Raw genomic sequence first — 72,089 nt, 5'->3', positions numbered from 1 at the left:
AGTCAAGCAATTCACTGACCCAGGCTTCTTTCTATCCATTTTGCTGATCTGCCTGTTTGCATTTCTGTTTGCTAGCTCAGTGTGGGCAGGGATGGCAGGCATAATTTTAATTATGATTATTTTATTTAAATTCCATTTGCCAACATATAGCATAGCCCCCAGAGCTACATTAATTAAACATCTTATAAATCACACTGCCTAAACTGTCCCGTGCAGAATCCTCTTCCCAAGTGAAGAAGAATGCTGGCTTCAGAAGTGCCCCCTTCAGGAGCCCAAAGATCCAGAATCTTCCCATCTTGCCAGCAAAAGCCTTCGCCTAGACTCAGGGAAAGCCACTGGGGCAGGAGTCACAAAAGACTCTGAAAGACTGGGCAATTTCTCATCTCCCTGCTGCCTCAAGCCCAAGCTGTGGGAGGTAGATTAGGGATCCTTATAAGGAAGAAAGCTAGTTCATAGGTTTGTCATTATTTATTAAATAGAGACAGAAATCCTTTCCTTATGGCTAAGAGTTTAAACAAGTTCCCAGGATCCAGGCTACACACTAGGTATGTGTGTAGTTTTTAATGTTCCCAGGGGGTCCAGAGTGGGGCCAAGGTGAGCTCAGGGTGGCTTGTGGCCCACCAGCAGCCCAGGGTTAAAATTCTCAGTACGTGACTTGGGCAGTTGACATGCTGTCTCTAAGCCCCCAGCTTCCCTGCCTGTGATCCCACATAGCTCAGAGGCAAGTGTCCTGCCATCTTCCGTGACATCAGGGATGCAGCCCTGAGCTGGTGGTGGGCACCTGGCAGGCCCTTAACTTACTGAATAAATGGATGGTTGGAGGCAGTGATAATATATATCCTACAGGGTGTCTGAAAGGACGAAACTGGAGAAAGCATGAAAAGTGCTTGGCATGCTGCCTGGCAAACAGTTGGTGCTCATTAGCATTGACTATTGTGATCAGTCCACATTTTCATGTAGGAGATTTTCTCAGAGTGAAGCCCACTGATCTCTATAGAAGTCAAATTATAAACCAAGCTATGTCTCATTGATGCAAATCTGGAAATCTCATTCAAACAAAATGGATCCAGATGCATGCTTCCCCAGAAAGTAACAAGAAACAGCCGTCAGCTGGGTGGTGACCTGATGGACCAGTCCAAGGGAACAGACTCCTTGACCACTGATGGCCCCAGGGAGGAAAGCCCTGACAATGACCCCAAGTCTGGCTCTCCTGCCCCCCGCCATGCACTGCACACACACACTCCTGGGAAGGCCCAGCATCTGAGCTCTGTCTACAGATGGTAACAGTTCCCCGAGGGTTGCTGGCCACCTTCCGGGGTGTGGGGCTTCCAAAGGCTGCTGTACTAGGGAGGCTTTCCCATGTGGACTTCCAACCTGACAGAGTCTCAGGAAAGCTGCCAAAATGCCAGGGGGTGTCGTGCTTATTCTCTCTCTCTCTCTCTTTTTTTTTTTTCATGCGTATTCTCAACCATGCATCTCTACTATGCACATCCCCACCCTCCATACATGACAAGGGGTTAGCATCATGTCATCCGACTCTGTGACTGCCTTTCCTAGAAGGCTGTGCACTTCTAGAACACATGTGAAGAAAACTTGACCAAATAGGTCCCCCTCTCAGAGGGCCTCTCAGGACCTGGCACACAGAGCTTAGAGTCTTGTTGGTCTAGTCACAAGTTGGACAAGGAATTTTCAAATATCAGAACAAATGACTCTCCAGGTTGGCATCAGATAGCTCTTTTTATCTCCATACACACCTGGTTAGAGCTGGAATGAGTTGGGAGGGACAGGGGGAGAAATACCTATGCCAGCCCCAACCCTACTCCTTGACGAGGCTCAGACCAACTTGTAGGAAGAATCAGACCAATCGGCATTCAACTGTCACCTCCACCAGGACCCAGCTCTGTGATGTTGGACATTTTAACAAGTTCTACTAGCCACTATCTTCTCATCTGTGAAAGGACCATCATGTTCACCATTTGCCAGATTTTAGTGGGGTCTGAATGACACATGACTGTAAGGTCCCTTGTGTTTGATCAACAGGAACTGTTAGAAGTGATGAAGCACTGGACCAGTTTTCATAGCTGGAGCTTTGGGGTGAAAGGGCGTTCAGGCCTCAGAGCTTAAAAAAAAAAAAAAAAAAAACAGATTTTTGGTGTCAGAGACAGCATGAAACCAGATTGGGTATCAGGGGATCCATCCTCCATGCTCCCCCATGTCAGGCTGGCTCTCCTCCTGTGGTCTTTCCTCTGCTTCTTCTCTCCTCTAGGGGTCTACCCTTCCCTCCTCTTTACCCAGAGGAATCCTTTATGCACATGAACTAGATCATACCATTCCCCCTCTCAAAACTCTCCAATGCATCCATCCTATTGGAGTAATGATGCAATCCAGAGTCTTCTCAGTGGCCTCCCAGGCCTACATGATCTGCTACCCTCCAACCCCATCGCTGAACCCAGGGAGGCCATGCAGCCCCTTGGTATTCTCACATGGTGTGCGGCTTCTCACCTTGCAGAGCCTCTTCTTTAGAAAGGCCTTCCTGAGCACACCACCTGAGCTCTTCCTCTTGCTGGCTCTCCGCCCTCATTTCCCTCAACATCATACCCCTCTGTGGCCTCACACATGAGGCTTTAGCCTCATGAAGGGTGGGCGTGGACAGCACCTACACTGCCTAGAGCAAAGGCACACGGCAGAGGTGGCCGGGCATCCCCACTCTGCCCCTTGCCTGGCCCCTGGGGCCGAGTACCCACCATTTCTGGGCCCAGAGCTATAAACTGATTCAAGCCCAGGTGTCACTGGGTGGCCATTGTGGGATGGTCCCCAGTAGACATATGAGTTTCTCAGGGGTCTTGGCATCTTGACTGCAAAGCATTTTTTTGGATAGGCATTTCAGGGACTTCCACATTCTCTTCTGCAGGGAGTTGTGCACAAGGGGACTTGCAGTGCTTCTTGACATAGTTCCATGAAAGATCCCCACTTTGCAGCCATCAGAAACCAACCTACTAAACAGATCCGTGCCACAATTGTAGCCTGAGGCCCAACTCTGAATGCGGAGCCCAGATTCCGCCCCAGGTCTTGCTCAAGGACTCCTGGCTTCCATAATGAGAGCCAATTTCTGGTACTGGTCATTCTAGACTATTTCTCTAAGAAATAATGAGCTTTGACACAAAGATTGCTAAGCACATAGGAAATATAGTCATCACCATTGACATCTCACAGGAAGTCCAAAGAGATTACGGGTGCCCTCACTCCAGGAACTGGGTTCTCATTTTATGTAAGAAAACATGAAAGTTTGTTGATTTATTTACTGGCCAGGAAGGTCCATGAAGACCAGAAGGATGACACTCTCTCTGAAAGGGTGTTAGTCAGATTCCCTGCTGTCGGGATAAACAGAAAGCCCTACACTGTTGATTATCCAGGAAGAAATTGGTGAATGTCCATAAAGGTCTAATAAAATGATCTGTTTCTTCTAAAAGTAGCAGAAACAAACTTAGTTTTCTCCACCCTTGTGCTTATTCTCCTTAGTGTGAGATGACTAATTGGTTTAACATGGTCGTAAAATCACTGGCTGCTTCCTGCACACTCTACCTTTCTTCCACATGCTAGAAGCCCTCCAGGGCCATCACAGCGCTCATACCACATATGACCAGGGAACGTGGAGTTGTGTGATCTGCACTGCATTGACTTCTCCTGTTTTCCATCTATTTGTGACCTACAACCTTGTCCAATGGAAGCTTTAAGAGCCAAGGATAGGCCCACAATATGGGTGTTCTTTGAGGGTGCAGACACCATCTTCTTGTTCCTAAGACTGAAAATGCAAGTGCATGTGGTTATGTGAGGTAGGTCACAAAGGGAGCTGGAGAGGGTTCCCAGAGCCTCCAGCAGACCAAGGTGTCTCTGGGCCTGCTTGCTAAAAGCCCTTCCCACATCCTCCTCCCCCTACCTCTCTCTGCTCACTATCTTTTGTTTTGGTTCTGGTGGAGATTTTTAAATACCCAGAACGAGCAGTTTTCAGTTGAGGATGCATGTTTTCATTCCATGATACATTTTATCTCACCCAATGTATGTTAAAATATTGCCATTTCAAGATTTAGTCCTTCATGACATCATTGAGACATTTCACGGTCTCGTGTTTTATGGTGAGTCTTCCACACCCAGTGTGTATATCACACTCGTGGCCCAGCACTCAAGCTATCCTTCTCTGCTTACTGGCCACACATGGCTGGGGGCTGCTGCTGTGGTTGGTACAGTTCCAGACAGCAGGAAAGAAGGCAACATTCCTGCCTCAAAAGCTTTCAAGTGAAAACAAGACAAGGCCAATAAGAGAAGAATAAACCGCAGACCAATCACTCATGAACACAGATTAAAAAAGAAAACTCTTAAGCAAAATATTGGCAAAGTGAATTCATTTGATAAACGTAAAAATAGAAGAGATCACATCAAAATTGTTATCATCCAGGAGCCTACGGCTGGTGTAACACTAGGAGCTGTATGTGCGTGCATGTACTTGTCTGCACAAAGATGATGAAGGACGTGGCCACCACTAATTTTTTGTGGTTTTCTCTCAAGGTGATCCAATAGGGAGCAGTGGGTTTTTTCCTTTATTTTTATACGCTTATGCTTTTTACATACTTAAGAAATAATAAAGCTATTTTCATAGCATGAGAACAAAAAAGAGAAGCAACACAACTCAAAATCAGAAATGAGATGAAGAACTACAATAGAAACAGAGAAAAATAGAGTAATTTTGAGAGAACATTTTGCTTCCCTCCATGCAAATAAAATAGAATGAGTGAAAGCGCTCTGGCAACATACTCAGTATTTGTATTTTCCTTATCTAGAAAAAAATTTCTGACCTCAAAAAAGAGAGAATATTTAAACAGACAAGGTAACCACAGAACAATTGAGAATGTTGTTAAAGGTCTGTACCTCCCCCTAAGGTACAGATAATTCTTAGGAAATGTGATGACGCCCCTAAATTTAAGTAATGGATATTTCCAATGCCATTTTAAATGTTCTAGGTCAATAAAAAGAGAAAGCAACCTAATCACTGTCATTCGGCACATAAGATACCAAATCCTCAGAAAACACAAAATGAAAACCAAAAAGCTAATCTTTTTATGATTATTGATGGAAACATCATAAGTGAAATACTAGCAAATACATTAAAGAAGCAAGAAATCCACCCTGTAGGTCTCCTCCTCCAAATGCAAGTTAGGAAGCTTGGGTCTGATCCACAGGAGCCCTGAGGGTGATTTGCACCCCTCCGCCTGCTCCAGCTGGAGCCCCGGGTACTCCTGGCGCTCTAACTGTCCCAGCCCTGCCACGGTGTGGGTTGTCCCTGCCTCCAAGGGATCTCTGGGAAAAGGCCCCTGGACATCTGAGAGGTGGCAACAGTAAGCCCTTAGGGACCCCCACTCCCAGCAGCCGGCAGATAAGCGCACCCAACTTGAGAGCAGATCTCAAGGGCGGGGCTCAGAAGTTGGGGTTCCACCCACATCTCCTACTAAATCAGGAGAGGAGAAGATGCCTGAATGTAAATTAATGCACACTTCACTGAAGATGCAAACATTTTAAAGCCTCATTTTCTACCTTAAACTTTAAGTTTGACTTACAAATTATTATTCTCTTTGTATCACTAGCAAAATCTGGGTCTATGCAAACAGATTCTCACTTCCTCTTTGCTAACGTTTAGGTAATTTTAGATTCCAAAAGAGGGAGTGTGGACAGCTTCTAGTGACTTGAGACCCAGGTTCCAGCCACCTTCTCTTAAAGAAAGCCCATCAGGAGTCTGGTGCACAGATTCAAAGAGGTAGAGAAATTACCTTTTTGTGGTGGAAGGGGTAGCTACATCACATTGTAAGGAGCCTCAGACAAAGAGAATTGTGATTTATATGCATAGAGAGAAGCACATTATCATGACATTACCACATTAATTAATTATATTTTTTCAATCTTGTAAAGTGTATTTTAAAATGGAATATACTCCTCATGCTGGGCAAGGCAGTATTACAAATCTCCCAGCAGAGTTTTCTTTTTTTATTTTTTATAAAGATTTTATTTATTCATGAGAGACACAGAGAGAGAGAGAGAGAGGCAGAGACACAGGCAGAGGGAGAAGCAGGCTCCACGCAGGGAGCCTGATGTGGGACTCGATCCCGGGTCTCCAGGACCACACCCTGGGCCAAAGGCAGGTGCTAAACCGCTGAGCCACCCAGGGATCCCCCCAGCAGATTTTTTCTAAGCACCTGTGGTAGCAAGAATAATGGATTTGCCAAAGATGTCCACATTTTAATCCCCAGAACCCATGAATATGTTAGGTTACGTGGAAAAGGGGACTAGAGGTGGTGATGAAATTCAGTTTGCTAAAGCAGATGACCATAAAATCAGGAAATGACCCTGGATTATCCAGGCGGGCCCAGGAAATCGCAAGGGTCCTCAGAAGTGGAAGATGGAGACAGGAGTCAGAGAAAGACACAAAGGAAGTGGCCTCCGAGAAATGCTGTCGCCGGCATTAGGATGGCAGAATGGGCCGCCACACAAGCATCACTAGGAAAACACGAGGAAACTGGTTCTCTCCCTGTCTCCAGAAGGGAACACTGCCCTGGTTAACACCTTGATTTTGGCTCAATGAAACTCATGCTGGGGCTTCCAAAGCATAGAACTGGAACACATTTCCGTTGTTCTACACCACTAAGCTTTTGCTAACCTATTACAGCAGCGGTGGGAAGCTGGTATAGTCTTAAACAGTCCTTTTACGGGATCCCTGGGTGGTGCAGCGGTTTGGCGCCTGCCTTTGGCCCAGGGCGCGATCCTGGAGACCCGGGATCGAATCCCACGTCAGGCTCCCGGTGCATGGAGCCTGCTTCTCCCTCTGCCTGTGTCTCTGCTTCTCTCTCTCTCTCTCTGTGAGACTATCATAAATAAATAAAAATTAAAAAAAAAACAGTCCTTTTAAATATAATAAATCAGACTTAGAACTGTAGAAAATCAATGTTCTCTTAAGCATTGCAGCCCTGCCTTACAAATGTCATCACGTTCCCTACAGGTACCCACTTAGGCTCCATCTAAACCCAATTCCATATTCCAAACATAAACCTATGTTTCTGTGTCAAGCATGCCACATTCTTTTCCACTGTGCACGACTTTAAGAAACAAGCACATGAACAGTGATTAAGAAACATTGTCTTAAGTTTGCTGTGGGTTGAGTTCAGCCCCACCCATCCTGTATTTCCCTGTGAGTCCTGACCCGGCCGCCAGGAGGGCTTGCTGGTGACTGATACCCCTCTGGTGCTCATTACCCTCACTCTTCCCTCACTGGTCCACCTGTATTCTGTCTTCTTGACTCCGCTGCAAGCCCCTGGGGTTAGGAGTCCTGACCTACACACTTGCAAACCCTTCCTACCAGCATTCTGCTTAAAAACAGTGCAGGCCGGCTGGCTATCTGCGAGCTGATCAGCCATTTGTGGAATGACCGAGCATCTCAACCATTCCCTAGTGTGATCATTTCACAAAAGGAGAAATCGAGGCACGGGAGCACACGTAGATGCTCACACACAGTAAGTCCTACCTTGCTGCATGCTGGCAGCTGGGTCCTAGCCCACCAGTGGCCACTGACTGGCCTGTGAATCTGGGTTTTGACCAATTGGTGTACTGTACCCCTTCCCGGGGTGGGTGGCAGTGGTTACTAGTGGTTATTATTGACGAGGCAGGATGTGGTCTGGTTGGCCCAATCCACCTGAACAGAGCCTGTTATTCTATGATTGGAAGGCAGGTCCTCCCTCCCATTGGCCATGATAAAGGGAGTGTTGTAAGCCACCTGCAGCTTGTAGCCATCTTCTGTCACAGAGGGGACCTGGCTAAGGGCAAATCCAGCAGAGGAGGAAGCAATCCTCTGACTTAGCAGAGGTTAATCTGCTGATGACACCACACTGGGGTTGCCTCAACCCCAGCCTCCTCCAGTGTGAGATAATCCACGCCCTCATTGTTTAAACAGATGGTTCTCAGACTAAAGTGCTCACAGCAGAACCCCCTGCAGGGCTGGTTAGAACCCAGATATGGGCTCCAGCACCTGTGAATGCCGGAGCTGCTGGCTTAGCAGATCAGGGGCTGGCATGAGAATTTGCATTTCTGACAAGTTGCAGGGGATGCAGAAGCCTAGGGTCCAGTAGCTACCTCTGAGAGCTCCCAGGTTAACGTACTGTGCTTATGATGTGCTTACAGAACAGTTTATATCCTTCCCCTGAAATGAATAGTTGACTACCATGGAGAACCTAAGAAAGTAAATTATAGGTTATGATTTCTATTGATGTGAACACTCCAGAATTTCCACACGAATTTTCTTCTGTGTCTACTGTTTGCCATTCCTCAAGCCTCTGCTCACATCCCTAGACAACATACACTTTTCCATGAAACCTGGAGAACTCAGACTGAAAAACAAAACAAAAAAGAAAATGCAGCTGGTGCTCCAGGCTGCAGAAGGTTTTGAGAACCAAGGTTTGGGGTATTTTTCTTTTTACAGAGTACTATGCATTCCCCCCCTGCCTCATGGGCTCCTGACCCTGACAATGGCCCAGGAGGAAGGAGGAGTCAAGGTTGTCATTTTGCTCTTTCACAGACGGGGAAACAGAGGTTTGAAGAATGTGTAAGACTCCGTGAAGGACCCCTCTCAAAGGTCCCACAGAAATGGGGCCTGGACCCCGGATTTGGGTCTATACAACCTAATCTCTTGTGTTCTTACCAGTAAGTTGCCTCAAACTTTTGGCTAATGATGAACATTGGTGTGTTTGATATTGTGTCGTGTCCAACAGCCAGTGTGCTGAGAGGATGACCAAACAAGCCGTATCTACTAGGAAAAAGTCCAAATAGGTCCAAAAGTGTCTGGCCAGCCATTGTCCTCAGGGAGAGCTAGGATGCTGGATGCTGGACAATGCAGAGAGGGTAATGGTCGAAGAAAAAGACACCTCTGTCTAAACCTTAAAATCTATTTTGAAGAACTTCTTCGTCTAGCAGCTGGCCCCTCATGGAGCCAAAAGCAAGAAGATGAAGCCAGAGTCAAGATTTCAGGTGATTGCATCACAGGGTTGCATGCAGAGTGCTTGACTAAGTGCTCCTGGCGGAAGAACACTCCGACTGTCTCCATCAGAACAGGGCTCCAGCGGAGGAAGCTGCAAAGTTGTGGGTGAGCCCTGACATCTGATGGCTCAGGGAGCAAGAGTTCCCTTTATTTTGAAATCCAGAAAAGCTTGTGCCCATCCAGGAGCAAAGCTGAAGAAGCAGCTTCACTGGCACAGGGAGCCTCACCGAGGCAGGGCTCCAGGCTGCAGGGTGGAGGGGCATTCGGCCTGGACAACTGGCTCTGCCAGCTACATTTACCTGTCCTAAGTGTCTTCCACCCCCCAAACCGAACTACATGCAAGGGCTGCTTTTCCCATGTGGCATCAGTCTCTGCTGCCCCCTGCCCCCCGCCCCCGCCCTCTGTCTCCATTCCCAACCCCACCTACGCTTACAGAGGCTGAAATACCAGGACGTGTGTCCCCAGCCTCCCTGGCAGCTAAGGGTGGCGAAGAGACATAGAGGGAGTGCTGGAGGCTCCCCAGGAGGGCCTTTTCCTTCCAGAGAGTTCCATCCCTGCCTGCTTGCCATTGCCAGTGATGCCTAGAGACAGGGGTGGCACATGTATTGCAGCCCCGAGGTTAAGCCTGATGACAGAGGTCATACGCCGAGGATGGCAATAGTCTGAATCTTTGGCCCACACATTAACCCGGACTGTGCACATCCATAATCTTCTATGAGATGAACCATAAATGTTCTGTAAGCTATGAAAGCTGATTGGGGGTGATTTATATGTAAACCACACAAGGACACACATTTTTGTCTGAGTTGTGTCCTTGCACTTCAGGACCTGGGCCATCAGAGCCCTGAATGGCCTGGATCAGTGATAGCATGAGTCAGTGAAAGCAGAAAAGTGGGCAGAGGCTGCCCTGGAAAAGAACGTCCTCCCTCCATCCTGTGACACTCCGGCTCACACTCCTGCTGTGGCCTGCTCTCTGTTCCAGACAGAAACTGGCCACATCTTTGCACGGTTATATTACAATAATTTTTTACCTGCTCCTGACTTACATTCATTGTAGGTAAGCAACTTCCTCTCACCACCTCTCTTTCTATCCACCTCTGAGCCCCAGAAAGGGAAGAATAGAAAAAGAAGATTGTGTGACTTAGAACTCTCCTAGCACCCAGCAGGAGGCCAGGATGTTGCCCACCCTGCCAGACACCGTGGCAGGAGAGCAAAGGTGGGAAAGTGGAGATGGGTTCCTGGCAGCAGGAACTCCCACTCTCTCCAGGGTGAGTCCAGGCCAAGGGCACAGTTGGGGACAGGAATGCACCTGCCCTGCTCCCCTTTGACGGTCTGGGAGGGGCAGCCTGACAGGGGCACTGCCAGCCCCACACGCACCCAGGAGCAGTGCCTGACCAAAACAACCCCAGGGCAGCAGCCAGCTGACACCCGGAGTCAGCCTAAGGCCAGACCCACGGGGCCAAATACACTCCTGTAAGGGCCCTGCGTACCAGGGAGGAACACGAGGAGGACCAGAGGGGGATCCGGGGACTGACCATCTACAAGCAGCCACGCAGACAGAGAAGCAGCGTTGCAGGGGACCAGGCTCCAGGGTGGGATGACAGCGATGAGCTTGTCTGCTGTCCTGCAGGGTGAGGCTGGCGTGCTCACTCACAGGATGAAGGGTTGTCTACATGGATCCGAGAGGACTTGCACCCAAAGGAATGTGTGTATCTACTTCTTAAGCCCCCTTGAAATCCTTTCTGGAACAAAGAGGGAGACAAAGAGGAAAGGAGGGCCAGAGAGGGTGAAATACAGAATGGGAGTAGGAATGAAGTGGAGAGGGAAGGGAGGAGCAAGGAGGGCAGGATGGCCAAGGAAGGCAAAAAGGAGGAGCAGGAGTGGGGAGAGGTTAGCTCCCTGCCTGGACACAAACGCGAGCAAGTCCAGCCATTTGGAATTCAAACAGGGAACATCGTGGGGGAAGGTGGGCACTGGGGGGCCCAGACATGTCCCCTCTCTCCTCAGGACAGAACGAAACTCCAGTGCCTTCTGAGCCCCGTACAGACTCAGGAACTCATCCGGTTTCAGAGCACAATCCGGGGGTGCCCACCCCAAGGCCTCCGCTGGCTGCACAGGCCGTTTTCCGACCCAGTCTCTGCAAGATGGTGAAATGAGCCACTGACCCAACCCGCCTCAGGGGCCCCCAAGGAGCCTGATTTCCTGCTTGCAAAATGTCTGAGAAAACAGGCCGCCAGCGTCAGCTACCCCCACCCCACAGGGCAAAGACCTGGCCCTGGGAGCCAGGAGATCTCCCCCGGGTTGGGCTGAGCCTGCTGCCAAAGGGGGCGGCCGCCAGGGTGGCTCGCACCTCGCTGGGAGGACTCCCTGGTCCTGACCCCGCGGCAGCCCCCTCGTCTCGGGCAGGCGGTGGCTCCGTTATGAATCAGCTCGGTGCCGTCCAGGGTGGGGGGACTCCGCAACGGGTGGAAGCCCCTGGTAGCCCCTGGGCAGGGCGGACTCCGTGTCAGCCCGCTTAGACGACACATGGGAAGTCCCCAGGCTTCATCTGTACATGTCTATGTTATAAACTATAGGTTACCGGATATTTCTCTATGTAATAAAAGATAGACATAAACACAGTAAATAATTAGCTAGTGTTGGATTACTTGTTATTTGAAATAAATACACATTTCTACAAAAAAAAAGATGGGAGGGCGAGGCAGGGGTACTTGAGACACGTATGAACAAAGCCGTGGACACACCCAGCCATGAGAGTCGCTGGGGGTATGCGGTGAGCGTGCCCGGCGCTTTAGGTTGACAACGCAGAGAGCAAGTGACCTCTTGAAACAGGGAATGAGTCGCACCCTGGACACAAAGTCATGCCTCGGGAGGGGAGTGCAGGAAGGAAGAGTGGGGAGCTTGGCACTGAGGAGGCATCACATCCCAGAAACCTAAAACCTGGACCGTGAACCAGCACAGGGAGCCAAGTCCTGTCAGGGACCGTGGCCTAGAAGGCAGGTCCCCAAACCCACATGCTCAGCACTTCCTTGGATCCCTCAGGAAACCCCAGCATCCTTCCAATAAACTCCCTGTTCCGTTTCAAATGGCTCCATTTCTTTTGCCGCAGGAACAACAAACAGACCCGAGGTGTCGCGTAGTTTTAGATGCTTCCAATTCTGTTTGCGCTGGCTAAATGTGCAGCAGAAATCACTTGGTGGTTCCCACTGAAGCTTCCCCAGGACAGAGGACCTCAGAGAACGTCTCCCTGTGTCCCTCTCTTCTCCTGGAGAGCCAGGAGGTGGATCTCTCCCTCCCACCAGCCCTACCAGGCCTGAATTCAGGACTAACACCAAGTGTTGCCAGCGGCGCACACAAATTCTATGGGGCCATGAAGACAGGGGCAGAGATGGGTTTGCAACATTACATCCCAGGAATACCAGCCTCAGAAATTGTATTTAGATGCTATAATTAATCACTGGAAGGAAAAAAAAAAAAAAACTTGAAAATTAGGTCCAGTAAATTTTCCAGAGGTTTTTCTACTCGGCAAAAATGCAGGATATGTTTTTCTAAGCTCCTTCCCTCTGAAATGTGTGTATTTTGAAGGAAACATACCCCATATGTTGCTTATTCATACTTCACACAAAATGCTCTTAGGGAATATTTACTCAAGGCTCAAAACAACTTCTATTTGTTTATGTTTTTAAAGAAACTCCCTGAACTTAAAAACAGGAAGTCTTCATGGAGAAGTAGATGTGAACTTCGGGTCTGCAGGTTTAGATGGTTCGGGCATCTGGCATATGCACTATGAGCTCAGAAGATCTTTTGTTATTACTGGAGTTGCACTAACCACCATGGGCCAGGTTGGCAAGACCAGCTCCAGGAAAACAGCAGCCTACGTTTGCTGATGACACTGACCTGGAGGAGGGTGATGAAGGCTCAGGACCTTGCATAAAGTTAGTTTTGACCCATAGCCTCCACCAAGGCTTGGCCCCTGCACAGCCTGTGCCTTCTCTGTCAGCCTAGAGCCAGAAAGGACTGAATATTTTGGAACTACCTCCCATAGGCCTCAGGCAGTGTTTCATTAAAGCCAAGAGCAAGAAAATTCCACTTTGGCAGGATGCTCCCTCCCACTGCCAAATGGAAGTGGAGCGAGGCAGGCAAAAGGTGGCAGGCTGGTGGCTGGGGACAAGAGGGAGCATGTGGCAAATGGAAACGGAACCGTGTTCCACCTTCAGCCTCTGCATTCTCTACCCTGAGGTCTTTTTTTTTTTAAGATTTTATTTATTTATTCATGAGAGACACAGAGAGAGAGAGAGGCAGAGACACAGGCAGAGGGAGAAGCAGGCTCCATGCAGGGAGCCTGATGTGGGACTCGATCCCGGGACTCCAGGTCATGCCCTGAGCCAAAGGCAGGCACCAAACCGTTGAGCCACCCGGGCATCCCCTACCCTAAGATCTTAAACCTTGTGAGGATCAGTCCTATTATACGTGAAATGGGAACAGTGCACCTGCCTTACTTGAAACAAACATCTAAAGTTGCCAGGTTGGGATCTGGGAACCATCAATGGGAACCCTTGGCAGCCAGTCAATACAGGAGAATCTGGAAGGTACCTTTCTTGTCAATGTGACAATGGTGGCCACACCTGCCCTGACCCAGTGGGCTGTGGAGGTCCAGCATCGCTTTTCTTAGGATACCTGTGCAAGTAGGCTCGAGCCATAAAGAATACCCAAAGCTTGTTTCCTTCAGCCTGAACCGGGAGCTGTGGTCTCCAAAGTGGGGTGCGTGACCTCTGGAAAGGATAAACAGGACATTCTTTACATTTATTTTATGCAAATGTGATAAAGAACATCTCCACATACCTAGTGCGGACTGACTGCACGGCTAAGCACTGCAGCCACACAAGTCCACGAGCTATTCTGAGGGAAGAGAAGAGGTTCCCTGGGAAGGAGAGGCTGGCCTGGCAGCCTCTTTCTATATATTGTGCGGTTTACATGTGCTTGGGTACGTGGGGTTCATGGACATGGAAGATCTTTTCAATACTTGGCTGTGAGCTGGGGAGTGCCCATGCATGTGAATCCCCACAGCTGATGCTCAGAGAAGCAATTCTAGAGATGAGATGGGCAATTTTCTTTTACCAAAAGGCAACAACTTCTTCAGCTGAACAAAGGCCAGTCATCAAGTACAACCTAGCAGTGTCTCTTAAACTAAACAAAGCTGAATTTTCAAGGTCAAGGCGATGCTTTAAAAGTGACAAAGGAACAGCTCTCAAAGAAACTCATCCTATGGAGAGCTTGAAAACGTGGAAGCTTTCTCATCCTTAAGCTTTTGTCACCAAGACAACGTAAGCCTATCACTTCTGACAACCTTCATATCTGTACACTGAAAGAAACTTGCAAATAGAATTTTCTCACCAATTGAAAAATCATCCAAAAAACAAAAAGAAAAATCATCCAAAGTGTCTTAGTGGGTTTTGAAATTGTTTGTTTTAAAAAATATAATGCAATATTTTGTTAAAGAAAATTAACACCAAAAATCGGTGGAAATTTTAGTGTCCATATTTCAACAGAAGCCCTTGCGTTCCTGGTGAGTGGCACGGAAAGAGTGAGTGCTGTGATGCAGGCGGGGTGGCTGATGCACCTCGCCAGGTCCCTTCACAGCCTCCTGTGTCCACGGTGGTCCAGGATCAGATCCCAACATGGAAATCCCACTGCTGCACCAGAAACTGTGAACTAAGGCTCATAAACGCAATGGCACATGCTGGATCACATTAGAAATACTTCCAGGGCTACTTTACTAAAGAAAAAAGGTATCAAAAATAAAAATTATTTTCAACATTATTGTTTATTTCATCTTTGTTTTGCTTTTATCTTTCTATTTTGAGGTGTGTTCTATAATATGCTGCTTCAGTGTCCTGAGTGTAGAACATGTGTGTACGTGTACGTATAATGTAACCTATTAATGTATTAGGGGTGAGTTTTCAGAGTTTTGGAGACCTCAGCAGCCCAGATGACTTTACTGCTGGGTGGCCCCGAGAAGCCATGCTGTCACCAGCCTTAGCCCACAACCCAATGGGGCCCACCCATGCTCACCCGAGACCTGGTCTGCCTGCTGCTCCTGCGTGGCCCCAAAACACACAGAGGCTATATTTTGACCAGAGGGCCAATGCAGAAAAAGCACCCAAGTGAGATCGTGGAATGCTAGCCAAAGCAAACCGCTTCCTGTACCTGAGTACTGAGTAACAGTAACAAAGGAAAGGGACTTCTGAGGTGACACCTGGGTGGGTCTATAGAGGAGTCCCTTCTGCTGCTCCTTCTCCACTGCTCTGTGCCCCTCATACACTGTCCCCTGCTAGGGTAGATACTCTACCTGTATGCACGTGGGTAGACATGCAGCATGCACATGTGCACGCCCTCACAGGGGTGCACACTCACATGCATGCATATGTGCATGCACCACTCGACGAGTCTGCTGGCGCCCGAGCAGCAGATATTTGTCATGGTCATTTTAATTACACAGAATATTGACAATGGGATGACACGGAGGCAGAAGAGCAGCAAAAAGAGAACTTAAAACTTTACAGTTTTACAGTCTAACTCAGAGAAGACAGTACTTTTAGACATCGGGGCCAAGTTGAAGAGGACAAATATTTCTTGCATAAATAGAATAAAATAAAATAAAATAAAATAAAATAAAATAAAATAAAATAAAATAAGCAGCAGATGCATCCCCACCAAGTGCCAGGCCCAAGCAGGCACATGGCTCAACAAAGGGTTGATGACCACGTGTCCCTGTCCCAGATGGACAGCTCTGGGGTAAAGACCTCCCAGCCCCACAAAGCCTCAAGGGTTCCTGCTCATAAACAGCCTTCCCTTGCTAGAAGATCCTCCTCTCCCATCTTACTTCCCACCTTCTCCTTCCTGTTTCCTGGGGCCATCCTCAGGTACACCACCTCCCTCAACGTCCTGACCAGGGTCTGCTTTCAGAATAACCAAATTATACACATGCCAGGAGGGCCAGAGGACCAGCTGCACAACTGCATGCATTTGCTCTTCCAAAAAGCGAGGTATGTGCTACCTGTGGATTCACAGTCACTCACACCTTATCTTCTGGAGGAGAATGTACCGGCACTTGGATTTCCATCAGCTGGATGCAAGGTGCCATTAGGCATCCATGCCACCAACTCCAGAGTGAACTGGGGCCGGAAGCCCTCGTCTGGCTCCAGCAGGAAATGTTTCCACCTTATCTAAGAGAGGGAACTTCCTGCCACCAGGCCCCAGAGCCTGCAAGTACCTGGTATGTTTTCAATCCAGACCTTACAGTCTTGCTGTAAGTGTGTTGTTTGGTGCTTCTTTGTTTCCAGTTGCTGGGACAAAGCTGTTCTCCAATTATTGTGAACTCTCCATGACCCCCCCACCCAAGAAAAATCCCAGCCCTTCCAACCATCCTCCTGCCCTTCCAACCAACCTCCACCAAGGGAAGAGGAAATCTGTACATGCTCTAAGATTCCTGAACCAAAGACGTCCGCACATTCACAGCCCAGACTGGCTGGGGCTTGTTCAGTCAAGCACCCAGACGCCCTACAAGGCTCCCCTCCCTAACCAGTCACCTTTGCTTTTTGTGAGAAAATGCAGGAGTGTCTTTGGTTGGTAGCATGAGGCACCGGTCATTCCCTGGGCTCCCTCTGGCACGTCCTGCCTCTGTCATCCTTCCTCACTTCCACACTCTCTATAATTTCCAACAAAGCAGGGGTCAGCCCCTATGTCTAGCCAAGGCTCTAAGTGCAGCATCCACAGGTCCTGTGCCCCCTCTACCACATACTCCCTCGAGCTCCAACAATCAAGGTCTGTCCCCAGCCTCCCGACCTTTCTGCCTCCTTTTGTGCCAACATTAGCCAATTCAGCCCATCTTCCCAAAACATGTAGCTAATAGGCTGGTTGCAGAGCCTGCCAGGTCCTAGAGGCACACTGAGACCAGCCCCATGACCAGCCCTCAGCTGGCAGATGGGGCACACCAGCCCAGTCCAGCCCAACCTTCCAGAATGTCGCTTCCCCAGCCCAGCCCCACTGAACCACCTGGTGTTCCCCAAATACTTGTTGTTAACAAAAAGTGTACAAAACATGGAGATAGATCAAAAGATTACCACCTGACTCCCTGAAAATCACACCACAACATTGTCTTGTGGTCTGCCTAGGTGGCCTCAGATCCCCAAGGGGGGTAATGTGCTGGCTTTAAGGTCACTCTCCAAGCTCCATGATAATCTTTCCCCCAAAGGGAGGAGCTTAATTCTCATCCCCTAGAGTGAGCCATTCTGAGACACTCACCCCCAGAGGGCAGAACCCCCCCCCCCCCCGTAAGTGATGAGATTATGTTATGACCTGAGCTTGGCTTCCACCTGGACCTCCCTCCTCTCTCTCTGCTCTCTCCCCACCCCCGTCCCTCTGTCCACCTCCTCCCATCTTCACCTCCCTCTCTCCTCTCCCCTTCCCTTTCCCATCCCTGTCCTTCTTCCCCTCCCCCTGTCCCCCTCCCTCCTCCTCCCCATCCCTGCCCCTTTCCCCCTCCCATTCCCCCACCTCCACCTTCCCCTCGCCTTCCCCATCCCTCTTGCTCTCCTCATCTCCCTGTCCCTCTCCCTTCCCATACCCCCCTCCTTCCCCTTGCCCTTCCCATCCCTGTCCCTCTCTTAGCATTCTTTTGTGTGTGTGTATTTTTTATTGGAGTTCAATTTGTCAACATATAACACCCAGTGCTCATCCTGTCAAGTACCCCCCTTGGTGCCCGTCACTCAGTCACCCCACCCCACCTCCCCTTCCACTACCCCTCATTCGTTATCACTCTTCTTGGGGAAACCAGCTGCCCTGTCTTATGAGCAGAAGAGGATCCATGGCAAGGACTGAGAGCATTCTGCCAACAGCCACCTAAGTAAGCTTGGAATGGGGTCCTCCAGCACCTTCCAAGTACTGCAGCTCTGGCTCACAACCTGATGGCAACCTTTTAGAGACTGAGCCAGGACCACCCAGCCAGGTGACTTCCAAGTTCCTGACACTCAGAAACTGAGATAAAACATGTTTGCTGTTTCAGACTGCTCACTTTGGGCTGATTTTTACACAGACTAGGGGACTCCCTTGTTGACTTACATTTACTGCTGATCAAGGACCAGAGTACAAAGCCAGATGTAAACTTTCTGCATATTGACAAGTGGCAAATGATTTTTTTCTGGCAGAGTAAATAACCTCAAAGTTAATGCGTTTATTGTCCCATAAAACTTCAACCAGGTTTGCCTCTGTTTGTACCATCTCACTCCATTATTCCTTTATCCACTCACCATCTCTACCAGTTTTTCAGATCTTTTAAATTAGCTTCATCAGCCTGTTGGTTCCCCTATAAAAGAGCTAAGTAAATATTTGACACCAAATATTGGTGAGAGAATTGCATTTTAACGTTTTTAGAATCATGCTTTGATGTCATGTACTTCTGCACCTTTGCACTTTTGTTCGTGCTGCACCTGCAGACCAGGATGCCCTTCCCTCTTCAGACGTTGCTTGTCCTATAAGACCCACTTCTGTGTTTCTTCCCTGTGGAAACTTTCCCTGACCTCCCAGGGGGAAGCCTCTCTCTCTCTTCCTGTTATCCTAGTTGGGGTTCTCCAGAGAAACAGAACCAATAGGAAAGTTCAACAGACAAGTAGATGATGATGATAGATAGATAGATAGATAGATAGATAGATAGATAGATAGATGATAGATGATAAATAGATAAACAGATGAAGATGTATCAATTGATAAAGAGAGAAACATTACAAAGTATTGGCCTATATGACTATGGATGTCACCTCCCGGCCATCTGCAAGCTGGAGATCCAGGAAAGCCAAGTAGTACGGTTCCAGGCCCTGAGAACCTGGGAGCCATGGTATAGATTCCAGTCCGAGTCCGATGGCCCAAGAACCAGCAGTAACGAAGAAGACTGACATCCTAGCTCAGTAGTCCGACAGAGAAAGCAAATTCAACTTTCCTCTGCCTTTTTCATATCCAACCTTCAACGGACTGAATGATGCCCAATCACATTGGGGAGGACAATGTGCTTTCTCAGCCCAGAAATGCACATGCTAACCTCCCCTGGAAACACCCTAATGGACACATGCAGAAATCATGTTTAACCAGGTATCTGACATCCCTTCGCCCAGTTAGACCAACACATAAGATTAACCTTCACATCCATGTTCCCACAGCACTTTACTCATGAGACTACCAGAGACTTCCTCAGAAAATATCAAGAGTCTCTAGGTCCAGCCCCAACTTAGATTCCCTGGCCTTCACTGAGAAAGTGAGAGCAGGCTCTGTATGGGGTAGAGGGCATCTTCTCAGAAGAGGCTGGGGTTGTCCTGGAAGCCTTTGAATAAAAGAGGTCATTTTTCCAAGAGTTGTCCATGTGTGTGCCAAGCCAAACAGAAAAGACAAAGGCTCAGCCTGGGAGGAAGAAGCAGCTGAAAATTTCAAGACTGCATTGTTTATCGGACAACAGGGAGAGAATGAAGTGCAGAAACTATAGAGGCCCAGAGAGATCAGTATGAAGACAATAGGCAGAGTGCAACCAGTGGCAATAGGCAACACGGTGAGGCCAGGCCGCTTCCTAAATGGATCACTTTGGTTTGGGCAATCGCAATTTTTGTGAGGCCATAGAGAGTCCATAGAGAATATTTTATTTATCTTCGAATTCACTTCTTCTTCACTCCTAGCACATGGTACATAAGTGCTTACCAATTAATAAATCCACAAGTAAATTACTGACCTCAAAATGGTCATTTAGACAAATTAAAAAAAAAAAAAGCAAGTGCTGCTTTGTAAAACATTTTCATCAAAATGCCTGGTAAAACATTACTTCTTGGTGGCTATGATGCACATTTTGCCCATCCATATGAGCTCTATTCCTTTCCTTTTTCTTCTTCCACAAGGCTACAGGAGCATATATGTATCAGCTAGCATTTGCTGCATAACAAACCACCCCCAGACTTGGTGTCTGTACAAGTTTCCTTTTGCTGCTCTAACAAATTATCACAAATTTAATGGCATAAAACACCGCAGATTTATTCTCTTACAGTTCTGGAAGTCAGAAATGCAAAATGAGTCTCACAAGGTTAAAATACAGGTGTCAGCAGGTCTGGTTCCTTCTGGACGCTCCAGGGGAGAATCCATTCCTTGCCTTTTTAAGCTTCTAGAAGCTTCTGGTATTCCTCAGCTTGTGGCTACATCACTCCAGTCCCTGTTTCTGTCACATCTCTTTCCCTTCTGTCTGAACTTCCTGTGTTCCTCTTATAAGGACCCTGTGAATTCATTGTGCCCACCTGGATAATCCAGGATAATTTCCCTGTCTCAAGATCCTTAAATTAATCACACTTACAAAGACCCTTTCTCCTTTATGTAAAGTGACATATAGGATCCTCATAGGTTCTGGGGACTAAGATGTGGACATCTTTTGCAGGGAGATGGGGACAAGTAATACATTATTCAGCCTATGTGGTAGTTTAGAACAATAGCTATGTGCTCAGTGTTGGAGCAAGCTCAGCTGGACATTTATCTCACCCCAGCTGAGCTCCTTTACGGTCTGTAGTCTGCTGCTGGGTCAGCTGGGGCCTGAGTGGCCCAGGGTGGCCTGAGCTGGGACCACTCATCTCTGCTATGGTGGCTTCTTACCCTCCAGCAGGCCAGGATGGGCTTGTTTACATGGGTTCTGAGAGAGGGCAGAAGCATGCAAGGCTTCTTGAGGCTTCATCTCAGAAAGCAAGTCACAAGATCTGTTCAGCTTCCAGAGGAAAGGAAATGGGTGGAGCTGCAAGGTCAAGATCATATTGCTAAGGACATGGACACAGGGAGGGGTGAGGAATTGCGGCAAAATCTTTAATTCACTGCATATTTATTGATCACGATCCCCAAAGGACATTAACCTCCTGTGCATTCTCCACAGCACCTGGTACATGCAGGGTAGCTTTCCCTCCAAGTCCAAGGCAGCCGGCCAGGTCTGAGGCACCTCACACAACTGATACCAAAGACGCATCTTCCACAGCGACACCTCATGGCAGGAGGAAGAAGTGGCAGCGGGCTCTGGGCACTTGGGTGTGGAATGAAGACTGACCTCCTCCCTCTTTTGTCTGTAAGCACCAGGGCAGTTCAAGGAAAACTTCCAGCCTTTAAGACTTTAAGGCAAACAGGGACAATGAATACGTAGTGGCTGAAAAATAAATGGCAAGTCCACATTTGCTTCCAGCTTGTCTGAGCAGGTCATCCTGGCTATGCGCACACCTCACATCTGCTTCCTCCACTGCACACCTTTCTTTCCTGGTAACTTTTTACTTAGATAGAATTTCAAACTTAAAGAAAAGTTGCAAGAATAGTACAAGGAACTCCTCTTTTTTTTTATCCAGGTTCACCAGTTTCACATATTGCCCCATTCACTTAATCAATCTCTCTTGCTGTTTTTTCTTAAGTATTTGAGATTAAGTAGGAGAAATTGTCCTTTGATTCACCACAAAGTTCAGTGTGTCACTCGTAAGAACAAGGACATCTTTATTCCTATGAAGTTATTGTCAAAATCAGGACATTTTACACTGATACAATCTTATTATCTAACGCACAGTCTGTATTCAAATTCCATCAATTGTCCCTATAATGTCTTCCATATATTTCTTTAAGTCCTTAATGACTACATACTTAAATTCAGTTTGACAGAATATTGTAAGAAATTGAATAACAAGTCAAATATGTCCACATTTGTCACCTAGCCAAGCAGATAAGCATTGACTTTGCCACATTATGTAGTCAGTTGAAAGAGCCATGGGAGTTCAGTGATGATTCCAGACAACTGACCTGGAGGTTAGGTCAAAGAAAAAGATAGTGAACTACTAAACTTTTCTGCATGCCCGAAATGTCCCTCACAAAGGTCTCCCAGGCAACAGGTAAACTTAAGAGAGATACTGTTCCAGAAAAATTCTGCCCATCCATAGCAACCATGAGCAAGAACGGAGACAAGGGTACACCACTCCAAGAGCACAGGCCTCGTGTGTCACTGCCAATATTTGTTTTGAAAAAAAAAAAAAAACTTTCCAGCACTGTTCTGCTTCTGCTGGGAGAAAGGCAGCAGAGGCAAAGGTGAAGGAGTGGACAGGCTGTGCTTCCAGGACACCTCAGGAGCACCGGAGTGGGTTTCCACCTGGGCCAGGAAACATGTTTGTTCTGGCTTTACTGCCCACAGCAAATCTTATTATTTCCCTTATGGATATGAAGTCATTGTTCAAAATAAAAAAGGGGATGAGTGGGGAGGTCCATATTTGGCCAGGATGATGCTGATAGCAGGTTATATCACCTCTCCCATGACATCCCATCCAACATAAAGGGAAATTCCACGCACAAAATTGATCCCCCAAGGGTAATGCATACAGAGTGCAGACTGAAATGATACCAACTCAATGGGAAAACCTGTCAGGCCCAGGGAGTCCTTGTTGCTCAATGTCTTATCTGTCTTCCTTCCTACAGATTCCTGAGCCAAGATATTCTAATAGAAATCCACACTTAAGGAGATGCTGGTTGTAACATCCAGAGTACAGATTGTGACAAACGGTGGACAGTTGATAGATTTTGGGACCATAGCACCACTTATGTGCCCAATTTCTTCAGAGTCCCACTGGATTATGATCACATGTGAGAGACACTGCATCTCCAGGGTCTGACATATAGTATAGGTGCTCAGTAAGTATTTGTTGACTAATCTCAGAAAAGAAAAAAAAAAAGAATACATTTGAGCCATGTACTTCTGATATCTTCAATTAAAAAGTAGTAATTTGCCTTAGGAGTTTATAATTACTCCTGTAAGAATTGGATTTAGCCATCTGTTTGATTATTAAACTTTGGTTTAATGAGGTATATAATAGGAATGCACTGAGCAGTTGCAAAAGAGAGGTATGCATAGTAACTCCTTCTGGGAGATCCAGGATACAGTGTTGTGGTTTAAAGAGCAACGTTGGCCTGTTTGCCATACCCAGATTATATACTTTCAACAAGTTTGAGTATGTATTTGTCACGGTTCTCCAGAGATAGAGAGATTTACTGTATGGGATTGGCTCATATTGTTATGGAGACTAGCAAGTGTCAAGACCTTCAGGTGAGTCAACAAGTTTGAGACCCGAGAAGAGCCAATGTTTCAATTTCAGGCCAATGGTAGGGAAATGTTACTACCTCAGTTTGAAGACTCTCAGGCAGAAGAATTTCTCATACATTGGAAGGGTCAAGCCTTTTTGTTCTATTCAGGCTTTTAACTGCTTAGATGAGGTCCTAAATTATGGAGGACCATCTGCTTAACTCAATCTGTGGATTTGAATATTAATCTCATCCAAGAATACCCTTATGGAAACAATCAAAATCATGTTTGACCAAGTATCTGGGCACCCCATGGCCCAGTGAAATTGACACATAAAATTAACCATCACAGAGTAGAACAAAATATTTTTGCTTAATCAAAACCAACCAGTGATCAAATATTTAATGATTACCTACATGTGGCCAACACGTTGTATACCAGTAGCAGTTTTCTTCACCACAGGTTGCTTATAAACTTAGTTGAGAATTTAATATTTAAATGACATATTGTGGGTTTCCTGAATGGGATTTGGTTTATAATTCGGGCTAATGAGGAATTTCCTGGGGTTGAGAGGGCTCTTTCTCCTTTTTTTCCTTACAAGTACACTGCACCAACTTTTGGTTCTATGCCAAGACTGAACCCATGATATTTCACAACTTGTATAAGAACCCCGATGAGCATTTTTGGGAGATGACTGCCTTGTAACTCCTACTTTTGGAAAATGACTGCCTTGTAACTCCTCATGTATTCTTTACTAACTTGCTCAGGCCCCAGGGTCCCCTGCATCAATTAGCAGAGATTTCCATTGGCTACAACACCATATAAACCAGTCTTTGGGGATCCCTGGGTGGCTCAGCGGATTAGTGCCTGCCTTTGGCCCCGGGGGTGTGATCCTGGAGTCCCAGGACCGAGGCCCATGTTGGGCTCCCTGCATGGAGCCTGCTTCTCCCTCTGCCTATGTCTCTGCCTCTCTCTCTCTCTGTGTCTCTCATGAATGAATAAATAAAATCTTTAAAAATAAATAAATAAATAAATAAATAAATAAATAAATAAATAAACAAACCAGTCTTTGCTGAAAAGGGTCAGTAGAGACACAAGAGCAGAGTGTGGTGTTTCTGAGCTTGAGGGTCAGCCCTGCCTCCCCCAGCAGCTTCCAGATGTCCCTATACACCTGACCAGCCTCCCAAAACAGGAAGCTAGGTAGCTGAGGGGTGGCCACCTCAGGAAGTTATCTCGTAACACTGGGCAGAAGATAGATGGTCATATTTCAAAGCCTAGGCTGGGCTGGATCTTTGGGAAGAAGCTAACACACAACCCAAGGAGATGAGAAATACCTATAGTATCCACTCATCTATGCCCTCTACCCCAGAGAGTCCTTGCCCTGCCCAAGGAGGAGCAAGCATAGACAAGGATTTAAAAATCTTGTTCACACACTTAGAAGCAAATCAAGTCCTGTAAGGTGGGTAGTGTCCATCCATTACCCACTCAAAAAAAGGAGAAACTGCAGCTTTGGGAATGTGGATTTGTGGGTAGTGTCCATCCATTACCCACTCAAAAAAAGGAGAAACTGCAGCTTTGGGAATGTGGATTTGTGCACAGACACTCAGCTGTGGGGCAATTCCAGAATTCCAGCGCACTGCTATCTGCCATCAAAACCCCCTGAGATGGGGATCCCTGAGTGGTGCAGCGGTTTGGCACCTGCCTTTGGCCCAGGGCGCGATCCTGGAGACCCGGGATCGAATCCCACGTCGGGCTCCCAGTACATGGAGCCTGCTTCTCCCTCTGCCTGTGTCTCTGCCTCTCTCTCTCTCTCTCTCTCTCTCTCTCTGTGACTATCACAAATAAATAAAAATTAAAAAAAAAAAAAAAAAAACCCTGAGCTTATGCCACCCTGTCTCCTCCACACCACACTGAGCTCTACACCTAGAACACTGCCTGGAACCAGGGAGAAAACTTACCTCCTTCATATTTTCCAAATAAATGTGTAGGTCAAAAAAAATATGTAGGTCAATAAGGTGACCTATGGGATCTATTCTGCTAGGAGCCAATAACTAACTAGTTAGTCCTGGTAATGGTTTCTTTAGATCCCTGCCACACCCTCAGGAAGCCAGTCGTCCTGGGTGAGTCAGAAGACAGTAGTAGCACAGCAGGCAGAAGCCAAGTTCTTGGCTCAGGCTGGTTGGGCAAAGCCAAATTTCTGCTTCAATTAATTTTCTTCTAAAGATAAACCTTATTTACCCCCTAAATCAGAGGTGTTCATTGTGAGCAAATAGGCTGTGCAGGTGAAATCAGGAGCCATTGTGTTGGCACATCAAGCCTTGATTTACACCTGCTCCTGTGGTCAGTCTTGGCCAGTGAGCCAGTGAGCCCAGGCCAGCACAACCCCTTTCAGAGCTTCTGGAAGAGTGCCAGCTTGTCATTTAAGCCTATGTGAGTCAAGTATTCCTTTGCTTGTGGTGTTAAGCATTCTAACTGACACATTTTTCCATCCTTGGACTTCCTTTTTTTTGTTTCTTTCTTTCCTATTTTAAGGCATCACCTAGTACCTCCTAGCATCTGGACAGATGAAAATGCAATCATTCCTTTATCAAACACAACTCCTGACCCTGTCTTGCCCCCAATTTTAAAAAAAGAAATGAATAAATGCCCCAAACCAGGTTCAAATCAAATATTTATACATCAAATCCAATTTTATTAATGCAGTTAAAAGATGAAAATGTTCAAGTCATATCATGGAGCTTTAGTTGAATTTCTGATCTTGTTGGAGAGGGATCCTGACATATAATCCTATCCTCTCATCTATCATCTAGAACATTTTATTTCTTGCATTTATTCTTTCTACTCCCCTCATCCTTCAAAAGGTTTGTGACAGTTTGCATCACACACATGTACACTTCCATACACACACACACACGCACACACATCAAAATGGTGAAATATACAAAAATTAAAAATTAATCAGGTTACTCTTCCCAGCAACCCCCTAAAAAAGTGCAGACTATCAGAACAATGGAAAATGGAAACACAGTTATGTTGGCCATTAAGAATCCTCAATTGCACTATCATATTAATTGTTAATATGATATTTTAAAACACAAACATAAAAAAATAAAAAAAAATAAAACACAAACATAATCTTAATACCATACAAACAAGATTTGGAGAAGTGGTAGGGAATTATGCATCTTCATACAGAATTGATGGGAGTAGAAATCTGAAAGACAGCTTTGAGGAGTAAACTGATGAGATTTGGCAGTGTTGAAAATCAGGCTTGCCCCCATAACTCAGCCATTGAAATTCTAGATCATCTAGACATCAATTTCTTAGAATGTGTGCACAAGTAGATAAGCACATAGTGTGCGTGGGGGGGGGGGGTGTTAAAGCACTATTTGCAACAGGTGAAAACTGAAATGACCTACACAATGTATCAATAATAAAATGGATAAATTGTGACATATCCATATAGAAGGCTACTTTATAGTGAACAAAATCAACATGCAAGCTATATATTTTCAGCAAAGATAAATATGAAAAAAAAAACAACCAAGTGGTGCTAAGAGGAAGGGACATGGGAGGCTAGGGCTTAGTGAGGACAGAGTTCTAGTTGGGGAAGATAAAAAGCTCTGGAGATGGTTGGTGGAGATAGTTTCACAATAAGGTGAATGTAGTTAATGCTAATGAGCTATACACTAATAAATGGCTATGTTTTACATATTTTACTGTATTATGTTTTGTGTATTTTACCGCAATAAAAAAATCACAAAAGGTCATTTGTTAAATAATTTGATGTACTCTTCTGTTTGTTTGAAATATTTTATAAGTACATACAGACAGAAAGAAAGACATAGAAAAGAGCATTAAAATAACACTGCTGATCCCACATAATCCTACAAATATCCTTTGGGTAAACAAACATCTTCCAAAGTACAGATTGCTGCGTTTTGCAGCATTCACGCACTCATGCAGATAAGCTCTCTACCGCTGCTTCTTTCTAAGAGCCAGGAAAGGACTGATTGGTGCAGGAAGTGGATAACAGAAGATGGGTTTGTGAGGGGTCAGGTGGCACGGAATAGCCAGTCAACCCGGTGTTCAAGAGGAGCATGAGGGCCCGTGGCGGAGGGAAAGGGGATGAGCCCAGCCAGCCCTTCTCCATTCTTACCTGGCCAGTCCTGGGGGTTGTCCTCATCAGAACTGGGAGGCAGCTGGCATATCTTCCTTCACAGCCCAGCGCTCATGTAACTCAGGGCCATCAGACACACACTCGGTTCACTGACCACCAAAGGACTCATCTGATTCTTCTTGACTCTGGGCCTTTCATGAGGAAAATCTCTAAAAATGATACCATGTTGAATTCAAGATGTGCATGACCATCTCACTTGTAGGAAAAAGCCTCCCTGACTTATGCTTTGTCCAAACCATTCCTTGGAAGCTCCAGGTAAATGTGTACAGTGGGGTGCAGAGGGCAGAGAGGAGACATTACCAGGCTACCAGGTCTAGAATCTCCAGGCTTAGAGCTGCTGACATCATTCCAGGCACCACTAGTCTCATGCATTCCCCCCAAGCTTCACCTCAGTGCCTTAACTTGAAGACTTGCTTTCATACCTGGCTGCAGAAAGGAAGCATCTGGGTGACCACAGAAGTTCCTTCCTAGGGAAACAGGCACAGGAGGCTGTCCTGCACCCTTCCTGATCTTCAGGGTTGACCTGATATCCTTGCTGGGCAGTTTATAGTTTAAACCAGGGTGGGCAAACTTCTTCTGTAAAGAGCAGATATTAAATACATCAGGTTTTGCAAGCCATTCAGTCTCTGTTGCAACTAGTCAACTGCTGTGGCTTTGCAAACTTAGGCAAAATATAAGCAAATGGATGTTGCTGTGTTCCAATACAACTTTATTTATGGAAAACAGAACTTTGAATCTTCTATAATATTTGCATTGCATGTAATATTAATCATTTGATTTTTTTTCCCAACCAGAAAAAAATGGTGGCTGGCCAGATTTGTTCCAAGAGTCATAGCTTACCAACTGCTGATCTAAACACCCAGTTAGTTCATTGAAACTGAAACCACAACATGCCATCACAAGGGCCATGAACATGTGGGAGCAGCTCTGCAAGGAGGAAGGAAGAAAGTATACAGGAAACAAATATAGACTTTCTTGTTAGAAACCATCTACCCCTCCATGGGCAGGTTAATTCGTTCTCTCCCCCAAGCTGAGCAACTAAGCTGAAACATCACACTCAGCCACTGCAGTGACCAACATGGATGCCTCTCCTCTACATCCTTCCCACGATCCTTGAGGCAGTTACTGTCATACCACTGTTCTGAGGAAGAACCTGGGGCACAGAATACAATAAGGACCTTGCCCAGGACCATACAGATGGGATGGATCGACCCAGCATCGGGCATGGGAGGTCTGGTCTTAGCCTCTGTGCTGTCCTCCCTTCCATGGAGACAATCTGCAGGACTCTTGCTTAAGGACATGTTGATGCCATTCTGCTTCCACCCAGAGTCTCAGAAGGTCCATCCTTTCTTCCCTCCAGGGTATTTCTCCACCCCTCCTCCATATCCGTAGGTTTCTCTTTTCTATCTCTAATGCACACAGTAGAAGACTTAGAAGTCTATGTCCCACTGGTACATAAGCAGAAGTTGCTGGTCCACTGTCCCTAAGTGACCACATGTCACACACATGCACACACACACACACATACACATGCATGTGCACATGTCTACCTCTCTTCCCCTCTGGGCTGGGATTGCATTCCATCATGGACCTGTGTCTGTGTGTATATTGCGTGTCTGTGTGTGCTTCTATGTGTGTGCCTGTGTTTTTACATCTCTGTCTGTGTGTATATCTGTGTGTGTATCTGTGTCTCTCTGTGTTTGTATCTGTATACGTTATCTTTGTGCATATTTGTGTATCTGTGCGCATGTGTATATCTGTATTGTGTATCTGTGTGTCTGTATTTGTGTATATCTGTGTATGTGCCTATATATATGCCTGTGTGTGTAGCTGTGTGTGTCTATGTATATCTGTGTGTCTATGTGTGTCTGTATGCGTATCTGCATATGTATCTGTGTCTGTTTCTTTGTGTATGTCTGTGTCTATGCCTGTGTGTGTGTTTGTGTATATCTATGTGTGTAGCTGCAGGTGTATCTGTCTGTCTGTGTGTATATCTGTATGTATGTGTGGATGTATGAGTGTGCCTGTGTGTATCCGTATACGTGTCTGTGGGTGCACCTGTGTGTGTCCACGCACAGCTCTGGACATCCCTCAGGACTGAGCTCTGGCTGCCCACATGAGAACGTGCAGGATAACACTTGCCTTCCTGCTCGCTCAATACCTCCCCTCCCCATTCCCATGCCTGTGCTTCCGGGCAGCACCTCCAGGATAAAGCCCTTACTTTAACCCAAACACCCACCTGGAGGACAGAGCCTATATATGCCTGGCTCACACCTGTCCCATGGTGCTTAGCTCAGGGATCAGCACTGAGACTGTCCCATGGAGGGAGGGCAGAAACTGAGTTGTCCGAACATTGGAGGTCTCAGGTCCACCCCACAGGACACTGCCTCCGACCTGTGGTTTGCAGAAGAATCTGACTTTGTGATCTTTCTCTCCCTGGTCACAAGTGGCTGGGTGTGCATCAGAACACCTAACACAAGCGGTCGTGTGTTTGGGGACCCATACACACCCATAATTTAGTCACAGCATTTTCCCCAATTTGCTTTAATACTTATGAAAAAGGATTTCTCTCTCTAGTTTTCATTTCAAAGGTTTTATTTTCTTAGCTGCTGAAACCACCAGGATTTTCAGTGAGGGTCTGCACTTTTCCAGGTGCAGAATGATACCCAAGGACCCACTGAATAGGAATATCACACACTGGCTCAGACTCCTGGAATGTAGGTCTGATTTTCAGTCAATCTCTTTGATGCTGGAAACCAAAGCAGATGTCTTGCTAGAGCACCAGGATTTCTGACCCAATCTTCCTGCATGAAGCCCGGGAGGACTCAGGAGTCCGGGCCTGCTTTCAGAAGTCACAGCACTTCTTAGAATTTAGGTTAAGACCCCAAAATAATATGTTCCTTCATTATTGCTTTAGTGGTGGTTTCTGATCTCTGGGAAAGCTGGTCTGAAGACCTGTGCTTCATCCAGCCTCAGCCGGTTAAGCAAGAGCAAGGGTTCCTCAGTTACCCACCTCTCAGGGAGCATGAGCACAACACCTGTCTGGGGAGCTGGGGATGCTCACTGAGGACGCATATCTCACAGAAGTGGAGCCTGCTTAGAATCACAGCCAGGTCCAGGGTTCTCGCTCTGGACTAGGGCCCTTAGTTTCCTTTGGGTGGCTAAAGTTCCTCCTAAACCTTCAGCCAGACCTTGAGAAAATGACATATTCATCTTGGGAAACATTTCCTTCTTGCCACAGTTTGTGAATCATCAAGTGACTTTTACTCATTTGTCGGGTTCTCCTTTGTTCAGTCACTGTCTGAGAGGCTTCTGCACACAGAACCCCTAAGTCTCCTGCAGCAAATCCAGGAGGAGGCACAAGTGAGTGAGTAAGGCACGTGACCACGGCCCACACGGAGCCTCCAGGGTGGGCATGGCCTATCACAGGCTGCATTTGCCTGTGTCCACCCTGGAGTAACACATACTGGCTTTGCTGTAGGTAAGACCCCACCAAGCCACGTGGAAAGTATCAAACAAATAGAGCTGGGCAGAATATGAAGGAAGTTCATGTGACACACAAGCACATGGTCCCCACCCACACCCCAGGCTCATGGTGAAGGAATAAGAGGGATGCTCTGACCTCAGAAAAACCAGAGCATCTCCAGACAAGGATGCTGGGTCTGGATACTCCACAGGCACCTAGAATGCCCCTCTGTCATGTCTGGCTCCTCCCTGCCCTTCCCTATGAACCTATGGACCAGGCCATGAGGTCTGCCCACAGCCCTGCCACAGCCAAGACTCACGATGCTCTGAAATCAACCCAGGGTGCTCGCGGTCCCTGGGTGATGCTGTCCTTTAAAAATATATACTACCAAAATAATTTATGTTTTTGTAGAAAAACTAGAAAATAAGGGAAACAAAACCAAAAAAAGTTTATAATTATCTATGATCCCACTTGAAACCACTGATGTTTTGATGGTTTTCTTTCCTGTCTTTCTTTCTGGTGTGTAAATGTATTATACATGTACACATACATAGAATTCTTTAACAGACATAAATTCATTCTGTCATCTACTTTTCCTACCTAGCAATTCACTTTGCAAAATCAGTACCTGAGAGGTGCCTGCGTGGCTCAGTAGGTTGAGGTCTGCCTTTGACTCAGGTCATGATCTCAGGGTCCCGGGATCAAATCCTGCATGGGGCTTCCTGCTCAGCAGGGGAGTCTGCTTCTCATTCTCTCTATCTCTCTCTCTGCCTCCTGCTCCCTCTGCTCATCCTCTCTTTCTGTCAAGTGAATAAATAAAATCTATGAATGAATGAATAATTAAATAAATAAATAAAATCAGTATCTGAATGCATCACAAAAGATTCCAGCAATATGAAAGTAGAATCCTCTCCCCTTCAGCCCACACCACACACTCGTTCATCCTGCATGTAATTTCACATTCTAGGAAACACTGCTGCTGCAAACATCTCCCCAAAGCCCCAGGCATATGCTTGTCTCTCCAGAGTGGACACAGAAAAGAGGAATTGCTGAGTCAAAATATGTGTATATCTTTTATTTTAACAAATGTGCCAAATTATTCTCAAAATGGCTGTATTGATTTGTTCTCCCCAACAACTGGAACTGTTTTCCCACACCTGCTAACACTTAAAACCATCACACATTTTAATATTTGCCAGCCTAACCGGTGAAAAGTATTATATCTCATGATTGTTTTTGTTTGGATTTCCCTGAATAGTGGTGATGTTTACATTGGCTGGTACATTTCCTCTACCATGAAAAACCTGGTCATATCCTGGCCCCCATGTTGTTGGTCTTTAAAATGATTTTGGAACTTCTTTATTAGTCTAGAAGTAAATTTTTATATAATATACATATAGATGAGATTTTTCCTCCCAATTTTTATGTGTCTTGTAGCTTTGTTTGTAATACCTTTTACCATGGAGATTTTTTAAATTATTTTTTAAAAACTGTCCATGTTTTTCCTAATAACTTTTGTCTATTGAGTCTTATTTACATCAATGCTGTATGCATAACAACTAGATTGGTTTTTATATTAACTTCCTTCTCAAAAACAAATTCCAGAAATATTAGTGATATGAAAGAGGAATCTCGTTTTTTCCAAAGTATGTCTAAGTATCTAAATGAAACCCGGTCTCATTATTGAATGTACTAAAGCTCCCCTTATATTTAAAAAGCCGCTTTCACCATGTGCTATTATTACTTACCTTACCTGTGCTCAGGCTGAATTCATACTGTTTGCTCTGTTTCTTCAAGAGTCATTCCTTATAAATAATAGTGAAAAGGAATATAAGGGAAGGGGGAAGAAATGTGTGGGAAATATCAGAAAGGGAGACAGAACGTAAAGACTGCTAACTCTGGGAAACGAACTAGGGGTGGTAGAAGGGGAGGAGGGCGGGGGGTGGGAGTGAATGGGTGACGGGCACTGGGGGTTATTCTGTATGTTAGTAAATTGAACACCAATAAAAAATAAATTAAAAAAAAAAAAGAGTCATTCCTGTTTGTTGCATCCAACGTCTATCTCTCATGGTGTTGATCTGCTCGTCTAGGACCTGAGAATCCCTTTCACCTGCCTGTGTCATCTACCTGAGCCTAGAGCGGGGGTTCTCCCAGGATTGAGACGAGGCTGCTTCCCTCCCACTGCTCCCTGCTGGTGTAGGAGTTCCTGGCCTTTTTTTTTTTTTTAAGATGTATTTATTCATGAGAGACACGGAGAGAGACAGAGACACAGGCAGAGGGGTAAGCAGGCTCCAATCCCGGGATCATGACCTGAGTGGAAGGCAGATGCTCAACCACGGAGCCACCCAGGGTCCCCAAGTTCCTGGTGTTCTGCCTGGACTTTATGGCCCCACTCATATGATCCTGTTGAGAAATGGGTTTTCAGATTCAACTTTCCAAAGAAAGCACCTTACAGGATGTAAGGTGGCTCCACCAGCTCCTCATGCCCCTGGACTCAGAAACTCCAATGGCTCCTACCTCTGAGACTTTGCTCTCTAGTGAGGGTGGGGCTGTCAGTTCCTTTGCTTCTGCTTCCCTCTGCTTTCTCTCTCTCAAGAATCCCTCAGAGCTGCTGACCAGGTTTCCCACATGAGGGTTCATTCTTAACTGACATCTCATTGAATTTTTTTTAAGATTTTATTTATTTATTCATGAGGAACAGAGAGAGAGAGAGAGAGAGGAGAGTGAGAGGTAGAAACACAGGCAGAGGGAGGAGCAGGCTCCAATCAGGAAGCCTGATATGGGATTCAATCCCAGGACTCCGGGACCATGCCCTGGGCCAAAGGCAGGCACAAACTGCTGAGCCACCCAGGCATCCCCTCACTGGATTTTGAACGCCCAATCTTTTACCACACGTCTAAGTCTTACAGCTCTACACACCATCACTTACCTGGCTGCAGAGAATCCCACGTGTGCATCTTCTTACATGTGATACTCAGTGTCGCACAGATGTCACTATTGATTTTTCATTTTATAAATAATCACTATGAGCATCATTATACACACATCCTGGATCACTTGTTATTTCTTAAGATAAATCACGGGAGGAGAATTACTGGGTTGAACGATATGACCTTCTGTAATTATGTGTGACTGTGGAATTTATCAATTCAGCATCCATATTAGTCCCATCTGTTTACATTCCCACCATCTGCAAAGAGAACTCATTTCTCACATCTTCACCACCCAATTAGGACAATCTTTATACTTGAATTTGCTCTGCCTAATGAGTTTTGACTTTGGAAAGTAATTAAGGATCCCTGGGCTCTTAGCCTGAACTTGTCCTATGTCCTTGCAGTTGGACTTGTCTGATAAACTTACTAAGACATGATTCGGTTAAAATGGACTCTGAACAGATGATTAGGGCCAAACACCTATCACTGAGCCTTGGTTCTGGCCTCCACTAAATTTCTACATTGGCCTGAGACCCTGGTTCTGGCCCTGTCAGACTTCCAGACTTGGGACCCCAGGAAGGGCCAGTCCATCATGGATATGTGCCCATGGAGATTAATGCCTTCATGGTCATCTACTTACCTTCATTTTCTCATTAAAATTCCAAACTATAGACATGCCTCATTTTTTTTACATTTCATTTTATTATGCTTTGCAAATACTGTGATTTTTACAAATCGAAGATCTGTCGCAACCCTCCACCAAGCAAGTCTATAGGCACCATTTTTCCAACAACATTTTCTCACTCCATGTCTCTGTGTCACATTTTGGTAATTCTCATACTATTTCAACCTTTCCCATTATTATTATATTTGTTATGATGATCTGTGATTAGCGATCTTTGATGTTACATTGTAATTGTTTTGGGGCACCGTAAATTATGCCCATATGAACTTGATCAAGAAAGATTGTCTGTGTTTTGACCTCTCCACTGATTGGCTGTTCCCTCCACCCACCTCCCTCTCCTCGGGCCTCCCTGTTCCCTGAGACAGGACAATGTTGAAATTAGCCCAATTAATAAATTTACAATTGTCTATAAGTGTTCAAGTGAAGGGAAGAATTGAATGTCTCTCACTTTAAATTAGAAGCTAGAAATGATTAAACTTAGTGAGGAAAGCATGTTGAAAGTTGACACAGGCTGACTGCAGAATTTAGATCTAATCAGGCAGAAATTAAAAATCAATTAAATGAGATGCAATCCAAACTAGAGGCCCTAACGACGAGGGTTAATGAGGTAGAAGAACGAGTGAATGACATAGAAGACAAGTTGATGGCAAAGAGGGAAACTGAGGAAAAAAGAGACAAACAATTAAAAGATCATGAGGATAGATTAAGGGAAATAAGTGACAGCCTGAGGAAGAAAAATCTACGTTTAATTGGGGTTCCCGAGGGCGCCGAAAGGGACAGAGGTCCAGAATATGTATTTGAACAAATCCTAGCTGAAAACTTTCCTAATCTGGGAAGGGAAACAGGCATTCAGATCCAGGAAATAGAGATATCCCCCCCCCCACTAAAATCAATAAAAACCGTTCAACACCTCGACATTTAATAGTGAAGCTTGCAAATTCCAAAGATAAAGAGAAGATCCTTAAAGCAGCAACAGACAAGAAAGTTGACACAGGCTGAAAGCTAGGCCTCTTGCACCAAAGAGCCAACTTGTGAGTGCAAAAGAAAAGTTCTTAAAGGAAACTAAAAATGCTACTCCAGTGAACACACAAAAGATAAGAAAGCACAACAGCCTTATTTCTGATCTGGGAAAAGTTTCAGTGGTCTGGATAGATGGTCAAACCAGCCACAACATTCCCTTGATCCAAAGCCTAATCCAGAGCGAGGCCCTAACTCTCTTCCGTTCTGTGAAGGCTGAGAGAGGGGAGGAAGCTTCAGAAGACAAGTGTGAGACTCATAGAGGTTGGTTCATGAGGTTTAAGGAAAGAAGCCTCCTCCATAACAGAACAGTGTAAGGTGAGGCAGCAGGTGTTGATGAAGAAGCTGTAGCAAGTTATCCAGAAGATCTAGCTAATCAACCAAGACGGCTATACTCAACAACAGATTTATAATGTTGATGGAAACAGCCTTCTATAGGAAGAAGACTCTATCCAGGACTTTCATAGTTAGAGAGGAGAAGTCAAGGCCTGGGATTCAAAGTTTCAAAGGACAGGCTGACTCTCTTGGTTGAGGCTCATGCAGCTGGTGACTTAAGCCAATGCTTATTTACCATTCCAAAAATCCTAGAGCCCTTAAGGATTATTATTCCACCTGTGCTCTATCACTAGAACAACAAAGCCTGGATGACAACACATCTGTTTACAACATGATTTACTGAGTATTTTAAGCCTAGTGTCAAGATCACTGCTTAGAAAAAAAAAAAAAAAAAAGGTTCCTCTCAAAATCCTACTCTCGTGACAATGCATCTGTTCACCCACGAGCTCTGATGGAGATGTACAGTGAGATTAATGTTGTTTTTATGCCTGCTGACACAACATCCATTCTGCAGCCCATGGATTAAATTGTTATTTTGACTTTCAAGACCTATTTAAGAAATATACTTTTTAAGGCTACAGCTGCCATGGACAGTAACAGATATTGCCAAAGTTAACTAAAATCCTTCTGGAAAGTAATTACCGTTGTAGATGTCAGGAAGAACATTCGCAATTCATGGGAAGAGGTCAAGTATCAATATGAACAGGAGTTGGAAGAAGTTGATTCCAGCCCTCCTGGATGACTTTTTTTTAAAGATCTTATTTATTTATTTATTCATGAGAGACACAGAGAGAGAAAGAGGCAGAGACACAGGCAGAGGGAGAAGCAGGCTCCATGCAGGGAGCCCGATGCGGGACTCAATCCCGGGTCTCCAGGCTGAAGGCAGCACCAAACTGCTGAGCCACTGGGGCTGCCCACCTCATGGATGACTTTGAGGGGTTCAAGGCTTCAGGGGAAACAGTAACTACAGACATGGTGGAAACAGCAAGAGAACTAGAATTGCTGCCATCTCATGATAAAACTTAGATGAGGAGTTGCTTCTTATAGATGAACAAAGAGTGGTTTCTTGAGATGGAATCTACCCCTAGTGAAGATGCTGTGAAGATTGTTGAAATGACAACAGAGGATTTAGAATAGTACATAAACTTAGTTGATAAAGCAGCGGCAGGGTTTGAGAAGATTGACTCCAGTTGTGAGGCAAGTTCTCCTGTGAGTTAAATTGCTATCAAATAGCGTCACCTGCTACAGAGAAATCATTTGTGAAAGGAATATTTAATCAACACATTAAGCTTCATTGTTTTATTTTAAGAAATTGCCCCAGCTGCCCCAGCCTTCAGCAACCGCCACCCTGATCAGTCAGCAGCCATCAACGTAAAGGTGAGACCCTCCACCAGCAAAAAGATTATAACTCACTAAAAGCTCAGATGATGGTTAGCATTTTTTAGCAATATTTTTCAATTACATTATTTCTTAGGCATAATTCTGTTGCACACCTAGTAAACTCTAGTTTGGTATAAACATAATTTTGATATGCACTGGGAAACCAAAAATTTCAATTGATTCACTTTTGTGCAATATTCACTTAATTGTGGTGGTCTGAAACTGAACCCACATCTCTGAGGTCTGCCTATACCCTATGAAGCACTGCCCTTCTGTGTGTGAGGGAATCATATTTTTGAGAAGTTGAGTAACTTGCCTGGAACAAATCCAGGATTTCCGTGCCAGTTCAGCCACCTGCAGAGCCCGAACCACTATGACAGTTGCTAAAAATTTCCTGACAACAGCCCATGTGGATCCCAATCTTCAGTCCCTGACAACTGTCACAGTAAAAGGAACACATAACAAGTAAAGAAAGTGATAAATTTTGATGAGGATATCAGACATGTCCTTTGAGCTGACTACCACCTACTTTCTAATATCAGCTCTCAGGAAAACCATTGTAAACACTACAAAGATGGGATTATTAAATGTTTTGTGGTGAGTCCCTCATGCCAGGAATGCATATCAGAGACACAAAAGTATACTTTTTAATAAATGAACAAATGCTTCCCCGTTGAATATGTTAGCTCAGAAGAGGAGGAGGAAAGGCAAATGGAACAAAATGATGAGCATGTGCATTTATTCTAAGAAGCATCACGTTTGCACACACTTTCCATCAAATAGCAAACATTGGTTTGTCCTCTCCCTAGACACTGCATCCACAGCCCACTTCCTAGCAACTCCAGGCCTTTTTAGTCAATGAGCTAAGGTCAAAATGATTCTTCCTAAAAGGGAAGATTTTTGCCATTATTTTGGGTCTGGAGATGTAGGAGCTTGGTACAGGTATGTCTAAGCATGGGACCTGAACCACAAGAGCTATGGGGACGTAGGATGCCAGTGAGTCCACATGGAACGAGGTTGTTTGTTAGGTACAAATGCCTGGGACTACATGACCCTAATCAGGGATAAGAGATGAGAAGCCCCAGTGAGCATGACCCAGGAAGAATCACCAACAGAGTCAACTATGAAGTCCTGCCAAGATCTGAAAGAGCCTCACCCTGCTCAAAATAGCACAAAGCAAGTGAAAACTTCCCTGCCATCCCCACAGCACCTACTCTGCAGTCTTGCCCCACCCCTACCCCAACCTGCAGTCTGAACTGCAATGTGTCTCAGGGACAGTGGGGTAAAGAGACAGGCATTCAATACCCTACCCCCCAGGGTGACCAGTCACAGCACACCCCAAGAAGAGAGTGAGACTTTGAAAGAGCTCAACGCTTCTAATCATCACAGTGGGCCAGACACAGCAAACTCTAAGCTCAGATGGTGTTTCTGACTTAGTGTGCTTAGAAGGTTTCTTTCTGTAACCTGGGACATCCTTCTAGCCCATCAAGGACATTCAAAAAGACATGGGGAGGTATACATAAGGCACTATTCTGGCCACACCTTAGTTATCTGGTCAGACAATGGCCCCTACCTGCAGAGGAAGACTTTGTGGGCATCCATAAAGATCACTTCAGCCCATCCTCACAGTCTGAAGGGTTTCAGGATATTACATAACCATCAATCTCCCCTCAACAATGTGTTCTTTGAATTCCTGACAATTGCTATGTGCACATTGGTACTGGGAAAGAGATAGGAAATCCGAAGTCTAACTTTGCCAAGATGTATGGAAAAGTGCATCTCGGAAATACAAATCAGATGTGTTTAGGGGAATCAAAGTGCGAGAAGCATAGCACGGAATCTTGGATGATTAAAAATCCTCTTTAAGGAGCTGTTCTTTAAGATTCCATTCTGGATTGGTAATCAGTTGAGAACATTTTAGCCAATGTATTTTTTTTCTTCCTTAATTTTATTCTCTGCAAAAATGGAGACTACTTTTGGCAGAGGAGCATTGCTTTCAGCAACAAATACGTGTCTGGACATTTGCTAATCAACTATCATCCTGAATGTCTCAAGAAAGTTTGCTATTTAGAGGTCTCACCCCATAAGATACTTTTATAGTGGCTTAGATGAGGTGACTAGCCTGTAACTAGAAATAAGAGGTGATAAGTTGATTGACATCATCAGTACCACATATGTCTCAATGAACTGGGAAGATTGGCTAAGCCAACTAGATAATGTTCAACAGGAATTTAGCAATACATGGGAGGAGGGCTTGGAGCAGCAGGAACGTGTAGCTTGGAAAAGAGAAAATGTGTACGAGAGAAGGCAGTAGGGCTAGATGTGTCTCTGAGTATTCACAGGGCTCTTTGCTGGGAAGAGAGGAGCCCTGTATTATTAAATACCCCATGGAAGGGGGACAATTAGGATTGCTAGAGGCACCTGTGGTTGAACAATGTCTTATTCACTATAATGAATAACTGGAAGAGTCTAAGCAATCCCAGGACAGAAGAATTCACTCAGGGGCAGAGAGTTCTCCGTGAGTGGAGCTAATCAGCAGAGATGCCAACAAGAAGATCCCAGCCTTCCATGAATGAATAGGGTGGTCAGTGTCTTCCAATGGTTACTTAGCAGTAGTGAGTTCCCTATCTTTGGAAGCATTCAAGCACCAACTGAACGTTGACTGGCAGAAATCCCAGCTCTGCAAGGATGGATGCTCAGCACTTTCCAAATCCACTCTGCAGACTCTGCTTGGCTGGTCCCACCAGCATCCTCTGGGAAACTTTTCAAAAGGACATTTCAGGCCCACTCACCTAAACTCTGATGCAGTTCTAGGGTGGAGCCAGTAGTGCTGGTAAATGTTGAAAAACAGCTCTCCAGAACACAAAAACGTTCTGATTTGTAGTGTTTGCTAACTTCCCCGGTGTCAATACTCCCACTGTGGCCAATATCAGGCCATGTGAAGTTGCCGATTGGAGGGTAGGCAAAAGAACAAGGCAGGGAAGCCCCGGTGGCCCAGTGGTTTGGCGCTGCCTTCAGCCCAGGGCATGATCCTGGAGACCCGGGATTGAGTCCTACGTCAGGCTCCCTGCATGGAGCCTGCTTCTCCCTCTGCCTGTGTCTCTGCCTCTCTCTCTCTCTCTCTCTCTCTCTCTCTCTCTCTCTGTCTCTCATGAATAAATAAATAAAATCTTAAAAAAAAAAAAAAAACAAGGCAGCCACTGTCACAATAGGCCTCCCCCAGACAGACACGGTGGAGGAAAGTAACCTGAAGCACATCAGTAATGGAATTGTCAAATAGTTAAAAATGATGAATTTTAGATAACTATTACCTTTGTTTATTACCATATTAGGCTTATTTCGTTGGGGGGGTTCTATAATTTACTTTTTAATAATGGCTGTGTTTAATACCTGGCTCTGGAGAATCTTGGAAGTTCCACAGTTGATCAGCTCTCAGGAGCAGGTCCAAGCAGGCTTCAGCATCCCCAGATGAGCCCCAAATCAGGACTTGAACACCTTCCATGTCAGGCTTCTGTTATGCAGTCTGGACGAGTTCAACAGTACCTTTCTGCCTTGAGACTATGCGGCTTCCCTGCTCTACAAACAAGGACCAGGAGGCCACTCTACATCCAGTAGCCATGCACCTTTGCCCAGGGCTGTTTGGGCATTTCAAGGCTTGGCAGGTGGGTTTTCCAGTAACTGACCCTGCCTCTTCAAGCAGCACTCTGTGCCTGGCCTTTAGTAGCTTGAGGAACTATCTCTGGGCTACTACAAGGTTGCATGAAAGGAAGGTCTGACAATAACTGTCCACTGAGAAAGTAACTTTAATCTCATCTGGGGAATGAGAGAAAACTGAAAGGAAAAAGCTGGGATCTCATAGCAGAGGTCCAGGAGGAGGGTTGCAAAAGGACAGGGATGAAGTGAGGGACCTAGAGGGGAAAGGGGAAGAGAGGGAGGGGAAGGGGAGAAGGAGGGTGAAGGAAGGGGAAAGGAAGGGGAGGGGAGGAAGAGAAAGGGGCCAGAGGGAAAAAAGGAATTATTTCTTTTGAGGGGATTCAGTATATTATGAGAAATGATACTAGGTCAGTTTTGCCCTAAAAGAAACTAATCTTTTTAAAAAATGGTCAGTGGGGCGCCTGGGGGGCTCAGTCGGGTAAGCATCAGACTCTTGGCTTCAGCTGAGGTCCAGGTGGAGCCTCCTGTGGGCTGTCACTCACTGGGCTTGGGATTCTGTCTCCCTCTCCCTCTGCCTCTCCCGCACTCATACTTGGGAGAGTGCACGCTCTCTAAAATAAATAAATAAATAAATAAATAAATAAATAAATAAATAAATAAATAACGATTAATTAATTAAAATGGTCAGATAGCACCTGGGTTCCCAGCATTTTGTCACTTTGTCACTCCTGGCATTCTTAAATTCAAGGTCTCCCCCTCCCAGGTCACTCTCGAGATCACCCCAGGTCACAGGCAGAGCCTATGACTGGCAAGGATGGGCTCAGAGGAGTGCCTTGCCTTCTCCCCCACCCCCACCGCCCTAGCCTGGAGCTGGTATCTTCGGGGGAGACACAGGGAAAACCCCAAATATGCAGCAGTCCCCAGTGCTAAGTGCTGAGGGTCAAGTAGCAGCAAGACTGCAGATGGGGTGGGGGAGCACAGTCAGAGTAGGAGGACAGCAAACAAGCCTGTGTGCGGGCCTCCATCTCAGGTGGAGATTGACAGAGCAGGTGGGACAGAACCACCCATGGCACAGCAAAGGAGATAGAAGTTTATTGAATACCCTGCAAGGGAGCTGTGAGCAGGGCAGCAAAGGACAGACTGTCTTCCAGAAGGCAGTGCTGGGGCAGGGACAGCTGTGATGAAGGGGAGAAGGGGAGAGGTGTGGGAACACATGCAATTTTCCCTTTTTGGCATCTTTGCCTGGGTGTCAGCTGCCCATTGGTCAGCTAAGGCCTACAGCTCTTTTGAGGTGGATATCCTAATGAGCCTGTTGATGTCAACCAGGCAGCTGCTGTGAACCCCACTACCTCACTCAGGTTCCCATTGCTCAAGCCCATTGCCTAAATGCAGCCTCTACAGTGTAGACATTTCCCCTCCAGGTGGCAGAGCTTAGGTCCCTTCTCTCTGCTGCGGGCAGGCTGGACTCCATGAAAATGAAATGCGGTACCTTCGCAGTGGAGAAACCCACAATCATCACCTTCTCCAACACCGTCATCATCCACATTTTGGGCAGGGAATATGCGGAGCCTCCATGAGGTTCTCCCCGCATCCACAACCATGAGACTACATCTAACAAGCCAGATTGGAACTGTTCTGGAATGCCCACTCAGAACAGATTTGGGGTCTCTAACAGGCTGGTGTAAACCCTTCGATGCGGTGAGTTGTCCTCACTGATGCTGGTGACTGGGCTCCAACCCAACCTGGAATGGGTCATATGGGTCCTTCAGAGATGAAGCTCTCCGGCACAGGCTCAAAGCCCAGCGTTCCTTCGCAAGATTCCCCTCACTGTCTCTATCCTGGAGGCTGCCCGAGTCTGAGAGAGCCACTTGGTTGGGCTTCTCCAGGGATCTGCCTCTCAGAGACCACAGAAGGGAACACTGGGGTGGTGCTCTGAGCCTCTGATGACCCAGAGTCCAGGAAGTACCCTCCCTTCTGCGGAAGTTGAGGAAGGAGCACTTCTGGGTGGGACCCGTGACCTCCCCAGCTAAGTAGGAAAGGCAGCCAGGGATGGGCAAGCATGTGTAACATAAACTGTGGGCCAGGCCCCAAAGCAGGTGTTACAGGGAAGGAAAGCTTTCATCTGATGTGACCTAACAGTCCTGCACTCTGACCAGCTCATGTCCAAACAATGCTGAGTGTGTGTATTCCTTTCTAGGGCTGCTGTGAGAAATGACCACAAATGTAAATGGTTTAAGGCGATAGCAGTGGTTCCTCACAGAGTCCTGGAAGCCACAAGTCCAAAATCAAGGGGTCAGGAGGGCCATGCTTCCTTCCAGAGGCTCCAGGGAGGGGTCCTTCCTTGCCTCTGCCAGTTTCTGGGGACCCCAAGTGGCATCACTCAGTCTCTGGTGAATCATGACATGGCCTTCTTCCCTCTATGTGCGTCTGTCTCTGTGTCCTTTCTATTCCTATGAGGATGAAAGCTCACCCAACTCCAGTAGGACCCCTCCTTAACTAACTTCACCTGCAATGACTCTGTGAGACGACACCTTTCTTGGTCACATTCTGAGGTTCTGAGGTTCCAGGAGAACATGAAGATGGGAGATGCTGTTCAATCTAGCACAGTGTAGATCCCACATCTGATAGGTAAGCAGGAGACAAACAAGGAGTGTCAACTCTTAATAGATGACTGAGACAACCCAGGTGTTGTAGCATCCCCCTATGTCCCATACCAGGCTCCTATTCCAGCCCCACCATGAGGCCCCTATCTAACTGTCGATGCTACTTCACTCCTCTAAACCCAGGCTCCTCATCTCAAAATAGAGATGTCACTTACAAAGGATGCAAAACAATGAGCATTTTCAGGGCTCAATCCACAGTGACTCTGACTAGCCTCTCCAGGGCTAGCAACAGGAAGGATGTGCGTTAAAACACCCAGAAGCACATCTCATGCTTGTCATTCTGCATTTGCCATTAATAACAAGAACAAATAAATTTCAGAGTTCAGACTGGGAAGGCTTATTGCAAACATCCCCATCCTGCTCTTTCAAACAGATCGCCCTCCCTTGTCCAGCCCATCCTCTAGTGTCACTCACCACTGGTAAGACCTGGAAGCCATTACTGACCCTGGGAGTAGAGCCTTAATGGACACAGAAACAGATGCCTCTGTCAGCAGTGAAACTGGACAAAGGTGGACAAGGAGATGGCCTCTTGTCCCTCCTATTTCCTCCAGACCCTGCCCTCCATCCTGGCTGAAACAAAAGGGGCACCACACCCAGCAAAGACAAAAGCTCTTTCCACACTGGGCCCTAAGGCACACCTTTTCTCACTCCCCAAGAGTCAAGAGTCCCAGTGTCAATCCAGGGAAATGCCAGTCACTCCTTTCCAAAAGGAAAAGCAAAAGACCTATCCCTTATTTGGGCAGAAAACCTACTAGCTACTTAAGTAAGCAGCAATCCCATAGGGCCAGCTGGTCCTCATGTCTGCATGGCCAACACCAAGCGGTTGTTATCACATAGTGCTTCACAGTTACTAAAAATGCTTGGCATACTAAAAATGCTTCATCTTGGTCCTCACAGAGTCCCATAACCCTAAATAGGCCACATTCCCATCCTCCATCTCTAGAGGAGAAACCTAAGGCTCAGAGAGGCTGAGTGTCAGAGCCTGCACTCTGATTCAGGCTCTAGGTGTAGGTTCAGTGTCCCTTTTAATGGTCCCTGTACTACCTACGGAGTAGATGTCTATCTTGCATGACTTGGCCTGAAGTGCATATAGCCCCCCTTCCTTGTAGGAAGAGATCCACCATCATCCTTATCTCACAGGGGTCACCTTACAGGTTCCCATAACTTTTCCTGTATATCAACATATACAGTTGCATCTGACCAAGAGGTAGTGTTGCCCAATGGAGAAAGCTGGGGACGTGGATTGAAAGAGACCCAGATGTTAATCTGATCTCTGCCAGATTTTGGTGATGTTGGTTCGTTCCTTGTAGTAGGGAAATAACTCCTGCTCAGCATCACAGCACAGAGGCATAAATGCAACATATATAAAGCCTAATGCCATACCTCTCATAAACAGCAGCCATTATTAAGCCATCAAACACCCAAAAGATCTTCCTTAGAGGAAAAAGGACCACATCATTGATGTGGCAGAGATTGACCTGAATAGAAGCAAGCTCCGTGTGTGAGAAGCCTCAGTGCCTGAAGACTGATAAATCCAAACTGTCAGGTGACAGAATCCTATCAGGTCAGACTCTTGTTTCTAATGTAGGTGCTCACCCCTGAGCCACTGGCTTAAACATCTTGAGGGGACTGACCTGGGTGAGTCCAGGGAGGAATCCCAAATAGCCTGTTCATCTTTCAGTAGCTAACAATGGCTGGGCATTTCTCTTTAGGCACAACAATTTAGTGTCATTGGAGTCTGCACGTTTGTGGGGTTTTTAGCTCCTATTAAGCTATTACTACTTCAAATATGTGGAAAATTCACCTGCAAGCATGGCACTTTTAATATTTTTGATGTGCCCCAGGAAGTGACTCAGCTTCCTCCAGGACTGAAGTGGCTACAGTGGAGAAGGGGGCAACTCAATCTGCCAGGAGCAGGGAAGCCAGCCAGATGCACCATAATCCACACACATGGAATATATACTGCTAATCTGGCTAAGAAATGGCTACAGAACAGGAATTTTCAGATTGAAGGAGCCCTCCAAGAGTTGAACACACTGGATGAAAATAGACCCACACCAAAACTCCCTATGCATCCTAGAAAGAAACCATAAAGGTTTACACCAAAAAAAGGTGGGGATGGAGGGGCACATGGCATCAATTTCTCCACAGCCACTCCAGAAACTAGAAGACATAAATCAATGCCTTCTCAATTCTGAAAGTATGTAATTTCCAGCCCAGAATTCTATACCTAGCCAATCAATTAAGTATGAATGTAGAATATAGATATTTTCAAATGTGCAAAATTTCAAAAATATTTCTTCCCTTCTCTCTTTCCCAGGAAGCTATTAGAGTTTATACTTTACAAAATTGAGGTAGTGAATCAGAGAACATGGAGGCATGGACTCTAAGAAGCAGGAAATCCAATACAGGAGAGGAAAGGGGAGTCCTAGGGCAAACACCAGGTGAAGGTGCTGGAATGGCAGCCATGCACCAGATCTAGACTTCTACCTTGATGGAGGCATAGAGGCTCTAGGGGAAACTTCCTCAATAGAAAGACATTGTAGAGCACCTAAGATGGATGAATAATCTGTGGAATATTCCTACAATGGAATATTATTCAGAAATAAGAAATGATCTATCAAGCCATTAAAAGACATGAAGGAAACTTAAAAGTATATAACTAAGTGAAAGAAGCCAATCTGAAAAGGCTGTATGTTTCCAACTATATGATATTGTGAAAAAGGCAAAACTATGGAGACAGTAAAGAGATGGGTGGTTGCCAGGGGTTAGGTGCAAAGGAGAAATGAATACATAGATGGCAGAGCATTTTTAGGGCTGTAAAATTAATCTGTGTAATATTATAATAATGTCATCATACATTTATTAAAACCCATAGAATGTACAACACCAAGAGTGAACCCTAATGTAAACTATGAACTTTGTGTGATAATAGTGTGTTGATGTTGGTTCATTAATCATAACAAATGTAGGGATATGGGAGATGTTGATAGTGGGAAAGGATGTGGGGACAAGTGTGGGGACAGGGAGATAGGGGAATTTTCTGTACTTTCCACTCAATTTTGCTGCAAACCTAAAACTGCTCTAAAACATAAAGTATGTTAAAATAAAAGAGTATCTGGCATGAATATTTTAATTTAAATTACTGGAGAAGAATTTGGGAATAAATTAGTGATTGTATTTGAAAAGTAAAAACTAAAAACAATTATGAACTCCAGGGAAAACAAAAATTCACACAGGAGACAAAAATCAAGTACAGTTTACTACAGGGCTCATCTGTCAATGATAGTGACATAGTCATAGAATATAAACCCTGAATGGGGACTTCACCAAAACTGCAAAATAGCTATGCTGAGCAGAGGTTGGAAGTATGATCATCTGTGCCCCTGTGTGTGTGTGTGTGTGTGTGTGTGTGTGTGTGTGTGTGTTGCAGGCAAGGAGAATTGTGTGTATGAATAAAAGGTTAGTATCAGGCCCATGCCTCCCAAGGCTAGCCTGAGGATAAGACCTGAGTCTGTCCTCTAACAATACAGCTTCTGTGAAGACTATAAAAGTAAGATAAATGAGAAACGAATGCAGTGTCCATCTGGTTTGTCCTAGAACCCCTCATCTCTAGGACAGCCCTGAAGTGGGGAGCCTGTGAGCTGGCACACCAGCCTCGGGCCTACATAACCAGGACAGTGTAAGAGATCAAGGGGGAACTATGGCTGTGGCTTCTCTGCATCCAGATGACCTCACATGGCCTGGCTCTTCTCTGGTGGCAGCCATCCCCATTCCAAGTGGGTGAGGAGGTAAAAGAGGTGGTCACTGGGCTCCTGCTGGATAAAGATGTTGGGCATGTTGCCTTTACGTCCTGCATCCCAGGACAGAGTGGTCAGAGATTAAAGTCTGTTTCATCTGGCAAGTTGGGTACTGATTAAAAACTTTCACCACTCTGGTAATGGCACCAGAGGAGTTAAATCTCATCTTTATAAAAAAAAAAAAAAAGTCGATAGATGCTATTCTAGGTCTGAAAAATCAAAATGTAGCAACATAGGTATGTGATTTGGACATAGGAAGGTAAACCGGAAGCATCAGTTGAAGGACATCAGGAAGAATTAGAGCATGGGCTGGGAAAGGGCAGGCTGCCCCAGGCATGGAAATTTGTAGAGCAGTTTGGCTCTTTAGACTGTGTACAGGTACAAATAAGTAGTGCCTATAAAAAGACTTTTTTGAAAGACAGGAAAAATATATAAAAATATCACAACCTTAATTCATGAGCTTCGGGTAGCTTTTTATCTTGTCTAATTTTCAGTCATTGTTTCACATCTCCTAAAAAACATTTATCATTATAAAGTAAGGAACAAAATAATCTGTAAGATTGATGAGAAAAACATGGAGATGGGCCTTTGCCAACTCTTCCTCTGCAGACAAATGTTCCAAACAGGTTTCAAAACCTCTTTGTAACTAGATTTATCTTTCTAAGCAGATAAATTTCATTCTGCAGTGTGTTGAGACAAATTCCTAACCTGACTGTGCTTTTTTAATTATCGCCATAATTATTATTAGAAAAAAACTAAAAAATAGCCAACTCCTGTTGTGTCTGTATGCTATGCAGGTCACCGTGCTAAATTCTCTACTTGAATTATTTTATGCAGATTTTAGGGACAGCCTTTTGAGAAGAGTCTCTTTATTATTACCCTTATTTTACAATGAGACAGTCAAGCCCTAAAGAGGTGAGCTCGACTGCAGGGGCAGCAGCAGCGGGCCAGGACACAGACCACACGTCAGTTCATGCTCTCCTGCCTTCACCTTCAGTTTCTATTGTCTTGACACCAGCACATTTGATCAAACATGCTGAGAATGACTCCTTGCTGTTACTACTGCCGTTGACACTTATTTGTTGAGGCTAAATTATAATCCAGCACTGACCCTCATGCCATGAGGAATACAAGGCTTTTAAGTGATTTGCCCACGTCTGAGGGCTGATGGTAGGCGTGTGTATGCCTTTGCTCAGGCTGCCATAACTTAGGGACTGAGTGGCTAAACAACCAAAATTAATTTCCTTGCACTTCTGGAGGCTGGAAGTGAAAGATCAAGGTATCTGCAGTACTGGTTTCTTCTTAGGCCCCTCCTTGGCTTGTAGACAGCTGTTGTCTCTCCATGTCCTTGCATGGCCTCCTATGTATATGGCTATGATTCCCCTTGCTCTTCCTTCCTTTCTTTCTTTCTCTCTTTCCTTCTTTCTTCCTTTCTTTCTTTTCTTATTTTCTCTTGACAATTATTTAAGACCTTTATTAACAGATGCTTGCTGTTTGTTGACTTTTTTGGAAAGAATCAGGTTGTAAACTTTTATTACAAGTTTAAAATGAGGCTATTAAAACTCTCAACTCCACCAGATATGAAACAACTTAAGAATCTTTAAAGATGTATTGAGAAAAACCAAGCTTCAAAAAAATGTTTGTCATTGCCCAAAAGAGATGTCTTTAGGTAAAAATAATAAAGCCCCATGCTGCATAGATAATGCAGAGATTCTCGTTATTTAGTCAGCGGGCTAAAAGTTTCTTTCTTATTCCTATTCATTTCTTCTTGTTGGGTGATGAATCAGAGTGATGACAGAGAAGATACATTTACTCAGCTCCCCCTTGCTGAGACTTGGGAGGACACAAATTCCCAGCTGGTGGATTCCCTGCCTTTGTCTCTTTGCCAACTTGTAGTTTAGGGTTTTCTGGGCATCATTGTCAGTAATTGAAGTTGTGATGGTAGTGACACTGAGGTGGCTGCTGACTTTGGATCTCACCCCCTTGATTCTCCTTAGCTTTTTCATTGTCGTCCTCTCCGGGCTCTCTTTGGCAAGCAGGCCCATGCAGAACAATGGTTTATAACCCAATATGTACTCTGTCTCACTGGACTACCTTGTTCTCCTGCACCCTGGCTGTCAGCACCTTCCATCACTTATTCCTGCTCAGGAGGGTTGGGACATGGGGTTCGATGCCCATAGGCTCTCCACGAGGACAGAGATGGGAACTGTGCTTGCGGTTGGGCTTGTGCTGTTGGGCCCAACCTCTCTGACCCCTCCTACTTTTCCTCACAGTCACTATTCTGGTACTTTGCTGGTGATTGCATGGACCCCTGTGACATGGATAGTGTCTATAATAGTTACGGTACGCTGTATATTTACCATCTTGCACTGGAGCTCCACCAGGACCCTTCACATTTGCTGCCTCCTCACACTTTTCTCCTTCAACAACATCAAACTCCATAGTCTCTCCCACTCCGACTGTGAAGTTAATTCCTGAGGCTATTTTTTTATGGCAATATGATGTACAGATACACCTTCCTTGATATCATTTCTGTTTCTTACTTGAACCATTTACTGTTTGCTTACCTTCATTGCGATGACCTTGTACCCACCAGTAGGCACCACCCATGTGAGGCTGCTTGAGCCTTCACTTGCTGGGTGGCTGTCCCTAATGCCTAGATTGGTATGAGCAGTGTTGAGAGTAGGATGGTGGGTGGCTGCTGGGTCTGAGCCTCAGTATTCATAGTTGTGGGGATGGTGACTAGAGTTGGGTTGTTTTCTCGGTGGGGGATGGTGGCTGGGGAGTTGGGGCATGTGGTAACTAGGCCAATGTCAGTGGTGGGACTACTCAGGGCTCTCTGGGAACACATCTCAAATCCTACTACCAGTGGAACTCTGAATAGCTCTTGAAAGAACTTATCTCCAAACACAGTCACATCCTGAGAAAATAGGGGACAGGACTTCTATTAAGTGAATGTCCTTACCCATGAGCCCCAAAGTAGGGTGACCAGCTAGCAATATTAACATCCCCAGGGAACTTGTGAGAAATGAAATGTAGACCCCCCCACCCCAACCCACTGAAGCAGACCCCTGGGAGTGGGGTACAGCCATCTGTGTTCAACAAGCCCTCTGGGATGTTCTGACCCAGCTACAATTTGAAGGATAACCTTGCCCTGGGAGAAGCTCAGAGGATCTGAATTCCAGAGACATAGATGCCACTGGAGGAACTTCACCACTAAGTACACATCAGGCAGAGCAACACAGAGAGAATATATTTTATTTATTCTTAGCATAAATGGGCTGCTACTATCAGGCACCTGCCCTAAGGTGCCCAGAACTGAGCTTGTTTGCCTCAGGCCACACCAGTTGGAGGCAAGGAAAGCCAACCCCAGGTACACAGGTAGGGCAAGTAGCTGCTAGGGTAGGTAGTATGCAAGGCAGGTAGTAGGTAGGAGAAGACAGGTGGCAGGATGGGCAACATGTGGCACTCCTAACTTTTAAGATGGTTGGTGACTCACCAATCCACCTAGCTGGGGAGTGATGATGCCAGGATGTAAATTCTGCTTCTCAGACTCTTTGATCCTTGTTAGCACAGACCTTGCACTCAGGCATAAGTTCCCCCGAACTGCCCTGTTCACCCCTGCCCCAATCACCACTTGTTCCTGTCGGCAGAATCACAGATGCCCTATTTTCTAGAGTCCAACATTTTCCTTTGAACTCTGTTTACACGAAATAAATTCCACTCTTTATTACCCATGGGTTTCTCAAGCTGTGGTATAGTGTGGCTATGTTTTATGATGTGTCTGCATTCACAGGGTCTATCTCCTAACAAAACGTGAGTGACCGACTGCCCAGTGTGGGTTAACTGCCATGGTGGGCTTGCTGATGCCTTTTCTATTTCTGGAAAGCACTCCTGCCAGGGAACAGCCTGCCAAAAACCTCAAGCAGGTGATCACAAAAAGCCTGACTCTCAGCCTTCAAGGCAGGCGTCCTCCTGCAGATGAGGACTCAGTGGCCAGCACCTGCAGGGCCAGGAAGGACCCATCAACAGCCAGGGATGCCCGCTGTTAGTGCCACCATCACATGTCTTCTGAAAATACGTGAGTTGAGTCTCCTTGGACTTCCCACACGAGGGGCTAAGACCAAGGCCTCACTTCCTCTTTCTCCATCACTTGCCCCCTTTCAAGTGTCTCATCTCCCACATTTGGGGAAGTTATTCTTACCTAAATGTCCCAACTGTCTTTCCTTTTGCAAGGTGGCTCACTCCATGGCAGAAGGGAAGCGTCCTGCCCAAATCCAGACGAGCCCTCGGATGTTCACCAGTGTCTCTGAGCCAGGTCAGCCAACCTCTCCCCTGGAAAAGCCAACAGCACCTCCTCTGCTGTCCCCCTGAGCCCACCTCCCAAGGCAGCACGGAGCCCAGAGCACATCGCCCTCCGCCCGTGGTCACCAGATGTCTAAATGTGCAGGCTTGCTTCAAAGCCAGGCCCCCAGACAGAATGTATGCTTGCCTATGCTTCAACGGAAATTAAGCCAAGAATGATGTATAGATGAAAGTTCTAACACTTTTCCTATTTAGACAGCAGGAGGTGTCCAGCCCCTGAAGTTGCTCACTGTCCCTCAATGTCAGGGGAGCATGGGGTTAGCACATTGTCCTGGGTTACATCACCTGCTGCTCTGCCCTCAGTGACTTTCTTCTGGCCGAGGGGAACGTGTCACACATCATCAGTACTGGCCCTCTTGCTGGAGCAGGACTGAGACTTCTCTGAACAGGACTGGGACTTTCTTAGACACTTTGGACTGGAGGGGGGTATTTTCAAGAGCACAGGCATGGACACCAGTGGGCAGCAGTGTGGTTGTGCAGAAAAGCACACACATTGGCCCAGAAAGGACAATGCTGAAACCTCCCCTCTTGCCGTTGACCAGCCAGTCACCTCAGACCAGTGGCCCATCCATGCAGCACCCACTCAAAAATGACTATGGGCCCTTACTCTGAGCCAGACACTGTTCTGGGCACCAGGAGACAGCAATGAAATGCTGTGACAAGGTCCCTGCTTCTGTTTGACGTCTCTTCTCGTGGGGGAGACAATCCACAGCAGATAGACAAACCGGAACAACATCGTTGGGGAATGATGAGTAAAATATGGAAAATTTCAAGCCGGGTTGGTGATGGGGTGGAGCTGCTGCAGTGTCTTCCCCATAGGAAGGTGCTATTATTATGCATGATAATAACCATGTGGCTCTCAGGGCAGCCACACAGTCCTCTTAGTAACAAGAAAGTGCTACCCTGAGCAGAGCATCCCACCTCCAGTCCTGGGTCCTCACAGAGAAGCGACTCTCCCCTTCTTGGCTTTATTGTGATGAAGAAAGATAGGAGGACCAAAGGCAGACTGAGGAGCAGGGTGGGTATTCTGCTCAAGGGGGAAGTGGATGAGATTAGCAGGTAAACCCTGTGTGTGCTGGGCTGTACCAGCACTGGGCCTATTTCCCCCACTGAGCTCTTGCTGTTGAACCACAGCCGAACTGGTGTCTGGAGGAGGCCTGTGACTACAGGGCCATCTCAGCAAAGGTCCCCTGCAGCATGCCTGCAGACCATCCTGGTAGGACTCCCGATCTCCCAGCAGAGTCCCTGGGGTAATGCATCGGTGGCCTGTGCCCCTGCACCATGAAAGGAGTAGAACACCCATGAAAAGGGACTATGGTGTGATTGCATTTAAAATCAGCTTTGCTCAAAATCTGTCTTAAATGTCTATAAGAGAATGGGGCAGAGGCCTTTTAAGAAAGTGCTGTATGCATTTGCTTCAATGTGGATGGAACTGGAAGGTATTATGCTGAGTGAAGTAAGTCAATCAGAGAAGGACAAACAGTGTATGTTCTCATTCATGTGGGGAATATAAATAATAGTGAAAGGGAATATAAGGGAAGGGAGAAGAAATGTGTGGGAAATATCAGAAAGGGAGACAGAACATAAAGACTCCTGACTCTGGGAAACGAACTAGGGGTGGTGGAAGGGGAGGAGGGCGGGTGTTGGGGGTGAAAGGGTGACAGGCACTGAGGGGGGCACTTGACGGGATGAGCACTGGGTGTTATTCTGTATGTTGGTAAATTTAATAATAAATTTATTATTAAAAAATAAATAAAATAAAATAAAATAAAATAAAGAAAGTGGTGTATGTGAAAACAAGTCAGGGGAATGTGTTTAAGGAAAGGGAATCCTTTTGGGACTGGGAGAGCATTAGGAAGGAGGCAGCAGAGTCTGGGGACAGGGCCGGGGGAGTCTGAATCTCTGAGGATGGAGGCGGGGGTCAGATCCAGGAGAATGGGTGGGTGATGGCACCATGGGCTAGGAGGGCAGGGCTTGTGTGGCACTAACTCATGTGCTCCAGAGGTCCCCTAGGAGGCTATGTTTTGGTAAAAGGGAAGCTTTGTCTTTCTTTTTCTTTGCTTTTCTTTTTGTTCCTAAGGGGGATTGAGAAAACACTTCCCCAATCTCCGGCTAAGGGGTTATGGTTGGGTTGAAAGTGGATGGGAATTAGGGACACTGTTTATTCTGCTCAGCCCAGTACTATTTCCTGTCTACAAACTTTATGCCAATATAGTCAAGAGACTTAGGAAAACAAGACACACCAACCTCAAAGCCTGTACATAGACACAGCCCACCCATCCAGAGTAAATAGCTTCTAGCCCCAGGGCCTCCATCCTGTGAAGCCCAGTATCTTTCCTGATGTTTCCTCAGCAGTGTGGCTCTGTCAGGCAAGGACTGTTTGGAGAATGGACGCTGAAGTACAAATCTAGACACAGCAGGGGTCCATCCGTAGGTTTTTGCTTTGAAGCATCACATGCTCTTCTGATAGCAGCACTGAATACACTTGTATCAGTAGTAAAACACCACTGCACTAACAACACGACTGAGTGACATCGTGTCTTCATTCCAAAGACCCTGGGAACAACATCTGAGCCACCATTGCTGGGGCAGGGTGGGGGTTGGGGTCTGGGGACAGCTCTTCCAGGCCCCACTGTCTCTCTGGAAATTACCACAGACGTACCTCGTCTTCTTGTGCTTTGCTTTATTATGCTTCGAAGAGGTTGTGCTTTTATAAATGGAAGGTTTGTGGCAACCCTGCATGGAGCAAGTCTATTTCCACCATTTTCCAACAGCATTTGCTCACTCCGTGTCCCTGTGTCATGTTTTGCTAATTCTCACAACATTCCAAACTTTTTCCGTACTATTTGTTATGGTGACCTGGGATTGGTGTTCATGACTCACTAAGAGCTCAGATAATGATACTTTTTTAGCCATAAAGTATTTATGTACATTGTTGTTTTAGACATAATACTGTTGCACACTTAATAGACCACAGTATAGTGTGAACATAACTTTTATATGCACTGAGAAACTAAACAACTCATTTGACTCATTGTCTTGTGATACTTGCTGTATTGCAGTGGTCTGGAACTCAATCTGTGATGTCTCCTAGCTATATCCGTACTGTCAGGGGTACAGATGTCCTGGACATAGTCGGCTGTGCCTGGCACACTATCACAGCAGCAGTGTCACAAAGGAGGCAAGTCTGCCTCCCAAAACAAGACGCGACTGTTTAACTGGACCAACCTATTCCCAGGAAAGATTTGGACAATGTGCCTAAATTTGTTCTTTTCTGTTTGTCCCAATCTATACTTCTGCCCCTTTACAGATAGCTGCAGAGGGTGCAGCCCCACTACAGGGGACTGTGGATTCACTCTTACCTGAATCTCTCTCCACAGCCAACTTGGTGTTTAATGTATGACATGTCTTAAACTGTCAGATGGGTGAACAAAAGAGTTCAGAGTATGCCAGCCCAAAACATGCCACTTCAGCATTATTATTTTGAGCTAAACACATTTGAAATTCAACTGATGCAGAAGGAAGGCTTCCCGGAGCTTTCCTTATCTGAATAAAAGCAAAAACTTCTGGGAAATGGGAACTGCCATAAATTCTGTCTCCTGGGGAAATTTTATGGCTGGGAGGAAAACAGAAAGTTGGCACCGAGATGGACCTGAACAAACAAACCTTATTCCATTAGTTCCCCCATATTTTGACTTTCCCATAGCTTGCCACCCTTGGAAGACTTCGCCTTGTCACTCTACAAACAGCTGCGGAAGTGCTTACATTAACCTCAGTGATAGTGGTGACACAAGCTCCACGCTTTCAGGGAAAAACTTGAATCCAAGTTTGGGAAACGCACCTTGGAAGCCCCGTTATACATCAGCTGCTCAAATATTCCCTCACTGCCAGATTCATCACAGAGCCAACAACGGCTCAGTTGCCTCCACTATCACTTAACCTGAGACGTGAGTCTTCACCAGAGTCTGGACTTATCCAGTTGACGTCTGAGACACATTCCAGCTGCTCTGACATTGAAGGCCAGCCCTGAGTGCAACCCAGAAAGTGAGTCGTCTGGAGGCTGCCATGTGAGGGTGTTCAGCAGTTCTGATGACCCCACATCTCTTCCATGGGCCTCCCACTCCACCACCCATTCCCACCGTTAGAGTCTCTCCTATAGGGTAAAGTAGGAGACCACTACCCTCCACAACATGGCAAGACAGTAAATGAGAGGAAATAGGGAATGGAATTTACTCTGAGTTCACCCACACAGCAGGTACTTAAGCCTCACGCAACCCACCAGCAGTAACCACTACCATCCCCACTTCACAGATTAGGAGGCTGAGGTTTCCAATTTCTTACCAGGATCACATGTGAGCAAATGGAAGAGCTGAACCTAGAACTCAGATCTGTCTGGCTCATTCTACCTTTTTTTTTTTTTTTTGTCAGAATTGACGCAAATCTCAAAAACAAGTGACACAACTTCAACAAAGAATATCTAAGAGATGAAATTAAACTTAAAACAAAGATTGAGCTGTGACCATTCAGATCTGGTTTTGCTAATCCCTCCCATTCTGATTCCATTATGTTTTATGCTTATCAGCCATTGAGCTAAAAGGGAAACTCCCCAAGTCTGACAACACCCTCAACATGTGCCACAGTGCCAAATTATCCTAGGTCCTAGGAAAACACCAACACTCTTTTGTTTGTATGAGAAATATTCAAATATGTGTATGCTTAACATGGAAATAAAATCCACTTTCCCAAGAGATATTTTCTAGTTTCCTGATTTGAAAAAAAAAAAAAACATCCCCTTTCATCTGAATTGGTCCTGAGAATGTCAGTTTAGTTGGAAAGTGGTTTTGCCAATGAAGTGCCTTCCTCACTAGCCCCCATGAGTACCTTGTTCACCAGCTGGACCCTTGCCTTCCCCCTCAAAAGGTAGGGTTTCAGGTAATCAATGAGTTTCTTGGGATCTTAGGCTAGATAGTCCATTTAAAAGGATTCCCCACAAATTTTTTTAAATGATTTAGGAATCTGCAAAGACTTCAGGAAAGAAAGAGACTCATCTCCCTAGAAATGCCTATAGAAAGCATTAGAAAACTGCTCCATACTCAGAAAGCAAGGAAGAGAGAGGGGAGAGGGAGAGAGAAAGCATTTGACTTCTCTCTTGGACTTTACACATAAGGATTTGTATTGGAAAATTGGGAGGATTCTTTTAGATTTAGATTCCCTAATTATTCAGATTTTAGACATCCAAAGAACTAAATCAAGTTTTTGCTTTACTTGCAGAGGCAGTAGTGTACTAGGAAAACTATAATAACATAAAATTTTCGTTGAGATTCCTGAAGGAGAAATATCTTAGACTGGGTTCTTCCAAACAATTGCTTGAGACAAGGATTTGTTGTGGCAAGTAGCTTACTTGGGAGTCTTCTTAGGAAGCAAGAGTAGGATAAGGGTGATGAGCTATGGTAGGACAGCCAACAAAAGATGTTTCAGTGTAATGTTAACACTGTGGGCACAGGGCTGGGTCCCACCAGGAACTTTCTGGGACAATGCACGTTGGACTCCTCCCACCAAGGGAGGTGGAATACCTACTCTTAAGTGGACTTAAATAAATAGGATCATACAGTATTTGTCTTTTTGTGACTTATTTCACTTAGCATAATGTTCTTAAGGTTTATTCATGTTATAGCAGGTGTCAGAATTCTCTTCCTTTTTAAGGCTGAATGATATTTTCCAACGTATACCACATTTTGTTCATCTACTCATCTGTCAGTGGACATTTGTGTCGCCTCGCTTGGCTATTTTGAATAATGCTGCTATAAATGTGAGTGTCCTAATACCTCTTTTAGTCTCCCTTTTTAGTTCTTTGGGTATACACCCAGAAGTGGAATTATGACCCATATAATTCCATGTTTAATTTCCTGTAGAACCACTAGCTTTCCACAGCAGCTGCACCATGTTGCTTTCCTGCTGGCAGTGCGGACAGTTCCACTTCCACCACATTCTTGTAAACACTTGTTATTTTCTGGTCTGGGGTTTTTTGGAGGATTTTGTTTTTACTTTTGTTTTGGATAGTAGCCATTCTAATGGGTATAGTATTTCACTGCAGTTTTGATTGACATTTCCCTAATGACTACAGATGTTAAGCATCTTTTCATGTGCTTGACCATTTGTATATCTTTTTTGAAGAAATGTTTATTCAAGTCCTTTACACTTTTGTAATCAGGTTATTTGATTTTGTTATTGAATCTTAGGGGTTCTCTATATATTCTGGATATCAGTCCCTTATCAGATATGTGATTGGCAACTATTTTCTCTTGTTATGTGAGTTCCCTTTTTACTGTCAGTAGTGTCTTTTGATAAAGAATTTTTATTTAATTTCATGAAATTCTATTTGTCTGTTTTTCCTCTTGTTGCCTGTGTCATTGGTATCTTATCTAAAAGACCATTGCAAAATCCAATGTTATGAAGCCTTTTCCCTATGTTTTATTCTTCTAAAAATTTTATAGCCTTAGCTCTTACATTTAGGTATTTGATCTCTTCTGAGTTAATTTTTGTATACAGTATTAGATAAAAGTCCAACTGCGTTCTTTGTCATGTGGATATCCAATTTTTCAAGCACCACTTGTTGAAAAGACTGTCCCTTCCCCATTGAATGGCCTTGGTACACTTATCAAAAATCATTTGACCATACATGCGAGAGTTTATTTCTGGGCTCTATTCTATTCCATTGGTCCATATGTTTGTCTTTATGCCAGTATCACATGGCTTTGTTTACTGTAGCTTTGTAATAAGTTTTAAAATCAGAAAGTGAGAATCCTCAAACTTGTTTTTTTTTTTCAGAATTGTTTCATATACTTAGGATTTCTTGAGATTTCATATGTATTTTAAGATGGGATTTTTTATTTCCACAAAAATTAACTTTGGGATTTTGATAGTAGTGCTTGTGTTAAATCTGTAAATCATTTTGGTTACTATTGACATCTTAACAAAATTAAGTCTTCTAATCCACAAATATGGATATCTTTCCATTTATTTACGTCCTTTTACATTCCTTTCAACAATGTTTTATAGCTTTTAATATATAAGTCCTTCAACTTCTTGGTTAGGTAAATTCATAATTATTTTATTATTCGTAATGCTATTGAAAATAAATAGAATTATGTACTTAATAATAACTAAATAAATAATAAATACAATTGTGTTTTTTAAATTTCCTTTCAAGATTTTTTATGTATGTAGAAATGCATCTGATTTTATGTGTGGTAGTTTTGTATCTCACTGCTTTGCTGAATTTGTTCATTTGTTCAAATAGGTTTTTTTGGAATCTTTAAAATTTTCTACATATAAGATCACACTATTTGTGGACAAAGATAATTTTACTTCTTCCTTTTCAATATGGATACCTTTTACTTCTTTCTCTTGCCTAATTGCTCTGGCTAGAACTTCCAGTATTAAATTGAATAGAAACAGTGAAAGTGAATATCTTTCCCTTGTTTTTTGATCTTAGAGAAAAAGTTTAGAGTATGTTGAGTATGGTGTTCATGATGAGATTTCAGATATAGTTTTGTTTTGAGATAATTTCCTTCTACTCCTGGTTTGTTGAAAGATTTTATCATGGAAGGCTGTCGAATTTTGTCAAAATTTTTTCTGCATCAATTAAAGTGATCAGGTGGTTTATTTTTCCATTGTTCTGTTATTGTGGTGTGTTCTATTGCTTGATTTTCAAATTTAAAATATATTGAACCGTCCCTGCATTCCAGGAAGAAAATCCAACTTGGTCATGGTGTATAATCTTCTTAATATGTTGATGAATCCAGTTTGAAATTTATTTGTTTAAGGATTTTTTGCATCAATATTCATAAGGGATATTGTCTGTAGTTTTCTTTTCTGTAGTCTTTGTCTGGCTTTATTATCAGAGAATGAGTTATGAAGTGTTCCTTCTCTTCAATCTTTTTGGAAAGATTGCTGTTAGTTCTTCTCTTAATATTTGGTAGAATTCATCAGGAAAGCCTGATGAATCCGAGTCAGAAGATGTTTGATTACAGATTCATTCTTCTAATTATTTACAGATGTGTTTAAATATTCTGTATCTTCATGACTAAGTTCTTGTAGGTTTGTGTTTTTAGAAATTTGTCTATTCTGTCTTGATTAACCAATTTTTATAAAGATTTTTATTTGTTTATACATGAGAGACACAGAGAGAGGCAGAGACATAGGCAAAGGTAGAAGCAGGCTCCCTGTGAGGAGCCTGATGAGGGACTTGATCCCAGGACCCCGGGATCACAACCTGAGCCAAAGCCAGAGGCTCATCTGCTGAGCCACCCAGGTGCCCTGATTATTCAATTTTTAAATGTAGAATTGTTCATGGTACTCTCTTAAGATATTTTTTTGTATCTGTAGAATCAGTAGTAATGTCCCCACATTGATTTCTGATTTTAGTAATTTGTTTTCACTTTTTTCCTGAGCCAATCTAAGTAAAGTTTTATCAATTTTATTGATCTTTTCAAAGAAACATTTGGTTTTGTTGATTTTCTGTATTATTTTTCTTTTCCTTAGATTATTTATATTTGCTATAATTTTATCAGAACTGAGAGACAATAAATTTTTGCTGTTTGAGCCACCCAGTCTGTGGTACTTTGTTATGGCAGCCCTAGCAGACTAACACATTGAAACATTTATTTCAAAAAAGAACTACCTAGGAGTGTCTTGGGGACATTGGCAAGTGCATTGAAACCCTGACAATACTCCAAGAGTGGACAATGAGACTTTTGAGCCTCCATGTGATGAACCTAAGGTTTAAAGAAGTTTAAATGTCTCTAAGGTCATGTGGGTTCTGGGCAGAATAAGGTCTCAGCTCTATCCTGGTAGACTGCAGGGATCATGGGCTGAGCTGTAATAGGGACTTTTAAACATCCCTCATACCATTCAAATGTGTTTGCACATTTCCAGCTGAAATGAAAACAAAAGATGAGACCTTTCATGGAAGCTGAAGAATGATCAAGACATCTCCACTTCTCATCCTCCTCATCACTGACAGCTAGCAGAGATGAGTGTTTGCCATATGCCAGTGTCTTCTAAGGGTCTAATTTTCTACTGAATCTTGTGGCAATGTCTGGTACCAGCACTATTATGAATGAAATACAGTCATAGGAACTAAGGCCTTTGGGAGGCTGGGTAAATTGCCCAAACTCTTACAAGAAGATGAGCCCTCCAGAGGGGATGGTAGTGCCAGCACATTAGGGAGGGACATGGTTGAGGAAATGTGTCCCATGGGTGACAATCCAACCATGATGTCACTAAAGATCTGTGAAACGGGGTGAGTTGGTGCCCAAAGCCATGGGAAGAGAATATCCCTCCTCACCAAACAATATGCAACAATTTCTCTCTTTGGGCTTTGGAAAGCAGAAGAAGAGGGGACACTAAGAAGACCAGGACCAAGGTTGCCTGAACCAAGAAGTCTGAGGTATACCCTCTGTCACTTGGCTCATGAAGTGTCCTCAGCCTAAGAGCCCCCATTGTTTCCTCTGGAGTTAGCATTCCCTCTGGAGTTCCAGATCTACTCTTACTTCCATGAAGCCCACCCTAATCCTTGACCCCTCCATCTTACTCTACTCAACTATCATAACAGAGTATCACAGATTGGGCAGCTTAACAACAGAAAAATGTTCCTCACAGTTCTGGGAGCCAGAACTCCTTCAGACTTATCTCCAAATACAGTCACATTGGGGGTTGGGGCTCCAACATAAGAATTTCAGGGGGATACAAATATTTAGTCCATAACATTCCAGCCTTAGTCCCCCAAAATTCAGGTCTTTCTTGTAGGCAAAATAGATTAATTTAACCCCAACAGCCCTTAACCCCAATGAGTTAAAGTGTTAACTTGTCCCAAGATCAATTCTAAAGTCCAAAGTCCCATCTAAATATCCTCTAAATCAGATCCAGATGAGATATCAAGGTACAGTTCCTTTCAAGGCAAAATTCCTTTCCAGCTGTGAACCTGTGAACCAGACAAGTTACATGCTTCAAAATATAATGGTGGGAAAAGTATAGGTGAGGCCACTTTACATAAAGGAGAAATAGGAAAGAAGGAAAGATGACAGGTCTCTAGTAAGTCCAAAACTGTCCAGGAAAATTCTACTAGATCTTAAGGCTGGAGAACAATCCTCTTTGGCTTGGTGCCCTGCCAATGGAGGGCAGGTGCCCTCCCATGGTTCTGTGGGGCAGCCTGGCTCCTTCAGCTCAGTGGAAGCACCCACACACACACTTCCACAGTTCTCTACAAGGTCTCTGCCCTCTGAGGAGGAAACAGCCCTGTGCCCTGAGTTTGTGGTGGAAGTGGCAGCCCTAATGATCTCTGATTTAGCTCTGAGGTCTTTCTTTGATTTGATTTTTTTTTTTTTTTTGGAAGCATAAAGCTTGTTCACAGCCAAATAGTTCTATCATCTAGTCCTGTTAGAATCAAAGAAATCCCACAGCCATCCTTCATTCTATCGCATTTTCTTTGCCCCTTTAGATCAAACTGGCATTGTATCTGCTGGAATAATCTCACCTCTAACTTCTTAGAAGTGACTGGTTAAATCTGTGGCTCACATCTGCATGAATCCTCATATCAATATGAGTAGTATTTCCAAATCCTTCAGTTCTGGCTCCTTTTTGCGTAACAAACGATTCCTTCGTCAATTCATCTTTCCCCTCACGTTTTACTGAGAGCACTCAGGAAGACCCAGACCAAAACATCATTTTACTCAGAAATTTCCTCAGGGAAATACCCAATATCAGTGTTCACAGTTGTGTCTTCCACATACACTGAATACAACTCAGCCAAGTTCTTTGCTTCTTTATAGCAGAGAATGCTTTCCCTCCAGTTTCTAACGACATCACTAATTTCCATCTGAGAGCTCATTGGGATGGCCTAGAATGTTTACATTTCCACCAGCCTTCTGCCCATGGTTATTTACATATCATCTAAGAGGAGGGAGACCTTTTCTGCAGCTCTCCTCTTTTCTTTCTGAATCCTCACTAGAATCCCCTTCAATGCCACGTTCTACCCACAAGCCCTTCACAGCTCTTTAGGCCTGTTCTAGCTGGTGCCTCCTCACTCCTCCAGCCTCCACTTATCACCCACTCAAAAAGCCTTTCCTTGTATTTAGGGATTGGTTACAGCAGCACCCCACATGTCAGTGCCAAAATTCTGTCTTGGTCTTCTCAGCTGCCAACAAACTACCACAGACAGGGAGACTTAAACAACAGAAATATGTTCCTCACAATTCTGGAAGCTGGAAGAGCAAGAGAAAGGTGCTGGCTGATTCCATTCCTGGAGACAGCCCTCTTCCTGGCTTATAGACAGCCACCTTCTCACTGGGTCCTCACATAGTGGAGAGAGAGTGACTTCTGGTGTCTCTTCTGACAGTCACCAATCCTACTGGACCAGGGCCACTTGGTGATTTCATTCAGGCTCCATCTCCAAATATAGTCACATTGCAGCTTGGGGCTTCAACATGTGAATTTGGGGTAGACACATTCCATTCATAGCACCCCCAAACCTTCCTCATTAGGATTATCTCTAGGACTCTGCAAGAATGTCATCTGTATTTCCTCCTAGATGGGGCCATTCCTCTTTTGCCAGATCTACCCCTGCTATGGACTCCATGACTCCTTAGTGGCTCTTTCATGGTGGTGACCTGCCTCTGTGCATGGCATACATGGTAGTTTAGCTGTTGATTGAGAACACTGTATATTCAGCACTGTATGAGTCACAGCCAATGGCAGAAGAATCAACAAAGTAATAAACAATCCTCAGCGTTGGTAAACTCTGTTCCTATGGGAGGCTCTTGCTTCTTTGCTCCTTTGACAGATGATACACACAGAGTTGCTATTCAGAGCACAAACTCAGAGCCAGGCTGTCCAGGTTCAAATCCCAGCTGTACCATTTTTTAGCTGTGTCACCTTGAGCAGGACATTTAACTTCCAATAACATGGGGATAATAGTAGTTTCTACTTCATAGGGCTGCTAGGAGGATGCAATGAGCTAATATGTGTGTTTGGCATAGAGCAAGACCTAAGGATGTCAGCTATGCCATCACAAAGACTGGTGCCCATGCACTGTCACTAGGCTGGCACTCCACTCCCAGCACCAGCAGGGCCTGTTTCCTTAGCAGAACAAGAGCCCATAGCTCTCTTGAAGACTCTTCAGGTACAGGAACAGTCTGATACAGCTATGCTCTATGATGACCTGGGGTCCCCTTTGGCTCCACACAAGACTGTACCTGCCCTGCTGGCAGAGGAAGAAAAGGCTAGTTTCCACACACACACCCCACTAGCACTTAGCACAGTGTCTTGCACATGTGCACCTACACTACTAGGTTTTTTAATTAACAAATGCATGAGTGAAGAAACTGATTTGATTAAATAGCTGTTAGTAATAATTACTTTTTTTTTTATGTAGTTACATGAATTGTTTTATTTATTATTGTTTTATTATCTTTAGATTTTCTCTGAAATAGTGTTTTTCCCAAATGTATATAAAATGATTGCCACTGGGAGATTGTTATGCCTTATTATCATATAAAGAAATGTAAGTTCTCCTCTAACAGCTTACTCTTGAGAGCCAGAGTCACTGATAGTGTTTAAAGCCTAATGTTGTGCATCAGAAAATACTGACAACTATATTTAATCCCTTAAATAGGCCTCCCGACACCTGTTTAGTTTAGGAAATTGTAGAGACAACTAAAAAGAGAACAGAAAGCACAGAAAAAATGGGAGCTGCATTGCTGGGTACTACAAAATGCCAAGGTTACTCCAGTGGATCTGTTTCCAGGTATAGCTTTCATTAGTAAGATTACCTCCTTCCCAGTCACTCCCGTGAAAAAAATGCCAAACCTTTAAAGAATGTCAGTTTAAAGAGATACCACATTATACTCTCCCTTGGATCTCTCTATCTCAGTCCTCCCATCAGAACAATAGGTTTTATGTCAAGAGCAGAACTTAACAGGGCAACAGTGGTGTGATTCAAGGAATGTTTGGCTTACAATAAGATACCACCTCACACCAGTGAGAATGGGGAAAATTAACAAGACAGGAAACAACAAATGTTGGAGAGGATGCAGAGAAAGGGGAACCCTCTTGCGCTGTTGGTGGGAATGTGAACTGGTGCAGCCACTCTGGAAAACTGTGTGGAGGTTCCTCAAAGAGTTAAAAATAGACCTGCCCTACGACCCAGCAATTGCACTGTTGGGGATTTACCCCAAAGATACAGATGCAGTGAAATGCTGGGACACCTGCACCCCGATGTTTCTAGCAGCAATGGCCACGATAGCCAAACTGTGGAAGGAGCCTCGGTGTCCATCGAAAGATGAATGGATAAAGAAGGTGTGGTTTATGTATACAATGGAATATTCCTCAGCAATTAGAAATGACAAATACCCACCATTTGCTTCAACGTGGATGGAACTGGAGGGTATTATGCTGAGTGAAGTAAGTCAATCGGAGAAGGACAAACAGTGTATGTTCTCATTCATTTGGGGAATATAAATAATAGTGAAAGGGAATATAAGGGAAGGGGGAAGAAATGTGTGGGAAATATCAGAAAGGGAGACAGAACATAAAGACTCCTAACTCTGGGAAACGAACTAGGGGTGGTGGAAGGGGAGGAGGGAGGGGGGTGGGGGTGAATGGGTGACGGGCACTGAGGGGGGCACTTGACGGGTTGAGCACTGGGTGTTATACTATATGTTGGCAAATTGAACTCCAATAAAAAGAAATTTTAAAAAATAAATAAAAATTAAATAAAATAAATAAAATTTAAAAAGGAATGTTTGGCTTAAGTTGGGTTTCCCAAGCCACCCCTGGCTGAGATTGGTGGACAATGATTATTAAGGAAGAGCCTCAGGGAGAAGGAAGCAGGCAGTGGGAGTAACAGGACCAGGAAGGGGGAGAAGCCAAGCACACAAGGAGGACTTGAGGCCAAGCCCTGCCTGATCCACAGGTGCTCTGGAATGTGAGTTTCAGCTCAGAGTTGTCTGGACCACAAGCATAGGTGGTCTTTCATATTCCCAAAGGTCAGGCATCACTCATGGGCTGCAGGTAGCCTGGGAGCAGGGAGACAGAAACGCTCAGACTTAAGCGCTGTACTGGCCGGTCGAGCAGCATACACTGAAGAAGAGCTGCCCTCCCTCGTGTAGGCAGTGGTTCCAGAGCAACTGAAGAGCAGGGAACCCAGGATATATGAAGGGGTCAGAGGGCATCTGATGACCCCAGCAAGGCTCACATCTAGAACTCATTGGGGTAGTTAGCACCCTGTTCCAAAGGAGCAGTGTGAACTCAATCAGAAGACAAATGAACCGGGCTCCCGATCCCTGCACTGAAGCCACTGGTCAATAGGAGACTGATAAAGAAGGCCGCCCCCCAGTCTCAGACTCAGCCCTGAAGTGCCCAGTCAGGCAACTCAGCAGGCAAAAGGCTCCGGGCCCGCTGTCCCAGAGTTTACCACCCCTTGGCAGGACACCTAGCTGACTCACCTCAAATCCACCTTGCTGCAGACTTCCCGCTCCTCCAGCCTTGAGAGTCTCTCTTTGGACAAGCAGCTCGATGTGGAAGAAAGGGCAAGGGCCTTGGCAGCAGACCCACATTAGATTAACTACTTAGCCTCTCCAAGCTACATTTCTCTAGTGAGCAGAATAAAGATAATTCCTCTACTTCTCAGGGATACGGTAACAAGTGAGGCTAGCCCCAGTAAGGCATTTGCTTACAGAAAACAGCAGTAGGAATTTTAGTCCTTAGCATTATCCCCCTTGTGCTGGGAGAGAAAGCCCATATGCAAGCCTGGTACTCAGGCTCACTAATGCGTAGGACTGTACCTGGCACCTCTCAGAGGAGGTTCTCCTGGATTCTAACACAGAGCTGCTACATGCTGCTCTGCAGACCAGACACCTCCGCATCAGCACCCCCGCCCCACCCCGAGCTAACCTGCCACCAGGCCTCCACGCAGGCCCAGAACTTCACCAGCTCCTTCCTCAAAGACTGTCTAGCTGTTCTTCACATCCCTGACTGTCTTCAGTGGGGACTAATGCAGATTACTCAGCATGCCTGCAAGTCCCTGTTTTCTTGGCTCTGCTCCCTCCTCTCAGTGTCATCAGTTGCTTGCACAGTGCTGGGCTGTCTGTCGGTTTGCAACCAAAGACAGCAACACCCTGTATGCAGAAAAGAAAGTTAGAACGCCATGGGTTCCCAGAGCATGAAAGAACTTTGGCCCAGGTAAAGTTGTCTGTAGCAGGGTTGATTGTAGGCATAGAGTAAGCCATGCTACAGGAACAAACAACCACAACATCTCAGGGGCTGAACACAGAAGGCATTTAAATCCCACCCATTCAGAAACGATTGCATCTGGACATTTCCTCGAGGCAACTGTCCTTCGTGCAGTGACCCAACAATTCAGAAGAGCACTTTGGTGGCCCTGCCATCTGTGGTCTCCTCTGTGGCTGCCATGGCTGGGGAAAGAGACAGAGGAGGGTCAAGCGGGTCCAACTGCCTGGGATGACTTCCACCCACATCCACAATGCCCTCACCAGGAAGAAAAGGAGACTCAGACATTGCACTGTAGAACATTTCTTCTCCCTTAGAATTAAACTTTACATAGAACCTCAAACCAGGTTCTGTTTTAAGAGGAAAGGCAGGGAGATCCTCTTGAAAGCCCTCTCCTCACCTCCTCCTTGAAGGATTAGCCTCAACTCTGTGTCTCTGTGGAACATAGGGGGCAACCCAGTGACAGGGTCCATATCCCTCCTTTGACACATTCAGAAAACAACAGCCAACCTAGGGGCTCCTCGCCATCACTCACCCTCTCGTTGGCAGGGTGAGCCTGGAACCATCCCAGTGACTCCTTGCTCTAGGACCAACCTGTAGCATTTTTCAAAGGACAACAGAGTGGGTGAAATTGTCCCCCATCATGAACTTCAAAGGAAATGCTGTGTCATGTGATTATACAATTCTATTTAAATAGTAATACAGGGTGAGAAAAGGACATATCACAATACACCCATATCTTGAAAAGCCTTTGAAGTGCTCGTTGGTACCCGAGAAGGTTTAGAAATTCATCAGATCTTAGAAAATGTCAGAGGAAAATGCATGATAACCAGAGTCAGGATGTTAAGTAAAGAGGCAGGAATTAATCTCCATTCATTAATAGGATGCTGCAGTGACCTTTAAATTAAATCAAAGTCATATCACTGAAGAAAAGGACTCTATTATGAAGTTTCCTCCCACGCCCATAGCTTCTGCCCTCACTCCTTTGCTGCTGGAGCCTCAGGAACATTTCCCTGCTCCCTCCAGCCCTTCTCTGGCTGGCTGAGAACAAGAGGAAGCCAAACATCTGTGTGACTGGGTCACTCTCCATGGGGCCAAACCCAAACCCATCTCTACTCTTCATAACCTCCTTGCTTCTAGAAAAAGCTCGAGGTGTCCACGCTCCTGTCTCTTCCAGCCCACCTGCAGTGGCACCTCCTCCCGGACCAGCCCTGTCCTGGCCCTCTCCCCCTCCTCTCCCTGACCCAGGCTGGCTGGACTGCAGTCAGGTGCCTCCGAGGTGGCTTCCTAGCCCCCAGCCTGGGCTTCTTCTAGCAGCCACCACCAGTGCTTCTCCACAGCACTGCTCCAGGGAAGCTTCTTTCCGCTTATTAAACCTCCGACTGTGTCTCAGACAGAGCATTCTCACTTCCCTAGATGTGTCCAGAACCTTCCTGACTGTGCAGAGGCGTCAGTGCCTTGCTCTTGCCAGAGAGAGCCACCAAACTTTCCTCACTGCTGATGAAAACTTGCCATCTTTCTGACCTCCCACACCGAATGTTCTCTCTCCCTCCGGCCAACCCCAGCTCTGTACCTTTGCCCAACTCTCCCTGCTAGCTCATGCCTCAGATTATATTGTATGGGCATTCCTTTTATCCCACTCTATGCTGGGCACAGAGATTGTGTCCTTGTAATCTTGCCTCCCACAGAGAATGAGACTGCTAACTATATAGACCCACGAGCACGCACACACTTCCACACATACACACATAATATACATATGCACAGGTGCACACACAACACATACATCTATATGCATGCATCCACATATACACATGTGTGCACACGCACACATACATACACACACAAAGCCCCATCTCATCACACCCTCTTGGCCCTTCACATGAAGAAAACCCAAGTAATGTGCTTCAAAAAGGAAAGAAAGTTTATGAAATAACCCCTAGAGCATTCTAGAGCTGACGTGTCCAGTGCAGCACTACTGCACATGCATTCTATCATTAAGAGCTACTCCAAAGTGAGAGGTGCTGCACCTGCAGAACACACACCAGATTTTGAAGACTATATGGAAAAAGAATCTAAAATATCTCATTTATATTGACTCTGTGCTGGAATGATAACACTTGAGACATATTGAGTTATATAAAATATATTGAAATTAATTCCACCTCTTTTTTTAAAATGTGGCTACTAAAAAAGATGAAATTACACGTGTGTCCCATGTTATATTCCTACCAGGTGGCACTTCTCCAAGAACAGGGGTTGGCAACCATGGCTGGAAGCCTCTTTCTGAAACAGCCATGCCTCTCCCTTCCAAGTGGTTTGAGGATGCAGGAGTTGTGACCAGATCATCAGACCTGCAAAACCAAAAATATTTACATCAAGCTTTTAAAGAAATAATTAGCTGTAGAGTTATATGGTGTGGGTGAATGCATGGGTGCACTGCTTTGTGGAGACATTGTAAAACTTCATCTACCTATAATCCAGAAGGCTGCGACAAATCCATTTCTACTGAACCAAAAACTCTGTGCAGAAAATTTGTGTAAGATTTATTATAATTGCCTTAACTGTTCAAAAGTGTGTTTCCTTGATAACTATCAAATATAATAATAATTCAATTATATACTACCATTGTTAGAAAATGCAGGATCCTGGGTAGACTCCAGTTCTGACTTTGGGCATATTCTATTTTATTTTTCACAACATTTTTGGTAAGGGGGGAGAACAGATGGTTCATGGCCCTTACTGTGTCCTGGACACCAGGATGAGAGGTGGACATACATTCTTTCACTTCTAATTTCTTGTTTGAAATTGAGTGGCTTTGACTTAATTTAGGTTTTTACTATGTGAGTATAACTCCTGTGGATTATATTACTGGCTCAGTGAAACTCTAGAATGGGTTTTATGGGGATGAAGGAAAACCACCCCAAGCTTCTCCCAAGTTTTTTCTCTATGGAGATCCTGGGATCAGCAGATGGTGAATTGCCTCATCCATGGTAATTCCCATTCAGGAAGCTTCCTCAATACTAGGTAGCATCTCTGTCCATGGACTGAGGACAATCAGATGCCATTCACCCTCCCAGCTCCTACCTGGGCCCATGTGAGTACTGCCAGGAACTTAGAGAAGACCCTGTTTGCACTTCCCTCACCCAGCAATTTGGGCTATGAAGGGAGGATCCATGACCCATGGCCTTATGGAAACAGATCACCACTTCCAGAAAGTTCTTGGCAAGACATGATGCAGCTTGCTAAACCCTGCTGCAAACCATTGTTTAGCTAAGGAAACCGTCTAGCCCTAGCTCTGGGGAACAAGCGCTAACATGAAAGTAAGACATAGCCCACCCTGATAATCGGGGCCTCCCTGGAAACACTCTACTGTGTTTAACCCAGCCACTTGACCTCCTATCTTCCAGGGTATGGGAGGGGAAAGCTTGTTACGGTCTTTTACTGCATCTTCAGCACATTTCTTCCCGCATTGAGCTTGACTCCAACCCACAGATTAAGTTAGCTGGGATTTGCCAAAAAAAAAAAAAAAATGCTAGTAAGAGACTATTCTTTGGCCAATGTCCATAGAGTGTGGGATGGAAGGAACACGTGGTGTCCTGGGAGGGAAGCAGCCTGGGCAGTGTGCGCACACGTCCCACCCATGGACACCTAACAGGGTGCTGAAGGTGAGTGACATCACCAGCCCCTTCTGCCCACGAGCCTCCAGCGCCTCCCGAGACCCTCACCCGGGCAGGCAGCCCACCTCAGCCCCTGCCGCCTGGCTCCCTGGGGGCACTGCAGTGCACATCTCGCCCAGAGGTGGCGCCCTTGCCCCCATAATATTTGTTAACGTCCAATTCAATCTCCAGCAGCAGAGCAACAGGTTGGGCTTTCTGTGGCTCAAGACATTGCAGTGCAACAGGACGCTTTCCAAACCATGAACAAATGACTTGATTTGCCAAAGAAAAGGAAACTGAAAAGCAACGGAAATGTCCCCTTGTCCTACACTCCACCCCTTTTCCTTGGAAATGGTGGAGACGGACCTGGAGGCTCATGCAGGTGCCCAAAGAATGGTTAAGGGTCTCTGGCCTTCATTCCAGCACAACCAGCCCTCCTCATCACACAAACTCTCAAAGGTGCTTCGAACACACACACCTCCATGGCCTCTTGTCCCAGCTCAGGGCACAGCCATCTTTCCCCACCCTGGGACCCAGGCACCTGGGTTTAGCCTCTCCAGAAACACCAGAGCCACCGCTCCTCTCTGAGTAAGATGCCCGCATAATCTGTCTTCCTAACTGAGAAGGTTTTGAGTAATGGTTACAATTCATAATCACTGTCAAGATCAGGACTAGGCTGAGGCAAGAGAGGTGTCTAGCATGCAAAGTCTAAGGAGGAGCTTCCCCTCCAGACAGTGCAAGCACAAGATTGGCCTTTGCATGACCCAGAGAGTAGGCACCTCCTTAAATGTTAGGTGTGTGTCTTGCCTCACCCCGAGCCTACCCTGACTACCCCAGTCATTCAGGAATAAAGCCAGCTTCCCCTGGGCAAACCTGTGAGCAAGCCCACTTCCCCTCTGAGACTCTCAAGACCTGCTCTGAGCACCTCTCAAGTCGCCCTTCCTCGGATGGAGGCAATCACTCACCTCTTTCTGTCTACTGTTGCCTCTCCCAGTCTCCCCTCTAGCAGAAGCCCCTCTAAGAACTGGAAGGAGGTGATCTTCAAGCCCCAGAGGAACTCAGGGGAGTAAAAAACCTGTCTCCCTCTGGCACTGGGAGAGGGAGTGCCAGGGGGAAGTGACAGAAGTCAATATTCATGTGAACCAACTGCCCTGTCCACCCTTGGGGCTCTGGGGTCTTCCTACCATGAAGCCGGCAGAGGGAGCCGAGCACAGAGCACGTGACAACCTCAATATCTGGGGTACCAACCAGGAAGGAAATGTGGTGCTGATCCTGCCCACACAGCCCCTCTCCTGGAGTATCCTGGCCTGGGCACAGAATGAAGGCAGTGCCACAGCCTATTTCTCTGTCTGCTACTGTCCCAACTCAGCTGGGATTTCAAATGAGCACCAGACCAAGTCCTGAGCCAAGAGCCAGCCCTTCACTCCAAAACCACAGGTGAGCTGGATGAGCCCCTGCAGCTCAGGAGGTGAATGGGGGTCTT

At 45.4% G+C, this 72,089-nt stretch overlaps 1 long non-coding RNA gene and 1 pseudogene across 1 annotated transcript; both read right to left on the bottom strand.

The window, feature by feature from the left end:
- Window positions 1-20,946: 20,946 nt before the first annotated feature.
- On the bottom strand, window positions 20,947-41,505 carry LOC140617958 (uncharacterized). The gene is made up of 4 exons (XR_012018105.1): window positions 40,568-41,505; window positions 27,783-31,626; window positions 27,340-27,509; window positions 20,947-21,913 (listed from the first exon to the last, which is right to left on the bottom strand). It is a non-coding gene; the product is annotated as an uncharacterized lncRNA (long non-coding RNA).
- Window positions 41,506-49,103: 7,598 nt separating this feature from the next.
- LOC140618858 (Y-box-binding protein 1 pseudogene) lies at window positions 49,104-49,846 on the bottom strand (annotated as a pseudogene).
- Window positions 49,847-72,089: the final 22,243 nt, after the last annotated feature.

Source organism: Canis lupus, chromosome 26 (genome assembly GCF_048164855.1).
Source record: "Canis lupus baileyi chromosome 26, mCanLup2.hap1, whole genome shotgun sequence".
Lineage (NCBI taxonomy): Eukaryota > Metazoa > Chordata > Mammalia > Carnivora > Canidae > Canis > Canis lupus.
Note: the sequence above shows the minus strand (reverse complement) of the source record. Positions and strands in the feature narration are given on the sequence as shown.